Below are 72,089 nucleotides of genomic sequence, written 5' to 3'. Positions count from 1 at the left end.
TCTCCTCTAATATGCAACGTAAATTCTCCTCTAATACGCAACGTAAATTCTCCTCTAATATGCAACGTTAATTCTCCTCTAACATGCAATGTTAATTCTCCTAACATGCAACGTTAATTCTCCTCTAACATGCAGTGTTAATTCTCCTCTAACATGCAATGTTAATTCTACTCTAACATGCAACGTTAATTCTCCTCTAACATGCAACGTTAATTCTTCTCTAACATGCAATGTTAATTCTCCTCTAACATGCAACGTTAATTCTCCTCTAACATGCAACGTTAATTCTCCTCTAACATGCAACATTAATTCTCCTCTAACATGCAACATTAATTCTCCTCAAACATTCAACATTAATTCTCCTCTAATATGCAATGTTAATTCTCCTCTAACATGCAACGTTAATTCTCCTCGAACATTCAACATTAATTCTCCTCGTACATGCAATGTTTGTTCTCCTCTAATATGCAACGTTAATTCTCCTAACATGCAACGTTAATTCTCCTAACATGCAACGTTAATTCTCCTAACATTCAACATTAATTCTCTTCTAACATGCAACATTAATTCTCCTAACATTCAACATTAATCCTCCTCTAACATGCAACATTAATTCTCCAAACATGCAACTTCAATTCTCCTCTAACATGCAACGTTAATTCTCCTAACATGCAACGTTAATTCTCCTAACATTCAACATTAATCCTCCTCTAACATGCAATGTTAATTCTCCTCGAACATGCAACGTTAATTCTCCTCTAACATGCACCGTTAATTCTCCTAACATGCAACGTTAATTCTCCTACCATTCAACATTAATTCTCCTCTAACATGCAACGTTAATTCTCCTCTAACATGCAACGTTAAATCTCCTCTAACATGCAACGTTAATTCTCCTCTAACATGCAATGTTAATTCTCCTCTAACATGCAATGTTAATACTCCTCCAACATGCAACGTTAATTCTCCTCGAACATGCAATGTTAATTCTACATCTAACATGCAATGTTAATTCTCCTCTAACATGCAATGTTAATTCTCCTCCAACATGCAACGTTAATTCTCCTCTAACATGCAACGTTAATTCTCCTCTAACATGCAATGTTAATTCTCCTCTAACATGCAATGTTAATTCTCCTCTAACATGCAATGTTAATTCTCCTCCAACATGCAACGTTAATTCTCCTCTAACATGCAATGTTAATTCTCCTCTAACATGCAACGTTAATTCTCCTCTAACATGCAACGTTAATTCTCCTCTAACATGCAATGTTAATTCTCCTCCAACATGCAACGTTAATTCTCCTCTAACATGCAACGTTAATTCTCCTCTAACATGCAATGTTAATACTACATCTAACATGCAATGTTAATTCTCCTCCGAACATGCAATGTTAATACTACATCTAACATGCAATGTTAATTCTCCTCTAACATGCAATGTTAATTCTCCTCCAACATGCAACGTTAATTCTCCTCTAACATGCAACGTTAATTCTCCTCTAACATGCAATGTTAATTCTCCTCTAACATGCAATGTTAATTCTCCTCTAACATGCAATGTTAATTCTCCTCCAACATGCAACGTTAATTCTCCTCGAACATGCAATGTTAATACTACATCTAACATGCAATGTTAATTCTCCTCTAACATGCAATGTTAATTCTCCTCTAACATGCAATGTTAATTCTCCTCCAACATGCAACGTTAATTCTCCTCTAACATGCAACGTTAATTCTCCTCTAACATGCAATGTTAATTCTCCTCTAACATGCAATGTTAATTCTCCTCTAACATGCAATGTTAATTCTCCTCCAACATGCAACGTTAATTCTCCTCGAACATGCAATGTTAATACTACATCTAACATGCAATGTTAATTCTCCTCTAACATGCAACGTTAATTCTCCTCTAACATGCAACATTAATTCTCCTCTAACATGCAACATTAATTCTCCTCGAACATTCAACATGAATTCTCCTCTAATATGCAATGTTAATTCTCCTCTAACACGCAACGTTAATTCTCCTCGAACATTCAACATTAATTCTCCTCTAACATGCAATGTTTGTTCTCCTCTAACATGCAACGTTAATTCTCCTAACATGCAACGTTAATTCTCCTAACATGCAATGTTAATTCTCCTAACATTCAACATTAATTCTCTTCTAACATGCAACATTAATTCTCCTAACATTCAACATTAATCCTCCTCTAACATGCAACATTAATTCTCCTAACATGCAACTTCAATTCTCCTCTAACATGCAACGTTAATTCTCCTAACATTCAACATTAACCCTCCTCTAACATGCAATGTTAATTCTCCTCTAACATGCAATGTTAATTCTCCTCTAACATGCAATGTTAATTCTCCTCGAACATGCAACGTTAATTCTCCTCTAACATGCACCGTTAATTCTCCTAACATGCAACGTTAATTCTCCTACCATTCAACATTAATTCTCCTCTAACATGCAACGTTAATTCTCCTCTAACATGCAACGTTAAATCTCCTCTAACATGCAACGTTAATTCTCCTCTAACATGCAATGTTAATTCTCCTCTAACATGCAATGTTAATTCTCCTCTAACATGCAATGTTAATTCTCCTCCAACATGCAACGTTAATTCTCCTCGAACATGCAATGTTAATTCTACATCTAACATGCAATGTTAATTCTCCTCTAACATGCAATGTTAATTCTCCTCCAACATGCAACGTTAATTCTCCTCTAACATGCAACGTTAATTCTCCTCTAACATGCAATGTTAATTCTCCTCTAACATGCAATGTTAATTCTCCTCTAACATGCAATGTTAATTCTCCTCCAACATGCAACGTTAATTCTCCTCGAACATGCAATGTTAATTCTACATCTAACATGCAATGTTAATTCTCCTCTAACATGCAATGTTAATTCTCCTCCAACATGCAACGTTAATTCTCCTCTAACATGCAACGTTAATTCTCCTCTAACATGCAATGTTAATTCTCCTCTAACATGCAACGTTAATTCTCCTATTATTCAACATTAATTCTCCTCTAACATGCAATGTTAATTCTCCTAACATGCAATGTTAATTCTACTAACATGCAATGTTAATTCTCCTAACATTCAACAATAATTCTCCTCTAACATGCTATGTTAATTCTCCTCTAACATGCAACGTAAATTCTCCTCTAATATGCAACGTAAATTCTCCTCTAATATGCAACGTAAATTCTCCTCTAACATGCAACGTTAATTCTCCTCTAACATGCAACGTTAATTCTCCTCTAACATGCAATGTTAATTCTCCTCTAACATGCAACGTTAATTCTCCTCTAACATGCTATGTTAATTCTCCTCTAACATGCAACGTAAATTCTCCTCTAATATGCAACGTAAATTCTCCTCTAATATGCAACGTAAATTCTCCTCTAATATGCAACGTTAATTCTCCTCTATCATGCAATGTTAATTCTCCTAACATGCAATGTTAATTCTCCTCCAACATGCAACGTTAATTCTCCTCTAACATGCAACGTTAATTCTCCTCTAACATGCAATGTTAATTCTCCTCTAACATGCAATGTTAATTCTCCTCTAACATGCAATGTTAATTCTCCTCCAACATGCAACGTTAATTCTCCTCGAACATGCAATGTTAATACTACATCTAACATGCAATGTTAATTCTCCTCTAACATGCAACGTTAATTCTCCTCTAACATGCAACATTAATTCTCCTCTAACATGCAACATTAATTCTCCTCGAACATTCAACATTAATTCTCCTCTAATATGCAATGTTAATTCTCCTCTAACACGCAACGTTAATTCTCCTCGAACATTCAACATTAATTCTCCTCTAACATGCAATGTTTGTTCTCCTCTAACATGCAACGTTAATTCTCCTAACATGCAACGTTAATTCTCCTAACATGCAACGTTAATTCTCCTAACATTCAACATTAATTCTCTTCTAACATGCAACATTAATTCTCCTAACATTCAACATTAATCCTCCTCTAACATGCAACATTAATTCTCCTAACATGCAACTTCAATTCTCCTCTAACATGCAACGTTAATTCTCCTAACATTCAACATTAACCCTCCTCTAACATGCAACGTTAATTCTCCTCTAACATGCAGTGTTAATTCTCCTCTAACATGCAACATTAATTCTCCTCTAACATGCAATGTTAATTCTCCTCGAACATGCAACGTTAATTCTCCTCTAACATGCACCGTTAATTCTCCTAACATGCAACGTTAATTCTCCTACCATTCAACATTAATTCTCCTCTAACATGCAACGTTAATTCTCCTCTAACATGCAACGTTAAATCTCCTCTAACATGCAACGTTAATTCTCCTCTAACATGCAATGTTAATTCTCCTCTAACATGCAATGTTAATTCTCCTCTAACATGCAATGTTAATTCTCCTCCAACATGCAACAATTCTCCTCGAACATGCAATGTTAATTCTACATCTAACATGCAATGTTAATTCTCCTCTAACATGCAATGTTAATTCTCCTCCAACATGCAACGTTAATTCTCCTCTAACATGCAACGTTAATTCTCCTCTAACATGCAATGTTAATTCTCCTCTAACATGCAATGTTAATTCTCCTCTAACATGCAATGTTAATTCTCCTCCAACATGCAACGTTAATTCTCCTCGAACATGCAATGTTAATTCTACATCTAACATGCAATGTTAATTCTCCTCTAACATGCAATGTTAATTCTCCTCCAACATGCAACGTTAATTCTCCTCTAACATGCAACGTTAATTCTCCTCTAACATGCAATGTTAATTCTCCTCTAACATGCAACGTTAATTCTCCTATTATTCAACATTAATTCTCCTCTAACATGCAATGTTAATTCTCCTAACATGCAATGTTAATTCTACTAACATGCAATGTTAATTCTCCTAACATTCAACAATAATTCTCCTCTAACATGCTATGTTAATTCTCCTCTAACATGCAACGTAAATTCTCCTCTAATATGCAACGTAAATTCTCCTCTAATATGCAACGTAAATTCTCCTCTAATATGCAACGTTAATTCTCCTCTAACATGCAATGTTAATTCTCCTAACATGCAACGTTAATTCTCCTCTAACATGCAGTGTTAATTCTCCTCTAACATGCAACGTTAATTCTCCTCTAACATGCAACGTTAATTCTCCTCTAACATGCAATGTTAATTCTCCTCTAACATGCAACGTTAATTCTCCTCTAACATGCTATGTTAATTCTCCTCTAACATGCAACGTAAATTCTCCTCTAATATGCAACGTAAATTCTCCTCTAATATGCAACGTAAATTCTCCTCTAATATGCAACGTTAATTCTCCTCTATCATGCAATGTTAATTCTCCTAACATGCAACGTTAATTCTCCTCTAACATGCAGTGTTAATTCTCCTCTAACATGCAATGTTAATTCTACTCTAACATGCAACTCCTCTAACATGCAACGTTAATTCTTCTCTAACATGCAATGTTAATTGTCCTCTAACATGCAACGTTAATTCTCCTCTAACATGCAACGTTAATTCTCCTCTAACATGCAACATTAATTCTCCTCTAACATGCAACATTAATTCTCCTCGAACATTCAACATTAATTCTCCTCTAATATGCAATGTTAATTCTCCTCTAACATGCAATGTTAATTCTCCTAACATGCAATGTTAATTCTCCTAACATTCAACATTAATTCTCCTCTAACATGCTATGTTAATTCTCCTCTAACATGCAACGTAAATTCTCCTCTAATATGCAACGTAAATTCTCCTCTAATATGCAACGTAAATTCTCCTCTAATATGCAACGTTAATTCTCCTCTAACATGCAATGTTAATTCTCCTAACATGCAACGTTAATTCTCCTCTAACATGCAGTGTTAATTCTCCTCTAACATGCAATGTAAATTCTACTCTAACATGCAACGTTAATTCTTCTCTAACATGCAATGTTAATTCTCCTCTAACATGCAACGTTAATTCTCCTCTAACATGCAACGTTAATTCTCCTCTAACATGCAACATTAATTCTCCTCTAATATGCAATGTTTGTTCTCCTCTAACATGCAACGTTAATTCTCCTAACATGCAACGTTAATTCTCCTAACATGCAACGTTAATTCTCCTAACATTCAACATTAATTCTCTTCTAACATGCAACATTAATTCTCCTACCATTCAACATTAATTCTCCTCTAACATGCAACGTTAATTCTCCTCTAACATGCAACGTTAAATCTCCTCTAACATGCAACGTTAATTCTCCTCTAACATGCAATGTTAATTCTCCTCTAACATGCAATGTTAATACTCCTCCAACATGCAACGTTAATTCTCCTCGAACATGCAATGTTAATTCTACATCTAACATGCAATGTTAATTCTCCTCTAACATGCAATGTTAATTCTCCTCCAACATGCAACGTTAATTCTCCTCTAACATGCAACGTTAATTCTCCTCTAACATGCAATGTTAATTCTCCTCTAACATGCAATGTTAATTCTCCTCTAACATGCAATGTTAATTCTCCTCCAACATGCAACGTTAATTCTCCTCGAACATGCAATGTTAATTCTACATCTAACATGCAATGTTAATTCTCCTCTAACATGCAATGTTAATTCTCCTCCAACATGCAACGTTAATTCTCCTCTAACATGCAACGTTAATTCTCCTCTAACATGCAATGTTAATTCTCCTCTAACATGCAACGTTAATTCTCCTATTATTCAACATTAATTCTTCTCTAACATGCAATGTTAATTCTCCTAACATGAAATGTTAATTCTACTAACATGCATTGTTAATTCTCCTAACATTCAACAATAATTCTCCTCTAACATGCTATGTTAATTCTCCTCTAACATGCAAGGTAAATTCTCCTCTAATATGCAACGTAAATTCTCCTCTAATATGCAACGTAAATTCTCCTCTAATATGCAACGTTAATTCTCCTCTAACATGCAATGTTAATTCTCCTAACATGCAACGTTAATTCTCCTCTAACATGCAGTGTTAATTCTCCTCTAACATGCAACGTTAATTCTCCTCTAACATGCATTGTTAATTCTCCTCTAACATGCAACGTTAATTCTCCTCTAACATGCTATGTTAATTCTCCTCTAACATGCAACGTAAATTCTCCTCTAATATGCAACGTAAATTCTCCTCTAATATGCAACGTAAATTCTCCTCTAATATGCAACGTTAATTCTCCTCTATCATGCAATGTTAATTCTCCTCTAACATGCAACGTTAATTCTCCTCTAACATGCTATGTTAATTCTCCTCTAACATGCAACGTAAATTCTCCTCTAATATGCAACGTAAATTCTCCTCTAATATGCAACGTAAATTCTCCTCCAATATGCAACGTAAATTCTCCTCTAACATGCAACGTTAATTCTCCTCTAACATGCTATGTTAATTCTCCTCTAACATGCAATGTTAATTCTTCTCTAACATGCAATGTTAATTCTCCTCTAACATGCAACGTTAATTCTCCTCTAACATGCAACGTTAATTCTCCTCTAACATGCAACATTAATTCTCCTCTAACATGCAACATTAATTCTCCTCGAACATTCAACATTAATTCTCCTCTAATATGCAATGTTAATTCTCCTCTAACATGCAATGTTAATTCTCCTAACATGCAATGTTAATTCTCCTAACATTGAACATTAATTCTCCTCTAACATGCTATGTTAATTCTCCTCTAACATGCAAGGTAAATTCTCCTCTAATATGCAACGTAAATTCTCCTCTAATATGCAACGTAAATTCTCCTCTAATATGCAACGTTAATTCTCCTCTAACATGCAATGTTAATTCTCCTAACATGCAACGTTAATTCTCCTCTAACATGCAGTGTTAATTCTCCTCTAACATGCAATGTTAATTCTACTCTAACATGCAATGTTAATTCTCCTAACATGCAACGTTAATTCTCCTCTAACATGCAGTGTTAATTCTCCTCTAACATGCAACGTTAATTCTCCTCTAACATGCATTGTTAATTCTCCTCTAACATGCAATGTTAATTCTCCTCTAACATGCAACGTTAATTCTCCTCTAACATGCAACGTTAATTCTCCTCTAAAATGCAACATTAATTCTCCTCTAACATGCAACATTAATTCTCCTCGAACATTCAACATTAATTCTCCTCTAATATGCAATGTTAATTCTCCTCTAACATGCAAGGTCAATTCTCCTAACATTCAACAATAATTCTCCTCTAACATGCAACATTAATTCTCAGAACATGCAACGTTAATTCTCCTCTAACATGCAACGTTAATTCTCCTAACATGCAACTTTAATTCTCCTCTAACATGCAACGTTAATTCTCCTAACATTCAACATTAATCCTACTCTAACATGCAACATTAATTCTCCTAACATGCAACTTCAATTCTCCTCTAACATGCAACGTTAACTCTCCTAACATTCAACATTAATCGTCCTCTAACATGCAATGTTAATTCTCCTCTAACATGCAATGTTAATTCTCCTCTAACATGCAATGTTAATTCTCCTCGAACATGCAACGTTAATTATCCTCAAACATGCAAGGTTAATTCTCCTCTAACATGCAATGTTAATTCTCCTAACATGCAATGTTAATTCTCCTAACATGCAATGTTAATTCTCCTAACATTCAACATTAATTCTCCTCTAACATGCAATGTTAATTCTCCTCTAACATGCAACGTAAATTCTCCTCTAATATGCAACGTAAATTCTCCTCTAATATGCAACGTAAATTCTCCTCTAATATGCAACGTTAATTCTCCTCTAACATGCAATGTTAATTCTCCTCTAACATGCAACGTTAATTCTCCTCTAACATGCAGTGTTAATTCTCCTCTAACATGCAATGTTAATTCTACTCTAACATGCAACGTTAATTCTCCTCTAACATGCAACGTTAATTCTTCTCTAACATGCAATGTTAATTCTCCTCTAACATGCAACATTAATTCTCCTCTAACATGCAACATTAATTCTCCTCGAACATTCAACATTAATTCTCCTCTAATATGCAATGTTAATTCTCCTCTAACATGCAAGGTCAATTCTCCTAACATTCAACAATAATTCTCCTCTAACATGCAACATTAATTCTCCGAACATGCAACGTTAATTCTCCTCTAACATGCAACGTTAATTCTCCTAACATGCAACGTTAATTGTCCAAACATGCAACGTTAATTCTCCTAACATGTAACGTTAATTCTCCTAACATGCAACGTTAATTCTCCTAACATGTAACGTTAATTCTCCTAACATGCAACGTTAATTCTCCTCTAACATGCAACGTTAATTCTCCTCTAACATGCAACATTAATTCTCCTCTAACATGCAACATTAATTCTCCTCGAACATTCAACATTAATTCTCCTCTAATATGCAATGTTAATTCTCCTCTAACATGCAATGTTAATTCTCCTAACATGCAATGTTAATTCTCCTAACATTGAACATTAATTCTCCTCTAACATGCTATGTTAATTCTCCTCTAACATGCAAGGTAAATTCTCCTCTAATATGCAACGTAAATTCTCCTCTAATATGCAACGTAAATTCTCCTCTAATATGCAACGTTAATTCTCCTCTAACATGCAATGTTAATTCTCCTAACATGCAACGTTAATTCTCCTCTAACATGCAGTGTTAATTCTCCTCTAACATGCAATGTTAATTCTACTCTAACATGCAATGTTAATTCTCCTAACATGCAACGTTAATTCTCCTCTAACATGCAGTGTTAATTCTCCTCTAACATGCAACGTTAATTCTCCTCTAACATGCATTGTTAATTCTCCTCTAACATGCAATGTTAATTCTCCTCTAACATGCAACGTTAATTCTCCTCTAACATGCAACGTTAATTCTCCTCTAAAATGCAACATTAATTCTCCTCTAACATGCAACATTAATTCTCCTCGAACATTCAACATTAATTCTCCTCTAATATGCAATGTTAATTCTCCTCTAACATGCAAGGTCAATTCTCCTAACATTCAACAATAATTCTCCTCTAACATGCAACATTAATTCTCAGAACATGCAACGTTAATTCTCCTCTAACATGCAACGTTAATTCTCCTAACATGCAACTTTAATTCTCCTCTAACATGCAACGTTAATTCTCCTAACATTCAACATTAATCCTCCTCTAACATGCAACATTAATTCTCCTAACATGCAACTTCAATTCTCCTCTAACATGCAACGTTAACTCTCCTCTAATATGCAACGTAAATTCTCCTCTAATATGCAACGTAAATTCTCCTCTAATATGCAACGTTAATTCTCCTCTAACATGCAATGTTAATTCTCCTCTAACATGCAACGTTAATTCTCCTCTAACATGCAGTGTTAATTCTCCTCTAACATGCAATGTTAATTCTACTCTAACATGCAACGTTAATTCTCCTCTAACATGCAACGTTAATTCTTCTCTAACATGCAATGTTAATTCTCCTCTAACATGCAACATTAATTCTCCTCTAACATGCAACATTAATTCTCCTCGAACATTCAACATTAATTCTCCTCTAATATGCAATGTTAATTCTCCTCTAACATGCAAGGTCAATTCTCCTAACATTCAACAATAATTCTCCTCTAACATGCAACATTAATTCTCCGAACATGCAACGTTAATTCTCCTCTAACATGCAACGTTAATTCTCCTAACATGCAACGTTAATTGTCCAAACATGCAAGGTTAATTCTCCTCTAACATGCAATGTTAATTCTCCTAACATGCAATGTTAATTCTCCTAACATGCAATGTTAATTCTCCTAACATTCAACATTAATTCTCCTCTAACATGCAATGTTAATTCTCCTCTAACATGCAACGTAAATTCTCCTCTAATATGCAACGTAAATTCTCCTCTAATATGCAACGTAAATTCTCCTCTAATATGCAACGTTAATTCTCCTCTAACATGCAATGTTAATTCTCCTCTAACATGCAACGTTAATTCTCCTCTAACATGCAGTGTTAATTCTCCTCTAACATGCAATGTTAATTCTACTCTAACATGCAACGTTAATTCTCCTCTAACATGCAACGTTAATTCTTCTCTAACATGCAATGTTAATTCTCCTCTAACATGCAACATTAATTCTCCTCTAACATGCAACATTAATTCTCCTCGAACATTCAACATTAATTCTCCTCTAATATGCAATGTTAATTCTCCTCTAACATGCAAGGTCAATTCTCCTAACATTCAACAATAATTCTCCTCTAACATGCAACATTAATTCTCCGAACATGCAACGTTAATTCTCCTCTAACATGCAACGTTAATTCTCCTAACATGCAACGTTAATTGTCCAAACATGCAACGTTAATTCTCCTAACATGTAACGTTAATTCTCCTAACATGCAACGTTAATTCTCCTAACATGTAACGTTAATTCTCCTAACATGCAACGTTAATTCTCCTCTAACATGCAACGTTAATTCTCCTCTAACATGCAACATTAATTCTCCTCTAACATGCAACATTAATTCTCCTCGAACATTCAACATTAATTCTCCTCTAATATGCAATGTTAATTCTCCTCTAACATGCAATGTTAATTCTCCTAACATGCAATGTTAATTCTCCTAACATTGAACATTAATTCTCCTCTAACATGCTATGTTAATTCTCCTCTAACATGCAAGGTAAATTCTCCTCTAATATGCAACGTAAATTCTCCTCTAATATGCAACGTAAATTCTCCTCTAATATGCAACGTTAATTCTCCTCTAACATGCAATGTTAATTCTCCTAACATGCAACGTTAATTCTCCTCTAACATGCAGTGTTAATTCTCCTCTAACATGCAATGTTAATTCTACTCTAACATGCAATGTTAATTCTCCTAACATGCAACGTTAATTCTCCTCTAACATGCAGTGTTAATTCTCCTCTAACATGCAACGTTAATTCTCCTCTAACATGCATTGTTAATTCTCCTCTAACATGCAATGTTAATTCTCCTCTAACATGCAACGTTAATTCTCCTCTAACATGCAACGTTAATTCTCCTCTAAAATGCAACATTAATTCTCCTCTAACATGCAACATTAATTCTCCTCGAACATTCAACATTAATTCTCCTCTAATATGCAATGTTAATTCTCCTCTAACATGCAAGGTCAATTCTCCTAACATTCAACAATAATTCTCCTCTAACATGCAACATTAATTCTCAGAACATGCAACGTTAATTCTCCTCTAACATGCAACGTTAATTCTCCTAACATGCAACTTTAATTCTCCTCTAACATGCAACGTTAATTCTCCTAACATTCAACATTAATCCTCCTCTAACATGCAACATTAATTCTCCTAACATGCAACTTCAATTCTCCTCTAACATGCAACGTTAACTCTCCTCTAATATGCAACGTAAATTCTCCTCTAATATGCAACGTAAATTCTCCTCTAATATGCAACGTTAATTCTCCTCTAACATGCAATGTTAATTCTCCTCTAACATGCAACGTTAATTCTCCTCTAACATGCAGTGTTAATTCTCCTCTAACATGCAATGTTAATTCTACTCTAACATGCAACGTTAATTCTCCTCTAACATGCAACGTTAATTCTTCTCTAACATGCAATGTTAATTCTCCTCTAACATGCAACATTAATTCTCCTCTAACATGCAACATTAATTCTCCTCGAACATTCAACATTAATTCTCCTCTAATATGCAATGTTAATTCTCCTCTAACATGCAAGGTCAATTCTCCTAACATTCAACAATAATTCTCCTCTAACATGCAACATTAATTCTCCGAACATGCAACGTTAATTCTCCTCTAACATGCAACGTTAATTCTCCTAACATGCAACGTTAATTGTCCAAACATGCAACGTTAATTCTCCTAACATGTAACGTTAATTCTCCTAACATGCAACGTTAATTCTCCTAACATGTAACGTTAATTCTCCTAACATGCAACGTTAATTCTCCTCTAACATGCAACGTTAATTCTCCTCTAACATGCAACATTAATTCTCCTCTAACATGCAACATTAATTCTCCTCGAACATTCAACATTAATTCTCCTCTAATATGCAATGTTAATTCTCCTCTAACATGCAATGTTAATTCTCCTAACATGCAATGTTAATTCTCCTAACATTGAACATTAATTCTCCTCTAACATGCTATGTTAATTCTCCTCTAACATGCAAGGTAAATTCTCCTCTAATATGCAACGTAAATTCTCCTCTAATATGCAACGTAAATTCTCCTCTAATATGCAACGTTAATTCTCCTCTAACATGCAATGTTAATTCTCCTAACATGCAACGTTAATTCTCCTCTAACATGCAGTGTTAATTCTCCTCTAACATGCAATGTTAATTCTACTCTAACATGCAATGTTAATTCTCCTAACATGCAACGTTAATACTCCTCTAACATGCAGTGTTAATTCTCCTCTAACATGCAACGTTAATTCTCCTCTAACATGCATTGTTAATTCTCCTCTAACATGCAATGTTAATTCTCCTCTAACATGCAACGTTAATTCTCCTCTAACATGCAACGTTAATTCTCCTCTAAAATGCAACATTAATTCTCCTCTAACATGCAACATTAATTCTCCTCGAACATTCAACATTAATTCTCCTCTAATATGCAATGTTAATTCTCCTCTAACATGCAAGGTCAATTCTCCTAACATTCAACAATAATTCTCCTCTAACATGCAACATTAATTCTCAGAACATGCAACGTTAATTCTTCTCTAACATGCAATGTTAATTCTCCTCTAACATGCAACATTAATTCTCCTCTAACATGCAACATTAATTCTCCTCGAACATTCAACATTAATTCTCCTCTAATATGCAATGTTAATTCTCCTCTAACATGCAAGGTCAATTCTCCTAACATTCAACAATAATTCTCCTCTAACATGCAACATTAATTCTCCGAACATGCAACGTTAATTCTCCTCTAACATGCAACGTTAATTCTCCTAACATGCAACGTTAATTGTCCAAACATGCAACGTTAATTCTCCTAACATGTAACGTTAATTCTCCTAACATGCAACGTTAATTCTCTAACATTCAACATTAATTCTCCTCTAACATGCAACATTAATTCTCCTAACATGCAACTTTAATTCTCCTCTAACATGCAACGTTAATTCTCCTAACATTCAACATTAATCCTCCTCTAACATGCAACATTAATTCTCCTAACATGCAACTTCAATTCTCCTCTAACATAGAACGTTAACTCTCCTAACATTCAACATTAATCCTCCTCTAACATGCAATGTTAATTCTCCTCTAACATGCAATGTTAATTCTCCTCTAACATGCAATGTTAATTCTCCTCGAACATGCAACGTTAATTATCCTCAAACATGCAAGGTTAATTCTCCTCTAACATGCAATGTTAATTCTCCTCTAACATGCAATGTTAATTCTCCTCGAACATGCAACGTTAATTATCCTCAAACATGCAAGGTTAATTCTCCTCTAACATGCAATGTTAATTCTCCTAACATGCAATGTTAATTCTCCTAACATGCAATGTTAATTCTCCTAACATTCAACATTAATTCTCCTCTAACATGCTATGTTAATTCTCCTCTAACATGCAACGTAAATTCTCCTCTAATATGCAACGTAAATTCTCCTCTAATATGCAACGTAAATTCTCCTCTAATATGCAACGTTAATTCTCCTCTAACATGCAATGTTAATTCTCCTCTAACATGCAACGTTAATTCTCCTCTAACATGCAGTGTTAATTCTCCTCTAACATGCAATGTTAATTCTACTCTAACATGCAACGTTAATTCTCCTCTAACATGCAACGTTAATTCTTCTCTAACATGCAATGTTAATTCTCCTCTAACATGCAACGTTAATTCTCCTCTAACATGCAACGTTAATTCTCCTCTAACATGCAACATTAATTCTCCTCTAACATGCAACATTAATTCTCCTCGAACATTCAACATTAATTCTCCTCTAATATGCAATGTTAATTCTCCTCTAACATGCAACGTTAATTCTCCTCGAACATTCAACATTAATTCTCCTCTAACATGCAATGTTTGTTCTCCTCTAACATGCAACGTTAATTCTCCTAACATGCAACGTTAATTCTCCTAACATGCAACGTTAATTCTCCTAACATTCAACATTAATTCTCCTCTAACATGCAACATTAATTCTCCTAACATTCAACATTAATCCTCCTCTAACATGCAACATTAATTCTCCTAACATGCAACTTCAATTCTCCTCTAACATGCAACGTTAATTCTCCTAACATTCAACATTAATCCTCCTCTAACATGCAATATTAATTCTCCTCTAACATGCAATGTTAATTCTCCTCTAACATGCAATGTTAATTCTCCTCGAACATGCAACGTTAATTCTCCTCTAACATGCACCGTTAATTCTCCTAACATGCAACGTTAATTCTCCTACCATTCAACATTAATTCTCCTCTCACATGCAACGTTAATTCTCCTCTAACATGCAACGTTAAATCTCCTAACATGCAACGTTAATTCTCCTAATATGCAACGTTAATTCTCCTCTAACATGCAACGTTAATTCTCCTCTAACATGCAATGTTAATTCTCCTCTAACATGCAATGTTAATTCTACATCTAACATGCAATGTTAATTCTCCTCTAACATGCAATGTTAATTCTCCTCCAACATGCAACGTTAATTCTCCTCTAACATGCAACGTTAATTCTCCTAACATGCAACGTTAATTCTCCTAACATGCAACGTTAATTCTCCTATCATTCAACATTAATTCTCCTAATATGCAACGTAATTCTCCTCTAACATGCAACGTTAATTGTCCTCTAACATGCAATGTTAATTCTCCTCTAACATGCAATGTTAATTCTCCTCTAACATGCAATGTTAATTCTCCTCTAACATGCAACGTTAATTCTCCTATTATTCAATATTAATTCTCCTCTAACATGCAATGTTAATTCTCCTAACATGCAATGTTAATTCTCCTCTAATATGCAATGTTAATTCTCCTAACATTCAACAATAATTCTCCTCTAACATGCTATGTTAATTCTCCTCTAACATGCAACGTAAATTCTCCTCTAACATGCAACATTAATTCTCCTCTAACATGCAATGTTAATTCTCCTCTAACATGCAACGTTAATTCTCCTCTAACATGCAATGTTAATTCTCCTCTAACATGCAACGTTAATTCTCCTCTAACATGCAAAGTTAATTCTCCTCTAACATGCAACGTTAATTCTCCTCTAACATGCAATGTTAATTCTCCTCTAACATGCAATGTTAATTCTCCTCTAACATGCAAAGTTAATTCTCCTCTAACATGCAACGTTAATTCTCCTCTAACATGCGAAGTTAATTCTCCTCTAACATGCAACGTTAATTCTCCTCTAACATGCAAAGTTAATTCTCCTCTAACATGCAACGTTAATTCTCCTCTAACATGCAATGTTAATTCTCCTCTAACATGCAACGTTAATTCTCCTCTAACATGCAAAGTTAATTCTCCTCGAACATTCAACATTAATTCTCCTCTAAGATGCAATGTTTGTTCTCCTCTAACATGCTACGTTAATTCTCCTTACATGCAACGTTAATTCTCCTAACATGCAACGTTAATTCTCCTAACATTCAACATTAATTCTCCTCTAACATGCAACATTAATTCTCCTAACATTCAACATTAATCCTCCTCTAACATGCAACATTAATTCTCCTAACATGCAACTTCAATTCTCCTCTAACATGCAACGTTAATTCTCCTAACATTCAACATTAATTCTCCTCTAACATGCAATGTTAATTCTCCTCTAACATGCAAGGTCAATTCTCCTAACATTCAACAATAATTCTCCTCTAACATGCAACATTAATTCTCCGAACATGCAACGTTAATTCTCCTCTAACATGCAACGTTAATTCTCCTAACATGCAACTTTAATTCTCCTCTCTAACATGCAACGTTAATTCTCCTAACATTCAACATTAATCCTCCTCTAACATGCAACATTAATTCTCCTAACATGCAACTTCAATTCTCCTCTAACATGCAACGTTAACTCTCCTAACATTCAACATTAATCCTCCTCTAACATGCAATGTTAATTCTCCTCTAACATGCAATGTTAATTCTCCTCTAACATGCAATGTTAATTCTCCTCGAACATGCAACGTTAATTATCCTCAAACATGCAAGGTTAATTCTCCTCTAACATGCAATGTTAATTCTCCTAACATGCAATGTTAATTCTCCTAACATGCAATGTTAATTCTCCTAACATTCAACATTAATTCTCCTCTAACATGCTATGTTAATTCTCCTCTAACATGCAACGTAAATTCTCCTCTAATATGCAACGTAAATTCTCCTCTAATATGCAACGTAAATTCTCCTCTAATATGCAACGTTAATTCTCCTCTAACATGCAATGTTAATTCTCCTCTAACATGCAACGTTAATTCTCCTCTAACATGCAATGTTAATTCTACTCTAACATGCAACGTTAATTCTCCTCTAACATGCAACGTTAATTCTTCTCTAACATGCAATGTTAATTCTCCTCTAACATGCAACATTAATTCTCCTCTAACATGCAACATTAATTCTCCTCGAACATTCAACATTAATTCTCCTCTAATATGCAATGTTAATTCTCCTCTAACATGCAACGTTAATTCTCCTCGAACATTCAACATTAATTCTCCTCTAACATGCAATGTTTGTTCTCCTCTAACATGCAACGTTAATTCTCCTAACATGCAACGTTAATTCTCCTAACATGCAACGTTAATTCTCCTAACATTCAACATTAATTCTCCTCTAACATGCAACATTAATTCTCCTAACATTCAACATTAATCCTCCTCTAACATGCAACATTAATTCTCCTAACATGCAACTTCAATTCTCCTCTAACATGCAACGTTAATTCTCCTAACATTCAACATTAATCCTCCTCTAACATGCAATGTTAATTCTCCTCTAACATGCAATGTTAATTCTCCTCTAACATGCAATGTTAATTCTCCTCGAACATGCAACGTTAATTCTCCTCTAACATGCACCGTTAATTCTCCTCTAACATGCAACGTTAATTCTCCTACCATTCAACATTAATTCTCCTCTAACATGCAACGTTAATTCTCCTCTAACATGCAACGTTAAATCTCCTAACATGCAACGTTAATTCTCCTAATATGCAACGTTAATTCTCCTCTAACATGCAACGTTAATTCTCCTCTAACATGCAATGTTAATTCTCCTCTAACATGCAATGTTAATTCTACATCTAACATGCAATGTTAATTCTCCTCCAACATGCAACGTTAATTCTCCTCTAACATGCAACGTTAATTCTCCTAACATGCAACGTTAATTCTCCTAACATGCAACGTTAATTCTCCTATCATTCAACATTAATTCTCCTAATATGCAACGTAATTCTCCTCTAACATGCAACGTTAATTGTCCTCTAACATGCAATGTTAATTCTCCTCTAACATGCAATGTTAATTCTCCTCTAACATGCAACGTTAATTCTCCTATTATTCAATATTAATTCTCCTCTAACATGCAATGTTAATTCTCCTAACATGCAATGTTAATTCTCCTCTAATATGCAATGTTAATTCTCCTAACATTCAACAATAATTCTCCTCTAACATGCTATGTTAATTCTCCTCTAACATGCAACGTAAATTCTCCTCTAACATGCAACATTAATTCTCCTCTAACATGCAATGTTAATTCTCCTCTAACATGCAACGTTAATTCTCCTCTAACATGCAATGTTAATTCTCCTCTAACATGCAACGTTAATTCTCCTCTAACATGCAAAGTTAATTCTCCTCTAACATGCAACGTTAATTCTCCTCTAACATGCAATGTTAATTCTCCTCTAACATGCAACGTTAATTCTCCTCTAACATGCAAAGTTAATTCTCCACTAACATGCAACGTTAATTCTCCTCTAACATGCAAAGTTAATTCTCCTCTAACATGCAACGTTAATTCTCCTCTAACATGCAAAGTTAATTCTCCTCTAACATGCAACGTTAATTCTACTCTAACATGCAATGTTAATTCTCCTCTAACATGCAACGTTAATTCTCCTCTAACATGCAAAGTTAATTCTCCTCGAACATTCAACATTAATTCTCCTCTAACATGCAATGTTTGTTCTCCTCTAACATGCAACGTTAATTCTCCTAACATGCAACGTTAATTCTCCTAACATGCAACGTTAATTCTCCTAACATTCAACATTAATTCTCCTCTAACATGCAACATTAATTCTCCTAACATTCAACATTAATCCTCCTCTAACATGCAACATTAATTCTCCTAACATGCAACTTCAATTCTCCTCTAACATGCAACGTTAATTCTCCTAACATTCAACATTAATCCTCCTCTAACATGCAATGTTAATTCTCCTCTAACATGCAATGTTAATTCTCCTCTAACATGCAATGTTAATTCTCCTCGAACATGCAACGTTAATTCTCCTCTAACATGCACCGTTAATTCTCCTAACATGCAACGTTAATTCTCCTACCATTCAACATTAATTCTCCTCTAACATGCAACGTTAATTCTCCTCTAACATGCAACGTTAAATCTCCTAACATGCAACGTTAATTCTCCTAATATGCAACGTTAATTCTCCTCTAACATGCAACGTTAATTCTCCTCTAACATGCAATGTTAATTCTCCTCTAACATGCAATGTTAATTCTACATCTAACATGCAATGTTAATTCTCCTCTAACATGCAATGTTAATTCTCCTCCAACATGCAACGTTAATTCTCCTCTAACATGCAACGTTAATTCTCCTAACATGCAACGTTAATTCTCCTAACATGCAACGTTAATTCTCCTATCATTCAACATTAATTCTCCTAATATGCAACGTAATTCTCCTCTAACATGCAACGTTAATTGTCCTCTAACATGCAATGTTAATTCTCCTCTAACATGCAATGTTAATTCTCCTCTAACATGCAATGTTAATTCTCCTAACATGCAATGTTAATTCTCCTCTAATATGCAATGTTAATTCTCCTAACATTCAACAATAATTCTCCTCTAACATGCTATGTTAATTCTCCTCTAACATGCAACGTAAATTCTCCTCTAACATGCAACATTAATTCTCCTCTAACATGCAATGTTAATTCTCCTCTAACATGCAACGTTAATTCTCCTCTAACATGCAATGTTAATTCTCCTCTAACATGCAACGTTAATTCTCCTCTAACATGCAAAGTTAATTCTCCTCTAACATGCAACGTAAATTCTCCTCTAACATGCAACATTAATTCTCCTCTAACATGCAATGTTAATTCTCCTCTAACATGCAACGTTAATTCTCCTCTAACATGCAATGTTAATTCTCCTCTAACATGCAACGTTAATTCTCCTCTAACATGCAAAGTTAATTCTCCTCTAACATGCAACGTTAATTCTCCTCTAACAGGCAATGTTAATTCTCCTCTAACATGCAATGTTAATTCTCCTCTAACATGCAAAGTTAATTCTCCTCTAACATGCAACGTTAATTCTCCTCTAACATGCAACGTTAATTCTCCTCTAACATGCAACGTTAATTCTCCTCTAACATGCAAAGTTAATTCTCCTCTAACATGCAACGTTAATTCTCCTCTAACATGCAACGTTAATTCTACTCTAACATGCAACGTTAATTCTCCTCTAACATGCAACGTTAATTCTCCTCTAACATGCAATGTTAATTCTCCTCTAACATGCAACGTTAATTCTCCTCTAACATGCAAAGTTAATTCTCCTCTAACATGCAACGTTAATTCTCCTCTAACATGCAAAGTTAATTCTCCTCTAACATGCAACGTTAATTCTCCTCTAACATGCAAAGTTAATTCTCCTAACATGCAACGTTAATTCTCCTACCATTCAACATTAATTCTCCTCTAACATGCAACGTTAATTCTCCTCTAACATGCAACGTTAAATCTCCTAACATGCAACGTTAATTCTCCTAATATGCAACGTTAATTCTCCTCTAACATGCAACGTTAATTCTCCTCTAACATGCAATGTTAATTCTCCTCTAACATGCAATGTTAATTCTACATCTAACATGCAATGTTAATTCTCCTCTAACATGCAATGTTAATTCTCCTCCAACATGCAACGTTAATTCTCCTCTAACATGCAACGTTAATTCTCCTAACATGCAACGTTAATTCTCCTAACATGCAACGTTAATTCTCCTATCATTCAACATTAATTCTCCTAATATGCAACGTAATTCTCCTCTAACATGCAACGTTAATTGTCCTCTAACATGCAATGTTAATTCTCCTCTAACATGCAATGTTAATTCTCCTCTAACATGCAATGTTAATTCTCCTCTAACATGCAACGTTAATTCTCCTATTATTCAATATTAATTCTCCTCTAACATGCAATGTTAATTCTCCTAACATGCAATGTTAATTCTCCTCTAATATGCAATGTTAATTCTCCTAACATTCAACAATAATTCTCCTCTAACATGCTATGTTAATTCTCCTCTAACATGCAACGTAAATTCTCCTCTAACATGCAACATTAATTCTCCTCTAACATGCAATGTTAATTCTCCTCTAACATGCAACGTTAATTCTCCTCTAACATGCAATGTTAATTCTCCTCTAACATGCAACGTTAATTCTCCTCTAACATGCAAAGTTAATTCTCCTCTAACATGCAACGTTAATTCTCCTCTAACAGGCAATGTTAATTCTCCTCTAACATGCAATGTTAATTCTCCTCTAACATGCAAAGTTAATTCTCCTCTAACATGCAACGTTAATTCTCCTCTAACATGCAAAGTTAATTCTCCTCTAACATGCAACGTTAATTCTCCTCTAACATGCAAAGTTAATTCTCCTCTAACATGCAACGTTAATTCTCCTCTAACATGCAATGTTAATTCTCCTCTAACATGCAACGTTAATTCTCCTCTAACATGCAAAGTTAATTCTCCTCTAACATGCAACGTTAATTCTCCTCTAACATGCAAAGTTAATTCTCCTCTAACATGCAACGTTAATTCTCCTCTAACATGCAAAGTTAATTCTCCTCTAACATGCAACGTTAATTCTCCTAACATGCAACGTTAATTGTCCGAACATGCAACGTTAATTCTCCTAACATGCAACGTTAATTCTCCTAACATGCAACGTTAATTCTCCTAACATTCAAAATTAATTCTCCTCTAACATGCAACATTAATTCTCCTAACATGCAACTTTAATTCTCCTCTAACATGCAACGTTAATTCTACTAACATTCAACATTAATCCTCCTCTAACATGCAATGTTAATTCTCCTAACATGCAACTTTAATTCTCCTCTAACATGCAACGTTAATTCTCCTAACATTCAACATTAATTCTCCTCTAACATGCAATGTTAATTCTCCTCTAACATGCAATGTTAATTCTCCTCTAACATGCAACGTTAATTCTCCTATTATTCAATATTAATTCTCCTCTAACATGCAATGTTAATTCTCCTAACATGCAATGTTAATTCTCCTCTAATATGCAATGTTAATTCTCCTAACATTCAACAATAATTCTCCTCTAACATGCTATGTTAATTCTCCTCTAACATGCAACGTAAATTCTCCTCTAACATGCAACATTAATTCTCCTCTAACATGCAATGTTAATTCTCCTCTAACATGCAACGTTAATTCTCCTCTAACATGCAATGTTAATTCTCCTCTAACATGCAACGTTAATTCTCCTCTAACATGCAAAGTTAATTCTCCTCTAACATGCAACGTTAATTCTCCTCTAACAGGCAATGTTAATTCTCCTCTAACATGCAATGTTAATTCTCCTCTAACATGCAAAGTTAATTCTCCTCTAACATGCAAAGTTAATTCTCCTCTAACATGCAACGTTAATTCTCCTCTAACATGCAACGTTAATTCTCCTCTAACATGCAAAGTTAATTCTCCTCTAACATGCAACGTTAATTCTCCTCTAACATGCAAAGTTAATTCTCCTCTAACATGCAACGTTAATTCTCCTCTAACATGCAATGTTAATTCTCCTCTAACATGCAACGTTAATTCTCCTCTAACATGCAAAGTTAATTCTCCACTAACATGCAACGTTAATTCTCCTCTAACATGCAAAGTTAATTCTCCTCTAACATGCAACGTTAATTCTCCTCTAACATGCAAAGTTAATTCTCCTCTAACATGCAACGTTAATTCTCCTAACATGCAACGTTAATTGTCCGAACATGCAACGTTAATTCTCCTAACATGCAACGCGTAATTCTCCTAACATGCAACGTTAATTCTCCTAACATTCAAAATTAATTCTCCTCTAACATGCAACATTAATTCTCCTAACATGCAACTTTAATTCTCCTCTAACATGCAACGTTAATTCTACTAACATTCAACATTAATCCTCCTCTAACATGCAATGTTAATTCTCCTAACATGCAACTTTAATTCTCCTCTAACATGCAACGTTAATTCTCCTAACATTCAACATTAATTCTCATCTAACATGCAATGTTAATTCTCCTCTAACATGCAATGTTAATTCTCCTCTAACATGCAACGTTAATTCTCCTATTATTCAATATTAATTCTCCTCTAACATGCAATGTTAATTCTCCTAACATGCAATGTTAATTCTCCTCTAATATGCAATGTTAATTCTCCTAACATTCAACAATAATTCTCCTCTAACATGCTATGTTAATTCTCCTCTAACATGCAACGTAAATTCTCCTCTAACATGCAACATTAATTCTCCTCTAACATGCAATGTTAATTCTCCTCTAACATGCAACGTTAATTCTCCTCTAACATGCAATGTTAATTCTCCTCTAACATGCAACGTTAATTCTCCTCTAACATGCAAAGTTAATTCTCCTCTAACATGCAACGTTAATTCTCCTCTAACATGCAATGTTAATTCTCCTCTAACATGCAACGTTAATTCTCCTCTAACATGCAAAGTTAATTCTCCTCTAACATGCAAAGTTAATTCTCCTCTAACATGCAACGTTAATTCTCCTCTAACATGCAAAGTTAATTCTCCTCTAACATGCAACGTTAATTCTACTCTAACATGCAATGTTAATTCTCCTCTAACATGCAACGTTAATTCTCCTCTAACATGCAAAGTTAATTCTCCACAAACATTCAACATTAATTCTCCTCTAACATGCAATGTTTGTTCTCCTCTAACATGCAACGTTAATTCTCCTAACATGCAACGTTAATTCTCCTAACATGCAACGTTAATTCTCCTAACATTCAACATTAATTCTCCTCTAACATGCAACATTAATTCTCCTAACATTCAACATTAATCCTCCTCTAACATGCAACATTAATTCTCCTAACATGCAACTTCATTTCTCCTCTAACATGCAACGTTAATTCTCCTAACATTCAACATTAATCCTCCTCTAACATGCAATGTTAATTCTCCTCTAACATGCAATGTTAATTCTCCTCTAACATGCAATGTTAATTCTCCTCGAACATGCAACGTTAATTCTCCTCTAACATGCACCGTTAATTCTCCTAACATGCAACGTTAATTCTCCTACCATTCAACATTAATTCTCCTCTAACATGCAACGTTAATTCTCCTCTAACATGCAACGTTAAATCTCCTAACATGCAACGTTAATTCTCCTAATATGCAACGTTAATTCTCCTCTAACATGCAACGTTAATTCTCCTCTAAATTGCAATGTTAATTCTCCTCTAACATGCAATGTTAATTCTACATCTAACATGCAACGTTAAATCTCCTAACATGCAACGTTAATTCTCCTAATATGCAACGTTAATTCTCCTCTAACATGCAACGTTAATTCTCCTCTAAATTGCAATGTTAATTCTCCTCTAACATGCAATGTTAATTCTCTTCCAACATGCAACGTTAATTCTCCTCTAACATGCAACGTTAATTCTCCTAACATGCAACGTTAATTCTCCTAACATGCAACGTTAATTCTCCTATCATTCAACATTAATTCTCCTAATATGCAACGTAATTCTCCTCTAACATGCAACGTTAATTGTCCTCTAACATGCAATGTTAATTCTCCTCTAACATGCAATGTTAATTCTCCTCTAACATGCAATGTTAATTCTCCTCTAACATGCAACGTTAATTCTCCTATTATTCAATATTAATTCTCCTCTAACATGCAATGTTAATTCTCCTAACATGCAATGTTAATTCTCCTCTAATATGCAATGTTAATTCTCCTAACATTCAACAATAATTCTCCTCTAACATGCTATGTTAATTCTCCTCTAACATGCAACGTAAATTCTCCTCTAACATGCAACATTAATTCTCCTCTAACATGCAATGTTAATTCTCCTCTAACATGCAACGTTAATTCTCCTCTAACATGCAATGTTAATTCTCCTCTAACATGCAACGTTAATTCTCCTCTAACATGCAAAGTTAATTCTCCTCTAACATGCAACGTTAATTCTCCTCTAACAGGCAATGTTAATTCTCCTCTAACATGCAATGTTAATTCTCCTCTAACATGCAAAGTTAATTCTCCTCTAACATGCAACGTTAATTCTCCTCTAACATGCAATGTTAATTCTCCTCTAACATGCAATGTTAATTCTCCTCTAACATGCAACGTTAATTCTCCTCTAACATGCAATGTTAATTCTCCTCTAACATGCAACGTTAATTCTCCTCTAACATGCAAAGTTAATTCTCCTCTAACATGCAACGTTAATTCTCCTCTAACATGCAAAGTTAATTCTCCTCTAACATGCAACGTTAATTCTCCTCTAACATGCAAAGTTAATTCTCCTCTAACATGCAACGTTAATTCTCCTAACATGCAACGTTAATTGTCCGAACATGCAACGTTAATTCTCCTAACATGCAACGTTAATTCTCCTAACATGCAACGTTAATTCTCCTAACATTCAAAATTAATTCTCCTCTAACATGCAACATTAATTCTCCTAACATGCAACTTTAATTCTCCTCTAACATGCAACGTTAATTCTCCTAACATTCAACATTACTCCTCCTCTAACATGCAATGTTAATTCTCCTAACATGCAACTTTAATTCTCCTCTAACATGCAACGTTAATTCTCCTAACATTCAACATTAATCCTCCTCTAACATGCAACATTAATTCTCCTAACATGCAACTTCAATTCTCCTCTAACATGCAACGTTAATTCTCCTAACATTCAACATTAATCCTCCTCTAACATGCAATGTTAATTCTCCTAACATGCAACTTTAATTCTCCTCTAACATGCAACGTTAATTCTCCTAACATTCAACATTAATTCTCATCTAACATGCAATGTTAATTCTCCTCTAACATGCAATGTTAATTCTCCTCTAACATGCAACGTTAATTCTCCTATTATTCAATATTAATTCTCCTCTAACATGCAATGTTAATTCTCCTAACATGCAATGTTAATTCTCCTCTAATATGCAATGTTAATTCTCCTAACATTCAACAATAATTCTCCTCTAACATGCTATGTTAATTCTCCTCTAACATGCAACGTAAATTCTCCTCTAACATGCAACATTAATTCTCCTCTAACATGCAATGTTAATTCTCCTCTAACATGCAACGTTAATTCTCCTCTAACATGCAATGTTAATTCTCCTCTAACATGCAACGTTAATTCTCCTCTAACATGCAAAGTTAATTCTCCTCTAACATGCAACGTTAATTCTCCTCTAACATGCAATGTTAATTCTCCTCTAACATGCAACGTTAATTCTCCTCTAACATGCAAAGTTAATTCTCCTCTAACATGCAACGTTAATTCTCCTCTAACATGCAAAGTTAATTCTCCTCTAACATGCAACGTTAATTCTCCTCTAACATGCAAAGTTAATTCTCCTCTAACATGCAACGTTAATTCTACTCTAACATGCAATGTTAATTCTCCTCTAACATGCAACGTTAATTCTCCTCTAACATGCAAAGTTAATTCTCCACAAACATTCAACATTAATTCTCCTCTAACATGCAATGTTTGTTCTCCTCTAACATGCAACGTTAATTCTCCTAACATGCAACGTTAATTCTCCTAACATGCAACGTTAATTCTCCTAACATTCAACATTAATTCTCCTCTAACATGCAACATTAATTCTCCTAACATTCAACATTAATCCTCCTCTAACATGCAACATTAATTCTCCTAACATGCAACTTCATTTCTCCTCTAACATGCAACGTTAATTCTCCTAACATTCAACATTAATCCTCCTCTAACATGCAATGTTAATTCTCCTCTAACATGCAATGTTAATTCTCCTCTAACATGCAATGTTAATTCTCCTCGAACATGCAACGTTAATTCTCCTCTAACATGCACGTTAATTCTCCTAACATGCAACGTTAATTCTCCTACCATTCAACATTAATTCTCCTCTAACATGCAACGTTAATTCTCCTCTAACATGCAACGTTAAATCTCCTAACATGCAACGTTAATTCTCCTAATATGCAACGTTAATTCTCCTCTAACATGCAACGTTAATTCTCCTCTAAATTGCAATGTTAATTCTCCTCTAACATGCAATGTTAATTCTACATCTAACATGCAACGTTAAATCTCCTAACATGCAACGTTAATTCTCCTAATATGCAACGTTAATTCTCCTCTAACATGCAACGTTAATTCTCCTCTAAATTGCAATGTTAATTCTCCTCTAACATGCAATGTTAATTCTCCTCCAACATGCAACGTTAATTCTCCTCTAACATGCAACGTTAATTCTCCTAACATGCAACGTTAATTCTCCTAACATGCAACGTTAATTCTCCTATCATTCAACATTAATTCTCCTAATATGCAACGTAATTCTCCTCTAACATGCAACGTTAATTGTCCTCTAACATGCAATGTTAATTCTCCTCTAACATGCAATGTTAATTCTCCTCTAACATGCAATGTTAATTCTCCTCTAACATGCAACGTTAATTCTCCTATTATTCAATATTAATTCTCCTCTAACATGCAATGTTAATTCTCCTAACATGCAATGTTAATTCTCCTCTAATATGCAATGTTAATTCTCCTAACATTCAACAATAATTCTCCTCTAACATGCTATGTTAATTCTCCTCTAACATGCAACGTAAATTCTCCTCTAACATGCAACATTAATTCTCCTCTAACATGCAATGTTAATTCTCCTCTAACATGCAACGTTAATTCTCCTCTAACATGCAATGTTAATTCTCCTCTAACATGCAACGTTAATTCTCCTCTAACATGCAAAGTTAATTCTCCTCTAACATGCAACGTTAATTCTCCTCTAACAGGCAATGTTAATTCTCCTCTAACATGCAATGTTAATTCTCCTCTAACATGCAAAGTTAATTCTCCTCTAACATGCAACGTTAATTCTCCTCTAACATGCAATGTTAATTCTCCTCTAACATGCAATGTTAATTCTCCTCTAACATGCAACGTTAATTCTCCTCTAACATGCAATGTTAATTCTCCTCTAACATGCAACGTTAATTCTCCTCTAACATGCAAAGTTAATTCTCCTCTAACATGCAACGTTAATTCTCCTCTAACATGCAAAGTTAATTCTCCTCTAACATGCAACGTTAATTCTCCTCTAACATGCAAAGTTAATTCTCCTCTAACATGCAACGTTAATTCTCCTAACATGCAACGTTAATTGTCCGAACATGCAACGTTAATTCTCCTAACATGCAACGTTAATTCTCCTAACATGCAACGTTAATTCTCCTAACATTCAAAATTAATTCTCCTCTAACATGCAACATTAATTCTCCTAACATGCAACTTTAATTCTCCTCTAACATGCAACGTTAATTCTCCTAACATTCAACATTAATCCTCCTCTAACATGCAATGTTAATTCTCCTAACATGCAACTTTAATTCTCCTCTAACATGCAACGTTAATTCTCCTAACATTCAACATTAATCCTCCTCTAACATGCAACATTAATTCTCCTAACATGCAACTTCAATTCTCCTCTAACATGCAACGTTAATTCTCCTAACATTCAACATTAATCCTCCTCTAACATGCAACATTAATTCTCCTAACATGCAACTTCAATTCTCCTCTAACATGCAATGTTAACTCTCCTAACATTCAACATTAATCCTCCTCTAACATGCAATGTTAATTCTCCTCTAACATGCAATGTTAATTCTCCTCTAACATGCAATGTTAATTCTCCTCGAACATGCAACGTTAATTATCCTCAAACATGCAAGGTTAATTCTCCTCTAACATGCAATGTTAATTCTCCTAACATGCAGTGTTAATTCTCCTAACATGCAATGTTAATTCTCCTAACATTCAACATTAATTCTCCTCTAACATGCTATGTTAATTCTCCTCTAACATGCAACGTAAATTCTCCTCTAATATGCAACGTAAATTCTCCTCTAATATGCAACGTAAATTCTCCTGTAATATGCAACGTTAATTCTCCTCTAACATGCAACGTTAATTCTCCTCTAACATGCAACGTTAATTCTCCTCTAACATGCAGTGTTAATTCTCCTCTAACATGCAATGTTAATTCTACTCTAACATGCAACGTTAATTCTCCTCTAACATGCAACGTTAATTCTTCTCTAACATGCAATGTTAATTCTCCTCTAACATGCAATGTTAATTCTCCTCGAACATGCAACGTTAATTATCCTCAAACATGCAAGGTTAATTCTCCTCTAACATGCAATGTTAATTCTCCTAACATGCAATGTTAATTCTCCTAATATGCAATGTTAATTCTCCTAACATTCAACATTAATTCTCCTCTAACATGCTATGTTAATTCTCCTCTAACATGCAACGTAAATTCTCCTCTAATATGCAACGTTAATTCTCCTCTAACATGCAATGTTAATTCTCCTCTAACATGCAACGTTAATTCTCCTCTAACATGCAGTGTTAATTCTCCTCTAACATGCAATGTTAATTCTACTCTAACATGCAACGTTAATTCTCCTCTAACATGCAACGTTAATTCTTCTCTAACATGCAATGTTAATTCTCCTCTAACATGCAACGTTAATTCTCCTCTAACATGCAACGTTAATTCTCCTCTAACATGCAACATTAATTCTCCTCTAACATGCAACATTAATTCTCCTCGAACATTCAACATTAATTCTCCTCTAATATGCAATGTTAATTCTCCTCTAACATGCAACGTTAATTCTCCTCAACATTCAACATTAATTCTCCTCTAACATGCAATGTTTCTTCTCCTCTAACATGCAACGTTAATTCTCCTAACATGCAACGTTAATTCTCCTAACATGCAACGTTAATTCTCCTAACATTCAACATTAATCCTCCTCTAACATGCAATGTTAATTCTCCTAACATTCAACATTAATCCTCCTCTAACATGCAACATTAATTCTCCTAACATGCAACTTCAATTCTCCTCTAACATGCAACATTAATTCTCCTCTAACATGCTATGTTAATTCTCCTCTAACATGCAACGTAAATTCTCCTCTAACATGCAACATTAATTCTCCTCTAACATGCAATGTTAATTCTCCTCTAACATGCAACGTTAATTCTCCTCTAACATGCAATGTTAATTCTCCTCTAACATGCAACGTTAATTCTCCTCTAACATGCAAAGTTAATTCTCCTCTAACATGCAACGTTAATTCTCCTCTAACAGGCAATGTTAATTCTCCTCTAACATGCAATGTTAATTCTCCTCTAACATGCAAAGTTAATTCTCCTCTAACATGCAACGTTAATTCTCCTCTAACATGCAATGTTAATTCTCCTCTAACATGCAATGTTAATTCTCCTCTAACATGCAACGTTAATTCTCCTCTAACATGCAATGTTAATTCTCCTCTAACATGCAACGTTAATTCTCCTCTAACATGCAAAGTTAATTCTCCTCTAACATGCAACGTTAATTCTCCTCTAACATGCAAAGTTAATTCTCCTCTAACATGCAACGTTAATTCTCCTCTAACATGCAAAGTTAATTCTCCTCTAACATGCAACGTTAATTCTCCTAACATGCAACGTTAATTGTCCGAACATGCAACGTTAATTCTCCTAACATGCAACGTTAATTCTCCTAACATGCAACGTTAATTCTCCTAACATTCAAAATTAATTCTCCTCTAACATGCAACATTAATTCTCCTAACATGCAACTTTAATTCTCCTCTAACATGCAACGTTAATTCTCCTAACATTCAACATTAATCCTCCTCTAACATGCAATGTTAATTCTCCTAACATGCAACTTTAATTCTCCTCTAACATGCAACGTTAATTCTCCTAACATTCAACATTAATCCTCCTCTAACATGCAACATTAATTCTCCTAACATGCAACTTCAATTCTCCTCTAACATGCAACGTTAATTCTCCTAACATTCAACATTAATCCTCCTCTAACATGCAACATTAATTCTCCTAACATGCAACTTCAATTCTCCTCTAACATGCAATGTTAACTCTCCTAACATTCAACATTAATCCTCCTCTAACATGCAATGTTAATTCTCCTCTAACATGCAATGTTAATTCTCCTCTAACATGCAATGTTAATTCTCCTCGAACATGCAACGTTAATTATCCTCAAACATGCAAGGTTAATTCTCCTCTAACATGCAATGTTAATTCTCCTAACATGCAGTGTTAATTCTCCTAACATGCAATGTTAATTCTCCTAACATTCAACATTAATTCTCCTCTAACATGCTATGTTAATTCTCCTCTAACATGCAACGTAAATTCTCCTCTAATATGCAACGTAAATTCTCCTCTAATATGCAACGTAAATTCTCCTGTAATATGCAACGTTAATTCTCCTCTAACATGCAACGTTAATTCTCCTCTAACATGCAACGTTAATTCTCCTCTAACATGCAGTGTTAATTCTCCTCTAACATGCAATGTTAATTCTACTCTAACATGCAACGTTAATTCTCCTCTAACATGCAACGTTAATTCTTCTCTAACATGCAATGTTAATTCTCCTCTAACATGCAATGTTAATTCTCCTCGAACATGCAACGTTAATTATCCTCAAACATGCAAGGTTAATTCTCCTCTAACATGCAATGTTAATTCTCCTAACATGCAATGTTAATTCTCCTAATATGCAATGTTAATTCTCCTAACATTCAACATTAATTCTCCTCTAACATGCTATGTTAATTCTCCTCTAACATGCAACGTAAATTCTCCTCTAATATGCAACGTTAATTCTCCTCTAACATGCAATGTTAATTCTCCTCTAACATGCAACGTTAATTCTCCTCTAACATGCAGTGTTAATTCTCCTCTAACATGCAATGTTAATTCTACTCTAACATGCAACGTTAATTCTCCTCTAACATGCAACGTTAATTCTTCTCTAACATGCAATGTTAATTCTCCTCTAACATGCAACGTTAATTCTCCTCTAACATGCAACGTTAATTCTCCTCTAACATGCAACATTAATTCTCCTCTAACATGCAACATTAATTCTCCTCGAACATTCAACATTAATTCTCCTCTAATATGCAATGTTAATTCTCCTCTAACATGCAACGTTAATTCTCCTCGAACATTCAACATTAATTCTCCTCTAACATGCAATGTTTCTTCTCCTCTAACATGCAACGTTAATTCTCCTAACATGCAACGTTAATTCTCCTAACATGCAACGTTAATTCTCCTAACATTCAACATTAATCCTCCTCTAACATGCAACGTTAATTCTCCTAACATTCAACATTAATCCTCCTCTAACATGCAACATTAATTCTCCTAACATGCAACTTCAATTCTCCTAACATTCAACATTAATCCTCCTCTAACATGCAATGTTAATTCTCCTCTAACATGCAATGTTAATTCTCCTCTAACATGCAATGTTAATTCTCCTCGAACATGCAACGTTAATTCTCCTCTAACATGCACCGTTAATTCTCCTCTAACATGCAACGTTAATTCTCCTAACATTCAACATTAATCCTCCTCTAACATGCAACGTTAATTCTCCTCTAACATGCAACGTTAATTCTACTCTAACATGCAACGTTAATTCTCCTCTAACATGCAAAGTTAATTCTCCTCTAACATGCAACGTTAATTCTCCTCTAACATGCAACGTTAATTCTCCTCTAACATGCAACGTTAATTCTACTCTAACATGCAATGTTAATTCTCCTCTAACATGCAACGTTAATTCTCCTCTAACATGCAAAGTTAATTCTCCTCTAACATGCAACGTTAATTCTCCTCTAACATGCAAAGTTAATTCTCCTCTAACATGCAACATTAATTCTCCTCTAACATGCAAAGTTAATTCTCCTCTAACATGCAACGTTAATTCTCCTAACATGCAGCAGTAATTCTCCTAACATGCAACGTTAATTCTCCTCTAACATGCATCGTTAATTCTCCTCTAACATGCAACGTTAATTCTCTTCTAACATGCAACGTTAATTCTGCTCTAACATGCAACGTCAATTCCCCTATAACATGCAATTTTAATTCTCCTCAAACATGCAACGTTAATTCTCCTAACATGCAATGTTAATTCTCCTAACATGCAATGTTAATTCTCCTAGCATTCAACATTTATTCTCCTCTAACATTCAATGTTAATTCCCCTCTAACATGCAACGTTAATTCTCCTAACATGCAACTTTAATTCTCCTCTAACATGCAATGTTAATTCTCCTAACATATAACGTTAATTCTCCTCGAACATTCAACATTCATTCTCAAATCAAATCAAATCAAATTTATTTATATAGCCATTCGTACATCAGCTGATATCTCAAAGTGCTGTACAGAAACCCAGCCTAAAACCCCAAACAGCAAGCAATGCAGGTGTAGATGCACGGTGGTTAGGAAAAACTCCCTAGAAAGGCCAAAACCTAGGAAGAAACCTAGAGAGAAACCAGGCTATGTGGGGTGACCAGTCCTCTTCTGGCTGTGCCGGGTAGAGATTATAACAGAACATGGCCAAGATGTTCAAATGTTCATAAATGACCAGCATGGTCGAATAATAATCAGGCAGAACAGTTGAAACTGGAGCAGCAGCACGGCCAGGTGGACTGGGGACAGCAAGGAGTCATCATGTCAGGTAGTACTGGGGCATGGTCCTAGGGCTCAGGTCCTCCGAGAGAGAGAAGGAAAGAGAATTAGAGAGAGCATATGTGGGGTGTCCAGTCCTCTTCCGGCTGTGCCGGGTGGAGATTATAACAGAACATGGCCAAGATGTTCAAATGTTCATAAATGACCAGCATGGTCGAATAATAATAAGGTAGAACAGTTGAAACTGGAGCAGCAGCACGGCCAGGTGGACTGGGGACAGCAAGGAGTCATCATGTCAGGTAGTCCTGGGGCATGGTCCTAGGGCTCAGGTCCTCCGAGAGAGAGAAGGAGAGAATTAGAGAACGCACACTTAGATTCACACAGGACACCGAATTGGACTGGAGAAGTACTCCAGATATAACAAACTGACCCCAGCCCCCGACACATAAACTACTGCAGCATAAATACTGGAGGCTGAGACAGGAGGGGTCAGGAGACACTGTGGCCCCACCCGAGGACACCCCCGGACAGGGCCAAACAGGAAGGATATAACCCCACCCACTTTGCCAAAGCACAGCCCCCACACCACTAGAGGGATATCTTCAACCACCAACTTACCATCCTGAGACAAAGCTGAGTATAGCCCGCAAAGATCTCCGCCATGGCACAACCCAAGGGGGTGCCAAACCAGACAGGATGACCACATCAGTGAATCAACCCACTCAGGTGACGCACCCCCTCCAGGGACGGCATGAGAGAGCCCAAGTAAGCCAGTGACTCAGCCCCTGTAATAGGGTTAGAGGCAGAGAATCCCAGTGGAAAGAGGGGAACCGGCCAGGCAGAGACAGCAAGGGTGGTTCGTTGCTCCAGAGCCTTTCCGTTCACCTTCCCACTCCTGGGCCAGACTACACTCAATCATATGACCCACTGAAGAGATGAGTCTTCAGTAAAGACTTAAAGGTTGAGACCGAGTTTGCGTCTCTGACATGGGTAGGCAGACCGTTCCATAAAAATGGAGCTCTATAGGAGAAAGCCCTGCCTCCAGCTGTTTGCTTAGAAATTCTAGGGACAATTAGGAGGCCTGCGTCTTGTGACCGTAGCGTACGTGTAGGTATGTACGGCAGGACCAAATCAGAGAGATAGGTAGGAGCAAGCCCATGTAATGCTTTGTAGGTTAGCAGTAAAACCTTGAAATCAGCCCTTGCTTTGACAGGAAGCCAGTGTAGGGAGGCTAGCACTGGAGTAATATGATCAAATTTTTTGGTTCTAGTCAGGATTCTAGCAGCCGTATTTAGCACTAACTGAAGTTTATTTAGTGCTTTATCCGGGTAGCCGGAAAGTAGAGCATTGCAGTAGTCTAACCTAGAAGTGACAAAAGCATGGATTAATTTTTCTGCATCATTTTTGGACAGAAAGTTTCTGATTTTTGCAATGTTACGTAGATGGAAAAAAGCTGTCCTTGAAATGGTCTTGATATGTTCTTCAAAAGAGAGATCAGGGTCCAGAGTAACGCCGAGGTCCTTCACAGTTTTATTTGAGATGACTGTACAACCATTAAGATTAATTGTCAGATTCAACAGAAGATCTCTTTGTTTCTTGGGACCTAGAACAAGCATCTCTGTTTTATCCGAGTTTAAAAGTAGAAAGTTTGCTGCCATCCACTTCCTTATGTCTGAAACACATGCTTCTAGCGAGGGCAATTTTGGGGCTTCACCATGTTTCATTGAAATGTACAGCTGTGTGTCATCCGCATAGCAGTGAAAGTTAACATTATGTTTTTGAATAACATCCCCAAGTAGATTGACAGTCAAACATGCTGACTGATTGCACGAGAGAGGCTTGTGTTGGCATTGACACTCAACAAAGAAATTTAACAGGAATCTCATAATGTCACATTGACATCATGGAGCACAACAAACAGATAACTGTCGTCCCTGGGTGGGCTCGAACCACCAACCTTTAGATTAACAGTCTAACGCTAACCAATTGCGCCACAGAGACCTGTGGTGTATTTAACCCTGACGCTTGATCGCTGGCCATTTTAGCTCTCATCCAACTGAACATGGAGTTTACGAAACAACAACACTTTGTTCCAATGGTTGTGTTAACGTGCATCGAAAGTGCAGCAACATTTTCAAGGAAGTAGCCCTGTAGGTTTCTAATGTTTGTTAGCTTTTTGAATGGCCTTAAAATGGCAAAGATGTAGCGCAATGATCGTCAGCGCAACATTATATTAAAAGGCATCTGGCAGGAGTAAATTCAGCCACAATCACAAATATATTCTGATAAATCTATATTTTAAACAACTGCATTTTCACAAAAGTAAAATATAATCGACAAGCCCATTCAAAAATAATTAGGGGACTGACTCCGGAAGAATGATGAAGTGACTAGTCACTTTCATGGCGCATAGGCGTACATATACACACAAACACACTGGACCAACATTGTCCTTCTCGCGAGATAAATATAAATAATAAGGTTTTTCATGCCAGATTGACATCATTTACGTTGTCATACTAGCCAGATTAATAAGAATAAATTATATGTTCCTTGGAGAACACAGAATGATCAAGCTATTGAGTAACAGAAGATCAGAGACCATTGACAGCCATTTTACCAGTAGGTATAGTTACTTGTCATCTTTCATGTTCAACAACACACCAATCACATGTGACAACAGGAAACACAGCAGGTCAAAAGCAAGCTTACTGTAAGGCCAGGAAGGTCTTCCATATCACTAGAAACAGAAAGACAGCATCCCTGGGTGGGCTCAAATCACCAACTTTTAAACTAACAGTCGAACGCGCCAACACATTGCACCACAGAGACTTGTGGTTATACTGACACTCAGCAGGCCAAAGTCTCATGGAAGCTCACAGCAAGTCAGGAAGGGTCAGTTCACATCTCCACAATGTCATCCCTGGGTGGTGTCAAAGCACCAACCTTTAGATTGACAGTCAAACATGCTGACTGATTGCACGAGAGAGGCTTGTGTTGGCATTGACACTCAACAAAGAAATTTAACAGGAATCTCATAATGTCACATTGACATCATGGAGCACAACAAACAGATAACTGTCGTCCCTGGGTGGGCTCGAACCACCAACCTTTAGATTAACAGTCTAACGCGCTAACCAATTGCGCCACAGAGACCTGTGGTGTATTTAACCCTGACGCTTGATCGCTGGCCATTTTAGCTCTCATCCAACTGAACATGGAGTTTACGAAACAACAACACTTTGTTCCAATGGTTGTGTTAACGTGCATCGAAAGTGCAGCAACATTTTCAAGGAAGTAGCCCTGTAGGTTTCTAATGTTTGTTAGCTTTTTGAATGGCCTTAAAATGGCAAAGATGTAGCGCAATGATCGTCAGCGCAACATTATATTAAAAGGCATCTGGCAGGAGTAAATTCAGCCACAATCACAAATATATTCTGATAAATCTATATTTTAAACAACTGCATTTTCACAAAAGTAAAATATAATCGACAAGCCCATTCAAAAATAATTAGGGGACTGACTCCGGAAGAATGATGAAGTGACTAGTCACTTTCATGGCGCATAGGCGTACATATACACACAAACACACTGGACCAACATTGTCCTTCTCGCGAGATAAATATAAATAATAAGGTTTTTCATGCCAGATTGACATCATTTACGTTGTCATACTAGCCAGATTAATAAGAATAAATTATATGTTCCTTGGAGAACACAGAATGATCAAGCTATTGAGTAACAGAAGATCAGAGACCATTGACAGCCATTTTACCAGTAGGTATAGTTACTTGTCATCTTTCATGTTCAACAACACACCAATCACATGTGACAACAGGAAACACAGCAGGTCAAAAGCAAGCTTACTGTAAGGCCAGGAAGGTCTTCCATATCACTAGAAACAGAAAGACAGCATCCCTGGGTGGGCTCAAATCACCAACTTTTAAACTAACAGTCGAACGCGCCAACACATTGCACCACAGAGACTTGTGGTTATACTGACACTCAGCAGGCCAAAGTCTCATGGAAGCTCACAGCAAGTCAGGAAGGGTCAGTTCACATCTCCACAATGTCATCCCTGGGTGGTGTCAAAGCACCAACCTTTAGATTGACAGTCAAACATGCTGACTGATTGCACGAGAGAGGCTTGTGTTGGCATTGACACTCAACAAAGAAATTTAACAGGAATCTCATAATGTCACATTGACATCATGGAGCACAACAAACAGATAACTGTCGTCCCTGGGTGGGCTCGAACCACCAACCTTTAGATTAACAGTCTAACGCGCTAACCAATTGCGCCACAGAGACCTGTGGTGTATTTAACCCTGACGCTTGATCGCTGGCCATTTTAGCTCTCATCCAACTGAACATGGAGTTTACGAAACAACAACACTTTGTTCCAATGGTTGTGTTAACGTGCATCGAAAGTGCAGCAACATTTTCAAGGAAGTAGCCCTGTAGGTTTCTAATGTTTGTTAGCTTTTTGAATGGCCTTAAAATGGCAAAGATGTAGCGCAATGATCGTCAGCGCAACATTATATTAAAAGGCATCTGGCAGGAGTAAATTCAGCCACAATCACAAATATATTCTGATAAATCTATATTTTAAACAACTGCATTTTCACAAAAGTAAAATATAATCGACAAGCCCATTCAAAAATAATTAGGGGACTGACTCCGGAAGAATGATGAAGTGACTAGTCACTTTCATGGCGCATAGGCGTACATATACACACAAACACACTGGACCAACATTGTCCTTCTCGCGAGATAAATATAAATAATAAGGTTTTTCATGCCAGATTGACATCATTTACGTTGTCATACTAGCCAGATTAATAAGAATAAATTATATGTTCCTTGGAGAACACAGAATGATCAAGCTATTGAGTAACAGAAGATCAGAGACCATTGACAGCCATTTTACCAGTAGGTATAGTTACTTGTCATCTTTCATGTTCAACAACACACCAATCACATGTGACAACAGGAAACACAGCAGGTCAAAAGCAAGCTTACTGTAAGGCCAGGAAGGTCTTCCATATCACTAGAAACAGAAAGACAGCATCCCTGGGTGGGCTCAAATCACCAACTTTTAAACTAACAGTCGAACGCGCCAACACATTGCACCACAGAGACTTGTGGTTATACTGACACTCAGCAGGCCAAAGTCTCATGGAAGCTCACAGCAAGTCAGGAAGGGTCAGTTCACATCTCCACAATGTCATCCCTGGGTGGTGTCAAAGCACCAACCTTTAGATTGACAGTCAAACATGCTGACTGATTGCACGAGAGAGGCTTGTGTTGGCATTGACACTCAACAAAGAAATTTAACAGGAATCTCATAATGTCACATTGACATCATGGAGCACAACAAACAGATAACTGTCGTCCCTGGGTGGGCTCGAACCACCAACCTTTAGATTAACAGTCTAACGCGCTAACCAATTGCGCCACAGAGACCTGTGGTGTATTTAACCCTGACGCTTGATCGCTGGCCATTTTAGCTCTCATCCAACTGAACATGGAGTTTACGAAACAACAACACTTTGTTCCAATGGTTGTGTTAACGTGCATCGAAAGTGCAGCAACATTTTCAAGGAAGTAGCCCTGTAGGTTTCTAATGTTTGTTAGCTTTTTGAATGGCCTTAAAATGGCAAAGATGTAGCGCAATGATCGTCAGCGCAACATTATATTAAAAGGCATCTGGCAGGAGTAAATTCAGCCACAATCACAAATATATTCTGATAAATCTATATTTTAAACAACTGCATTTTCACAAAAGTAAAATATAATCGACAAGCCCATTCAAAATAATTAGGGGACTGACTCCGGAAGAATGATGAAGTGACTAGTCACTTTCATGGCGCATAGGCGTACATATACACACAAACACACTGGACCAACATTGTCCTTCTCGCGAGATAAATATAAATAATAAGGTTTTTCATGCCAGATTGACATCATTTACGTTGTCATACTAGCCAGATTAATAAGAATAAATTATATGTTCCTTGGAGAACACAGAATGATCAAGCTATTGAGTAACAGAAGATCAGAGACCATTGACAGCCATTTTACCAGTAGGTATAGTTACTTGTCATCTTTCATGTTCAACAACACACCAATCACATGTGACAACAGGAAACACAGCAGGTCAAAAGCAAGCTTACTGTAAGGCCAGGAAGGTCTTCCATATCACTAGAAACAGAAAGACAGCATCCCTGGGTGGGCTCAAATCACCAACTTTTAAACTAACAGTCGAACGCGCCAACACATTGCACCACAGAGACTTGTGGTTATACTGACACCAGCAGGCCAAAGTCTCATGGAAGCTCACAGCAAGTCAGGAAGGGTCAGTTCACATCTCCACAATGTCATCCCTGGGTGGTGTCAAAGCACCAACCTTTAGATTGACAGTCAAACATGCTGACTGATTGCACGAGAGAGGCTTGTGTTGGCATTGACACTCAACAAAGAAATTTAACAGGAATCTCATAATGTCACATTGACATCATGGAGCACAACAAACAGATAACTGTCGTCCCTGGGTGGGCTCGAACCACCAACCTTTAGATTAACAGTCTAACGCGCTAACCAATTGCGCCACAGAGACCTGTGGTGTATTTAACCCTGACGCTTGATCGCTGGCCATTTTAGCTCTCATCCAACTGAACATGGAGTTTACGAAACAACAACACTTTGTTCCAATGGTTGTGTTAACGTGCATCGAAAGTGCAGCAACATTTTCAAGGAAGTAGCCCTGTAGGTTTCTAATGTTTGTTAGCTTTTTGAATGGCCTTAAAATGGCAAAGATGTAGCGCAATGATCGTCAGCGCAACATTATATTAAAAGGCATCTGGCAGGAGTAAATTCAGCCACAATCACAAATATATTCTGATAAATCTATATTTTAAACAACTGCATTTTCACAAAAGTAAAATATAATCGACAAGCCCATTCAAAAATAATTAGGGGACTGACTCCGGAAGAATGATGAAGTGACTAGTCACTTTCATGGCGCATAGGCGTACATATACACACAAACACACTGGACCAACATTGTCCTTCTCGCGAGATAAATATAAATAATAAGGTTTTTCATGCCAGATTGACATCATTTACGTTGTCATACTAGCCAGATTAATAAGAATAAATTATATGTTCCTTGGAGAACACAGAATGATCAAGCTATTGAGTAACAGAAGATCAGAGACCATTGACAGCCATTTTACCAGTAGGTATAGTTACTTGTCATCTTTCATGTTCAACAACACACCAATCACATGTGACAACAGGAAACACAGCAGGTCAAAAGCAAGCTTACTGTAAGGCCAGGAAGGTCTTCCATATCACTAGAAACAGAAAGACAGCATCCCTGGGTGGGCTCAAATCACCAACTTTTAAACTAACAGTCGAACGCGCCAACACATTGCACCACAGAGACTTGTGGTTATACTGACACTCAGCAGGCCAAAGTCTCATGGAAGCTCACAGCAAGTCAGGAAGGGTCAGTTCACATCTCCACAATGTCATCCCTGGGTGGTGTCAAAGCACCAACCTTTAGATTGACAGTCAAACATGCTGACTGATTGCACGAGAGAGGCTTGTGTTGGCATTGACACTCAACAAAGAAATTTAACAGGAATCTCATAATGTCACATTGACATCATGGAGCACAACAAACAGATAACTGTCGTCCCTGGGTGGGCTCGAACCACCAACCTTTAGATTAACAGTCTAACGCGCTAACCAATTGCGCCACAGAGACCTGTGGTGTATTTAACCCTGACGCTTGATCGCTGGCCATTTAGCTCTCATCCAACTGAACATGGAGTTTACGAAACAACAACACTTTGTTCCAATGGTTGTGTTAACGTGCATCGAAAGTGCAGCAACATTTTCAAGGAAGTAGCCCTGTAGGTTTCTAATGTTTGTTAGCTTTTTGAATGGCCTTAAAATGGCAAAGATGTAGCGCAATGATCGTCAGCGCAACATTATATTAAAAGGCATCTGGCAGGAGTAAATTCAGCCACAATCACAAATATATTCTGATAAATCTATATTTTAAACAACTGCATTTTCACAAAAGTAAAATATAATCGACAAGCCCATTCAAAAATAATTAGGGGACTGACTCCGGAAGAATGATGAAGTGACTAGTCACTTTCATGGCGCATAGGCGTACATATACACACAAACACACTGGACCAACATTGTCCTTCTCGCGAGATAAATATAAATAATAAGGTTTTTCATGCCAGATTGACATCATTTACGTTGTCATACTAGCCAGATTAATAAGAATAAATTATATGTTCCTTGGAGAACACAGAATGATCAAGCTATTGAGTAACAGAAGATCAGAGACCATTGACAGCCATTTTACCAGTAGGTATAGTTACTTGTCATCTTTCATGTTCAACAACACACCAATCACATGTGACAACAGGAAACACAGCAGGTCAAAAGCAAGCTTACTGTAAGGCCAGGAAGGTCTTCCATATCACTAGAAACAGAAAGACAGCATCCCTGGGTGGGCTCAAATCACCAACTTTTAAACTAACAGTCGAACGCGCCAACACATTGCACCACAGAGACTTGTGGTTATACTGACACTCAGCAGGCCAAAGTCTCATGGAAGCTCACAGCAAGTCAGGAAGGGTCAGTTCACATCTCCACAATGTCATCCCTGGGTGGTGTCAAAGCACCAACCTTTAGATTGACAGTCAAACATGCTGACTGATTGCACGAGAGAGGCTTGTGTTGGCATTGACACTCAACAAGGAAATTTAACAGGAATCTCATAACATCACATCGACATCATGGAGCACAACAAACAGATAACTGTCGTCCCTGGGTGGGCTCGAACCACCAACCTTTAGATTAACAGTCTAACGCGCTAACCAATTGCGCCACAGAGACCTGTGGTGTATTTAACCCTGACGCTTGATCGCTGGCCATTTTAGCTCTCATCCAACTGAACATGGAGTTTACGAAACAACAACACTTTGTTCCAATGGTTGTGTTAACGTGCATCGAAAGTGCAGCAACATTTTCAAGGAAGTAGCCCTGTAGGTTTCTAATGTTTGTTAGCTTTTTGAATGGCCTTAAAATGGCAAAGATGTAGCGCAATGATCGTCAGCGCAACATTATATTAAAAGGCATCTGGCAGGAGTAAATTCAGCCACAATCACAAATATATTCTGATAAATCTATATTTTAAACAACTGCATTTTCACAAAAGTAAAATATAATCGACAAGCCCATTCAAAAATAATTAGGGGACTGACTCCGGAAGAATGATGAAGTGACTAGTCACTTTCATGGCGCATAGGCGTACATATACACACAAACACACTGGACCAACATTGTCCTTCTCGCGAGATAAATATAAATAATAAGGTTTTTCATGCCAGATTGACATCATTTACGTTGTCATACTAGCCAGATTAATAAGAATAAATTATATGTTCCTTGGAGAACACAGAATGATCAAGCTATTGAGTAACAGAAGATCAGAGACCATTGACAGCCATTTTACCAGTAGGTATAGTTACTTGTCATCTTTCATGTTCAACAACACACCAATCACATGTGACAACAGGAAACACAGCAGGTCAAAAGCAAGCTTACTGTAAGGCCAGGAAGGTCTTCCATATCACTAGAAACAGAAAGACAGCATCCCTGGGTGGGCTCAAATCACCAACTTTTAAACTAACAGTCGAACGCGCCAACACATTGCACCACAGAGACTTGTGGTTATACTGACACTCAGCAGGCCAAAGTCTCATGGAAGCTCACAGCAAGTCAGGAAGGGTCAGTTCACATCTCCACAATGTCATCCCTGGGTGGTGTCAAAGCACCAACCTTTAGATTGACAGTCAAACATGCTGACTGATTGCACGAGAGAGGCTTGTGTTGGCATTGACACTCAACAAAGAAATTTAACAGGAATCTCATAATGTCACATTGACATCATGGAGCACAACAAACAGATAACTGTCGTCCCTGGGTGGGCTCGAACCACCAACCTTTAGATTAACAGTCTAACGCGCTAACCAATTGCGCCACAGAGACCTGTGGTGTATTTAACCCTGACGCTTGATCGCTGGCCATTTTAGCTCTCATCCAACTGAACATGGAGTTTACGAAACAACAACACTTTGTTCCAATGGTTGTGTTAACGTGCATCGAAAGTGCAGCAACATTTTCAAGGAAGTAGCCCTGTAGGTTTCTAATGTTTGTTAGCTTTTTGAATGGCCTTAAAATGGCAAAGATGTAGCGCAATGATCGTCAGCGCAACATTATATTAAAAGGCATCTGGCAGGAGTAAATTCAGCCACAATCACAAATATATTCTGATAAATCTATATTTTAAACAACTGCATTTTCACAAAAGTAAAATATAATCGACAAGCCCATTCAAAAATAATTAGGGGACTGACTCCGGAAGAATGATGAAGTGACTAGTCACTTTCATGGCGCATAGGCGTACATATACACACAAACACACTGGACCAACATTGTCCTTCTCGCGAGATAAATATAAATAATAAGGTTTTTCATGCCAGATTGACATCATTTACGTTGTCATACTAGCCAGATTAATAAGAATAAATTATATGTTCCTTGGAGAACACAGAATGATCAAGCTATTGAGTAACAGAAGATCAGAGACCATTGACAGCCATTTTACCAGTAGGTATAGTTACTTGTCATCTTTCATGTTCAACAACACACCAATCACATGTGACAACAGGAAACACAGCAGGTCAAAAGCAAGCTTACTGTAAGGCCAGGAAGGTCTTCCATATCACTAGAAACAGAAAGACAGCATCCCTGGGTGGGCTCAAATCACCAACTTTTAAACTAACAGTCGAACGCGCCAACACATTGCACCACAGAGACTTGTGGTTATACTGACACTCAGCAGGCCAAAGTCTCATGGAAGCTCACAGCAAGTCAGGAAGGGTCAGTTCACATCTCCACAATGTCATCCCTGGGTGGTGTCAAAGCACCAACCTTTAGATTGACAGTCAAACATGCTGACTGATTGCACGAGAGAGGCTTGTGTTGGCATTGACACTCAACAAAGAAATTTAACAGGAATCTCATAATGTCACATTGACATCATGGAGCACAACAAACAGATAACTGTCGTCCCTGGGTGGGCTCGAACCACCAACCTTTAGATTAACAGTCTAACGCGCTAACCAATTGCGCCACAGAGACCTGTGGTGTATTTAACCCTGACGCTTGATCGCTGGCCATTTTAGCTCTCATCCAACTGAACATGGAGTTTACGAACAACAACACTTTGTTCCAATGGTTGTGTTAACGTGCATCGAAAGTGCAGCAACATTTTCAAGGAAGTAGCCCTGTAGGTTTCTAATGTTTGTTAGCTTTTTGAATGGCCTTAAAATGGCAAAGATGTAGCGCAATGATCGTCAGCGCAACATTATATTAAAAGGCATCTGGCAGGAGTAAATTCAGCCACAATCACAAATATATTCTGATAAATCTATATTTTAAACAACTGCATTTTCACAAAAGTAAAATATAATCGACAAGCCCATTCAAAAATAATTAGGGGACTGACTCCGGAAGAATGATGAAGTGACTAGTCACTTTCATGGCGCATAGGCGTACATATACACACAAACACACTGGACCAACATTGTCCTTCTCGCGAGATAAATATAAATAATAAGGTTTTTCATGCCAGATTGACATCATTTACGTTGTCATACTAGCCAGATTAATAAGAATAAATTATATGTTCCTTGGAGAACACAGAATGATCAAGCTATTGAGTAACAGAAGATCAGAGACCATTGACAGCCATTTTACCAGTAGGTATAGTTACTTGTCATCTTTCATGTTCAACAACACACCAATCACATGTGACAACAGGAAACACAGCAGGTCAAAAGCAAGCTTACTGTAAGGCCAGGAAGGTCTTCCATATCACTAGAAACAGAAAGACAGCATCCCTGGGTGGGCTCAAATCACCAACTTTTAAACTAACAGTCGAACGCGCCAACACATTGCACCACAGAGACTTGTGGTTATACTGACACTCAGCAGGCCAAAGTCTCATGGAAGCTCACAGCAAGTCAGGAAGGGTCAGTTCACATCTCCACAATGTCATCCCTGGGTGGTGTCAAAGCACCAACCTTTAGATTGACAGTCAAACATGCTGACTGATTGCACGAGAGAGGCTTGTGTTGGCATTGACACTCAACAAAGAAATTTAACAGGAATCTCATAATGTCACATTGACATCATGGAGCACAACAAACAGATAACTGTCGTCCCTGGGTGGGCTCGAACCACCAACCTTTAGATTAACAGTCTAACGCGCTAACCAATTGCGCCACAGAGACCTGTGGTGTATTTAACCCTGACGCTTGATCGCTGGCCATTTTAGCTCTCATCCAACTGAACATGGAGTTTACGAAACAACAACACTTTGTTCCAATGGTTGTGTTAACGTGCATCGAAAGTGCAGCAACATTTTCAAGGAAGTAGCCCTGTAGGTTTCTAATGTTTGTTAGCTTTTTGAATGGCCTTAAAATGGCAAAGATGTAGCGCAATGATCGTCAGCGCAACATTATATTAAAAGGCATCTGGCAGGAGTAAATTCAGCCACAATCACAAATATATTCTGATAAATCTATATTTTAAACAACTGCATTTTCACAAAAGTAAAATATAATCGACAAGCCCATTCAAAAATAATTAGGGGACTGACTCCGGAAGAATGATGAAGTGACTAGTCACTTTCATGGCGCATAGGCGTACATATACACACAAACACACTGGACCAACATTGTCCTTCTCGCGAGATAAATATAAATAATAAGGTTTTTCATGCCAGATTGACATCATTTACGTTGTCATACTAGCCAGATTAATAAGAATAAATTATATGTTCCTTGGAGAACACAGAATGATCAAGCTATTGAGTAACAGAAGATCAGAGACCATTGACAGCCATTTTACCAGTAGGTATAGTTACTTGTCATCTTTCATGTTCAACAACACACCAATCACATGTGACAACAGGAAACACAGCAGGTCAAAAGCAAGCTTACTGTAAGGCCAGGAAGGTCTTCCATATCACTAGAAACAGAAAGACAGCATCCCTGGGTGGGCTCAAATCACCAACTTTTAAACTAACAGTCGAACGCGCCAACACATTGCACCACAGAGACTTGTGGTTATACTGACACTCAGCAGGCCAAAGTCTCATGGAAGCTCACAGCAAGTCAGGAAGGGTCAGTTCACATCTCCACAATGTCATCCCTGGGTGGTGTCAAAGCACCAACCTTTAGATTGACAGTCAAACATGCTGACTGATTGCACGAGAGAGGCTTGTGTTGGCATTGACACTCAACAAAGAAATTTAACAGGAATCTCATAATGTCACATTGACATCATGGAGCACAACAAACAGATAACTGTCGTCCCTGGGTGGGCTCGAACCACCAACCTTTAGATTAACAGTCTAACGCGCTAACCAATTGCGCCACAGAGACCTGTGGTGTATTTAACCCTGACGCTTGATCGCTGGCCATTTTAGCTCTCATCCAACTGAACATGGAGTTTACGAAACAACAACACTTTGTTCCAATGGTTGTGTTAACGTGCATCGAAAGTGCAGCAACATTTTCAAGGAAGTAGCCCTGTAGGTTTCTAATGTTTGTTAGCTTTTTGAATGGCCTTAAAATGGCAAAGATGTAGCGCAATGATCGTCAGCGCAACATTATATTAAAAGGCATCTGGCAGGAGTAAATTCAGCCACAATCACAAATATATTCTGATAAATCTATATTTTAAACAACTGCATTTTCACAAAAGTAAAATATAATCGACAAGCCCATTCAAAAATAATTAGGGGACTGACTCCGGAAGAATGATGAAGTGACTAGTCACTTTCATGGCGCATAGGCGTACATATACACAAAACACACTGGACCAACATTGTCCTTCTCGCGAGATAAATATAAATAATAAGGTTTTTCATGCCAGATTGACATCATTTACGTTGTCATACTAGCCAGATTAATAAGAATAAATTATATGTTCCTTGGAGAACACAGAATGATCAAGCTATTGAGTAACAGAAGATCAGAGACCATTGACAGCCATTTTACCAGTAGGTATAGTTACTTGTCATCTTTCATGTTCAACAACACACCAATCACATGTGACAACAGGAAACACAGCAGGTCAAAAGCAAGCTTACTGTAAGGCCAGGAAGGTCTTCCATATCACTAGAAACAGAAAGACAGCATCCCTGGGTGGGCTCAAATCACCAACTTTTAAACTAACAGTCGAACGCGCCAACACATTGCACCACAGAGACTTGTGGTTATACTGACACTCAGCAGGCCAAAGTCTCATGGAAGCTCACAGCAAGTCAGGAAGGGTCAGTTCACATCTCCACAATGTCATCCCTGGGTGGTGTCAAAGCACCAACCTTTAGATTGACAGTCAAACATGCTGACTGATTGCACGAGAGAGGCTTGTGTTGGCATTGACACTCAACAAAGAAATTTAACAGGAATCTCATAATGTCACATTGACATCATGGAGCACAACAAACAGATAACTGTCGTCCCTGGGTGGGCTCGAACCACCAACCTTTAGATTAACAGTCTAACGCGCTAACCAATTGCGCCACAGAGACCTGTGGTGTATTTAACCCTGACGCTTGATCGCTGGCCATTTTAGCTCTCATCCAACTGAACATGGAGTTTACGAAACAACAACACTTTGTTCCAATGGTTGTGTTAACGTGCATCGAAAGTGCAGCAACATTTTCAAGGAAGTAGCCCTGTAGGTTTCTAATGTTTGTTAGCTTTTTGAATGGCCTTAAAATGGCAAAGATGTAGCGCAATGATCGTCAGCGCAACATTATATTAAAAGGCATCTGGCAGGAGTAAATTCAGCCACAATCACAAATATATTCTGATAAATCTATATTTTAAACAACTGCATTTTCACAAAAGTAAAATATAATCGACAAGCCCATTCAAAAATAATTAGGGGACTGACTCCGGAAGAATGATGAAGTGACTAGTCACTTTCATGGCGCATAGGCGTACATATACACACAAACACACTGGACCAACATTGTCCTTCTCGCGAGATAAATATAAATAATAAGGTTTTTCATGCCAGATTGACATCATTTACGTTGTCATACTAGCCAGATTAATAAGAATAAATTATATGTTCCTTGGAGAACACAGAATGATCAAGCTATTGAGTAACAGAAGATCAGAGACCATTGACAGCCATTTTACCAGTAGGTATAGTTACTTGTCATCTTTCATGTTCAACAACACACCAATCACATGTGACAACAGGAAACACAGCAGGTCAAAAGCAAGCTTACTGTAAGGCCAGGAAGGTCTTCCATATCACTAGAAACAGAAAGACAGCATCCCTGGGTGGGCTCAAATCACCAACTTTTAAACTAACAGTCGAACGCGCCAACACATTGCACCACAGAGACTTGTGGTTATACTGACACTCAGCAGGCCAAAGTCTCATGGAAGCTCACAGCAAGTCAGGAAGGGTCAGTTCACATCTCCACAATGTCATCCCTGGGTGGTGTCAAAGCACCAACCTTTAGATTGACAGTCAAACATGCTGACTGATTGCACGAGAGAGGCTTGTGTTGGCATTGACACTCAACAAAGAAATTTAACAGGAATCTCATAATGTCACATTGACATCATGGAGCACAACAAACAGATAACTGTCGTCCCTGGGTGGGCTCGAACCACCAACCTTTAGATTAACAGTCTAACGCGCTAACCAATTGCGCCACAGAGACCTGTGGTGTATTTAACCCTGACGCTTGATCGCTGGCCATTTTAGCTCTCATCCAACTGAACATGGAGTTTACGAAACAACAACACTTTGTTCCAATGGTTGTGTTAACGTGCATCGAAAGTGCAGCAACATTTTCAAGGAAGTAGCCCTGTAGGTTTCTAATGTTTGTTAGCTTTTTGAATGGCCTTAAAATGGCAAAGATGTAGCGCAATGATCGTCAGCGCAACATTATATTAAAAGGCATCTGGCAGGAGTAAATTCAGCCACAATCACAAATATATTCTGATAAATCTATATTTTAAACAACTGCATTTTCACAAAAGTAAAATATAATCGACAAGCCCATTCAAAAATAATTAGGGGACTGACTCCGGAAGAATGATGAAGTGACTAGTCACTTTCATGGCGCATAGGCGTACATATACACACAAACACACTGGACCAACATTGTCCTTCTCGCGAGATAAATATAAATAATAAGGTTTTTCATGCCAGATTGACATCATTTACGTTGTCATACTAGCCAGATTAATAAGAATAAATTATATGTTCCTTGGAGAACACAGAATGATCAAGCTATTGAGTAACAGAAGATCAGAGACCATTGACAGCCATTTTACCAGTAGGTATAGTTACTTGTCATCTTTCATGTTCAACAACACACCAATCACATGTGACAACAGGAAACACAGCAGGTCAAAAGCAAGCTTACTGTAAGGCCAGGAAGGTCTTCCATATCACTAGAAACAGAAAGACAGCATCCCTGGGTGGGCTCAAATCACCAACTTTTAAACTAACAGTCGAACGCGCCAACACATTGCACCACAGAGACTTGTGGTTATACTGACACTCAGCAGGCCAAAGTCTCATGGAAGCTCACAGCAAGTCAGGAAGGGTCAGTTCACATCTCCACAATGTCATCCCTGGGTGGTGTCAAAGCACCAACCTTTAGATTGACAGTCAAACATGCTGACTGATTGCACGAGAGAGGCTTGTGTTGGCATTGACACTCAACAAAGAAATTTAACAGGAATCTCATAATGTCACATTGACATCATGGAGCACAACAAACAGATAACTGTCGTCCCTGGGTGGGCTCGAACCACCAACCTTTAGATTAACAGTCTAACGCGCTAACCAATTGCGCCACAGAGACCTGTGGTGTATTTAACCCTGACGCTTGATCGCTGGCCATTTTAGCTCTCATCCAACTGAACATGGAGTTTACGAAACAACAACACTTTGTTCCAATGGTTGTGTTAACGTGCATCGAAAGTGCAGCAACATTTTCAAGGAAGTAGCCCTGTAGGTTTCTAATGTTTGTTAGCTTTTTGAATGGCCTTAAAATGGCAAAGATGTAGCGCAATGATCGTCAGCGCAACATTATATTAAAAGGCATCTGGCAGGAGTAAATTCAGCCACAATCACAAATATATTCTGATAAATCTATATTTTAAACAACTGCATTTTCACAAAAGTAAAATATAATCGACAAGCCCATTCAAAAATAATTAGGGGACTGACTCCGGAAGAATGATGAAGTGACTAGTCACTTTCATGGCGCATAGGCGTACATATACACACAAACACACTGGACCAACATTGTCCTTCTCGCGAGATAAATATAAATAATAAGGTTTTTCATGCCAGATTGACATCATTTACGTTGTCATACTAGCCAGATTAATAAGAATAAATTATATGTTCCTTGGAGAACACAGAATGATCAAGCTATTGAGTAACAGAAGATCAGAGACCATTGACAGCCATTTTACCAGTAGGTATAGTTACTTGTCATCTTTCATGTTCAACAACACACCAATCACATGTGACAACAGGAAACACAGCAGGTCAAAAGCAAGCTTACTGTAAGGCCAGGAAGGTCTTCCATATCACTAGAAACAGAAAGACAGCATCCCTGGGTGGGCTCAAATCACCAACTTTTAAACTAACAGTCGAACGCGCCAACACATTGCACCACAGAGACTTGTGGTTATACTGACACTCAGCAGGCCAAAGTCTCATGGAAGCTCACAGCAAGTCAGGAAGGGTCAGTTCACATCTCCACAATGTCATCCCTGGGTGGTGTCAAAGCACCAACCTTTAGATTGACAGTCAAACATGCTGACTGATTGCACGAGAGAGGCTTGTGTTGGCATTGACACTCAACAAAGAAATTTAACAGGAATCTCATAATGTCACATTGACATCATGGAGCACAACAAACAGATAACTGTCGTCCCTGGGTGGGCTCGAACCACCAACCTTTAGATTAACAGTCTAACGCGCTAACCAATTGCGCCACAGAGACCTGTGGTGTATTTAACCCTGACGCTTGATCGCTGGCCATTTTAGCTCTCATCCAACTGAACATGGAGTTTACGAAACAACAACACTTTGTTCCAATGGTTGTGTTAACGTGCATCGAAAGTGCAGCAACATTTTCAAGGAAGTAGCCCTGTAGGTTTCTAATGTTTGTTAGCTTTTTGAATGGCCTTAAAATGGCAAAGATGTAGCGCAATGATCGTCAGCGCAACATTATATTAAAAGGCATCTGGCAGGAGTAAATTCAGCCACAATCACAAATATATTCTGATAAATCTATATTTTAAACAACTGCATTTTCACAAAAGTAAAATATAATCGACAAGCCCATTCAAAAATAATTAGGGGACTGACTCCGGAAGAATGATGAAGTGACTAGTCACTTTCATGGCGCATAGGCGTACATATACACACAAACACACTGGACCAACATTGTCCTTCTCGCGAGATAAATATAAATAATAAGGTTTTTCATGCCAGATTGACATCATTTACGTTGTCATACTAGCCAGATTAATAAGAATAAATTATATGTTCCTTGGAGAACACAGAATGATCAAGCTATTGAGTAACAGAAGATCAGAGACCATTGACAGCCATTTTACCAGTAGGTATAGTTACTTGTCATCTTTCATGTTCAACAACACACCAATCACATGTGACAACAGGAAACACAGCAGGTCAAAAGCAAGCTTACTGTAAGGCCAGGAAGGTCTTCCATATCACTAGAAACAGAAAGACAGCATCCCTGGGTGGGCTCAAATCACCAACTTTTAAACTAACAGTCGAACGCGCCAACACATTGCACCACAGAGACTTGTGGTTATACTGACACTCAGCAGGCCAAAGTCTCATGGAAGCTCACAGCAAGTCAGGAAGGGTCAGTTCACATCTCCACAATGTCATCCCTGGGTGGTGTCAAAGCACCAACCTTTAGATTGACAGTCAAACATGCTGACTGATTGCACGAGAGAGGCTTGTGTTGGCATTGACACTCAACAAAGAAATTTAACAGGAATCTCATAATGTCACATTGACATCATGGAGCACAACAAACAGATAACTGTCGTCCCTGGGTGGGCTCGAACCACCAACCTTTAGATTAACAGTCTAACGCGCTAACCAATTGCGCCACAGAGACCTGTGGTGTATTTAACCCTGACGCTTGATCGCTGGCCATTTTAGCTCTCATCCAACTGAACATGGAGTTTACGAAACAACAACACTTTGTTCCAATGGTTGTGTTAACGTGCATCGAAAGTGCAGCAACATTTTCAAGGAAGTAGCCCTGTAGGTTTCTAATGTTTGTTAGCTTTTTGAATGGCCTTAAAATGGCAAAGATGTAGCGCAATGATCGTCAGCGCAACATTATATTAAAAGGCATCTGGCAGGAGTAAATTCAGCCACAATCACAAATATATTCTGATAAATCTATATTTTAAACAACTGCATTTTCACAAAAGTAAAATATAATCGACAAGCCCATTCAAAAATAATTAGGGGACTGACTCCGGAAGAATGATGAAGTGACTAGTCACTTTCATGGCGCATAGGCGTACATATACACACAAACACACTGGACCAACATTGTCCTTCTCGCGAGATAAATATAAATAATAAGGTTTTTCATGCCAGATTGACATCATTTACGTTGTCATACTAGCCAGATTAATAAGAATAAATTATATGTTCCTTGGAGAACACAGAATGATCAAGCTATTGAGTAACAGAAGATCAGAGACCATTGACAGCCATTTTACCAGTAGGTATAGTTACTTGTCATCTTTCATGTTCAACAACACACCAATCACATGTGACAACAGGAAACACAGCAGGTCAAAAGCAAGCTTACTGTAAGGCCAGGAAGGTCTTCCATATCACTAGAAACAGAAAGACAGCATCCCTGGGTGGGCTCAAATCACCAACTTTTAAACTAACAGTCGAACGCGCCAACACATTGCACCACAGAGACTTGTGGTTATACTGACACTCAGCAGGCCAAAGTCTCATGGAAGCTCACAGCAAGTCAGGAAGGGTCAGTTCACATCTCCACAATGTCATCCCTGGGTGGTGTCAAAGCACCAACCTTTAGATTGACAGTCAAACATGCTGACTGATTGCACGAGAGAGGCTTGTGTTGGCATTGACACTCAACAAAGAAATTTAACAGGAATCTCATAATGTCACATTGACATCATGGAGCACAACAAACAGATAACTGTCGTCCCTGGGTGGGCTCGAACCACCAACCTTTAGATTAACAGTCTAACGCGCTAACCAATTGCGCCACAGAGACCTGTGGTGTATTTAACCCTGACGCTTGATCGCTGGCCATTTTAGCTCTCATCCAACTGAACATGGAGTTTACGAAACAACAACACTTTGTTCCAATGGTTGTGTTAACGTGCATCGAAAGTGCAGCAACATTTTCAAGGAAGTAGCCCTGTAGGTTTCTAATGTTTGTTAGCTTTTTGAATGGCCTTAAAATGGCAAAGATGTAGCGCAATGATCGTCAGCGCAACATTATATTAAAAGGCATCTGGCAGGAGTAAATTCAGCCACAATCACAAATATATTCTGATAAATCTATATTTTAAACAACTGCATTTTCACAAAAGTAAAATATAATCGACAAGCCCATTCAAAAATAATTAGGGGACTGACTCCGGAAGAATGATGAAGTGACTAGTCACTTTCATGGCGCATAGGCGTACATATACACACAAACACACTGGACCAACATTGTCCTTCTCGCGAGATAAATATAAATAATAAGGTTTTTCATGCCAGATTGACATCATTTACGTTGTCATACTAGCCAGATTAATAAGAATAAATTATATGTTCCTTGGAGAACACAGAATGATCAAGCTATTGAGTAACAGAAGATCAGAGACCATTGACAGCCATTTTACCAGTAGGTATAGTTACTTGTCATCTTTCATGTTCAACAACACACCAATCACATGTGACAACAGGAAACACAGCAGGTCAAAAGCAAGCTTACTGTAAGGCCAGGAAGGTCTTCCATATCACTAGAAACAGAAAGACAGCATCCCTGGGTGGGCTCAAATCACCAACTTTTAAACTAACAGTCGAACGCGCCAACACATTGCACCACAGAGACTTGTGGTTATACTGACACTCAGCAGGCCAAAGTCTCATGGAAGCTCACAGCAAGTCAGGAAGGGTCAGTTCACATCTCCACAATGTCATCCCTGGGTGGTGTCAAAGCACCAACCTTTAGATTGACAGTCAAACATGCTGACTGATTGCACGAGAGAGGCTTGTGTTGGCATTGACACTCAACAAAGAAATTTAACAGGAATCTCATAATGTCACATTGACATCATGGAGCACAACAAACAGATAACTGTCGTCCCTGGGTGGGCTCGAACCACCAACCTTTAGATTAACAGTCTAACGCGCTAACCAATTGCGCCACAGAGACCTGTGGTGTATTTAACCCTGACGCTTGATCGCTGGCCATTTTAGCTCTCATCCAACTGAACATGGAGTTTACGAAACAACAACACTTTGTTCCAATGGTTGTGTTAACGTGCATCGAAAGTGCAGCAACATTTTCAAGGAAGTAGCCCTGTAGGTTTCTAATGTTTGTTAGCTTTTTGAATGGCCTTAAAATGGCAAAGATGTAGCGCAATGATCGTCAGCGCAACATTATATTAAAAGGCATCTGGCAGGAGTAAATTCAGCCACAATCACAAATATATTCTGATAAATCTATATTTTAAACAACTGCATTTTCACAAAAGTAAAATATAATCGACAAGCCCATTCAAAAATAATTAGGGGACTGACTCCGGAAGAATGATGAAGTGACTAGTCACTTTCATGGCGCATAGGCGTACATATACACACAAACACACTGGACCAACATTGTCCTTCTCGCGAGATAAATATAAATAATAAGGTTTTTCATGCCAGATTGACATCATTTACGTTGTCATACTAGCCAGATTAATAAGAATAAATTATATGTTCCTTGGAGAACACAGAATGATCAAGCTATTGAGTAACAGAAGATCAGAGACCATTGACAGCCATTTTACCAGTAGGTATAGTTACTTGTCATCTTTCATGTTCAACAACACACCAATCACATGTGACAACAGGAAACACAGCAGGTCAAAAGCAAGCTTACTGTAAGGCCAGGAAGGTCTTCCATATCACTAGAAACAGAAAGACAGCATCCCTGGGTGGGCTCAAATCACCAACTTTTAAACTAACAGTCGAACGCGCCAACACATTGCACCACAGAGACTTGTGGTTATACTGACACTCAGCAGGCCAAAGTCTCATGGAAGCTCACAGCAAGTCAGGAAGGGTCAGTTCACATCTCCACAATGTCATCCCTGGGTGGTGTCAAAGCACCAACCTTTAGATTGACAGTCAAACATGCTGACTGATTGCACGAGAGAGGCTTGTGTTGGCATTGACACTCAACAAAGAAATTTAACAGGAATCTCATAATGTCACATTGACATCATGGAGCACAACAAACAGATAACTGTCGTCCCTGGGTGGGCTCGAACCACCAACCTTTAGATTAACAGTCTAACGCGCTAACCAATTGCGCCACAGAGACCTGTGGTGTATTTAACCCTGACGCGATCGCTGGCCATTTTAGCTCTCATCCAACTGAACATGGAGTTTACGAAACAACAACACTTTGTTCCAATGGTTGTGTTAACGTGCATCGAAAGTGCAGCAACATTTTCAAGGAAGTAGCCCTGTAGGTTTCTAATGTTTGTTAGCTTTTTGAATGGCCTTAAAATGGCAAAGATGTAGCGCAATGATCGTCAGCGCAACATTATATTAAAAGGCATCTGGCAGGAGTAAATTCAGCCACAATCACAAATATATTCTGATAAATCTATATTTTAAACAACTGCATTTTCACAAAAGTAAAATATAATCGACAAGCCCATTCAAAAATAATTAGGGGACTGACTCCGGAAGAATGATGAAGTGACTAGTCACTTTCATGGCGCATAGGCGTACATATACACACAAACACACTGGACCAACATTGTCCTTCTCGCGAGATAAATATAAATAATAAGGTTTTTCATGCCAGATTGACATCATTTACGTTGTCATACTAGCCAGATTAATAAGAATAAATTATATGTTCCTTGGAGAACACAGAATGATCAAGCTATTGAGTAACAGAAGATCAGAGACCATTGACAGCCATTTTACCAGTAGGTATAGTTACTTGTCATCTTTCATGTTCAACAACACACCAATCACATGTGACAACAGGAAACACAGCAGGTCAAAAGCAAGCTTACTGTAAGGCCAGGAAGGTCTTCCATATCACTAGAAACAGAAAGACAGCATCCCTGGGTGGGCTCAAATCACCAACTTTTAAACTAACAGTCGAACGCGCCAACACATTGCACCACAGAGACTTGTGGTTATACTGACACTCAGCAGGCCAAAGTCTCATGGAAGCTCACAGCAAGTCAGGAAGGGTCAGTTCACATCTCCACAATGTCATCCCTGGGTGGTGTCAAAGCACCAACCTTTAGATTGACAGTCAAACATGCTGACTGATTGCACGAGAGAGGCTTGTGTTGGCATTGACACTCAACAAAGAAATTTAACAGGAATCTCATAATGTCACATTGACATCATGGAGCACAACAAACAGATAACTGTCGTCCCTGGGTGGGCTCGAACCACCAACCTTTAGATTAACAGTCTAACGCGCTAACCAATTGCGCCACAGAGACCTGTGGTGTATTTAACCCTGACGCTTGATCGCTGGCCATTTTAGCTCTCATCCAACTGAACATGGAGTTTACGAAACAACAACACTTTGTTCCAATGGTTGTGTTAACGTGCATCGAAAGTGCAGCAACATTTTCAAGGAAGTAGCCCTGTAGGTTTCTAATGTTTGTTAGCTTTTTGAATGGCCTTAAAATGGCAAAGATGTAGCGCAATGATCGTCAGCGCAACATTATATTAAAAGGCATCTGGCAGGAGTAAATTCAGCCACAATCACAAATATATTCTGATAAATCTATATTTTAAACAACTGCATTTTCACAAAAGTAAAATATAATCGACAAGCCCATTCAAAAATAATTAGGGGACTGACTCCGGAAGAATGATGAAGTGACTAGTCACTTTCATGGCGCATAGGCGTACATATACACACAAACACACTGGACCAACATTGTCCTTCTCGCGAGATAAATATAAATAATAAGGTTTTTCATGCCAGATTGACATCATTTACGTTGTCATACTAGCCAGATTAATAAGAATAAATTATATGTTCCTTGGAGAACACAGAATGATCAAGCTATTGAGTAACAGAAGATCAGAGACCATTGACAGCCATTTTACCAGTAGGTATAGTTACTTGTCATCTTTCATGTTCAACAACACACCAATCACATGTGACAACAGGAAACACAGCAGGTCAAAAGCAAGCTTACTGTAAGGCCAGGAAGGTCTTCCATATCACTAGAAACAGAAAGACAGCATCCCTGGGTGGGCTCAAATCACCAACTTTTAAACTAACAGTCGAACGCGCCAACACATTGCACCACAGAGACTTGTGGTTATACTGACACTCAGCAGGCCAAAGTCTCATGGAAGCTCACAGCAAGTCAGGAAGGGTCAGTTCACATCTCCACAATGTCATCCCTGGGTGGTGTCAAAGCACCAACCTTTAGATTGACAGTCAAACATGCTGACTGATTGCACGAGAGAGGCTTGTGTTGGCATTGACACTCAACAAAGAAATTTAACAGGAATCTCATAATGTCACATTGACATCATGGAGCACAACAAACAGATAACTGTCGTCCCTGGGTGGGCTCGAACCACCAACCTTTAGATTAACAGTCTAACGCGCTAACCAATTGCGCCACAGAGACCTGTGGTGTATTTAACCCTGACGCTTGATCGCTGGCCATTTTAGCTCTCATCCAACTGAACATGGAGTTTACGAAACAACAACACTTTGTTCCAATGGTTGTGTTAACGTGCATCGAAAGTGCAGCAACATTTTCAAGGAAGTAGCCCTGTAGGTTTCTAATGTTTGTTAGCTTTTTGAATGGCCTTAAAATGGCAAAGATGTAGCGCAATGATCGTCAGCGCAACATTATATTAAAAGGCATCTGGCAGGAGTAAATTCAGCCACAATCACAAATATATTCTGATAAATCTATATTTTAAACAACTGCATTTTCACAAAAGTAAAATATAATCGACAAGCCCATTCAAAAATAATTAGGGGACTGACTCCGGAAGAATGATGAAGTGACTAGTCACTTTCATGGCGCATAGGCGTACATATACACACAAACACACTGGACCAACATTGTCCTTCTCGCGAGATAAATATAAATAATAAGGTTTTTCATGCCAGATTGACATCATTTACGTTGTCATACTAGCCAGATTAATAAGAATAAATTATATGTTCCTTGGAGAACACAGAATGATCAAGCTATTGAGTAACAGAAGATCAGAGACCATTGACAGCCATTTTACCAGTAGGTATAGTTACTTGTCATCTTTCATGTTCAACAACACACCAATCACATGTGACAACAGGAAACACAGCAGGTCAAAAGCAAGCTTACTGTAAGGCCAGGAAGGTCTTCCATATCACTAGAAACAGAAAGACAGCATCCCTGGGTGGGCTCAAATCACCAACTTTTAAACTAACAGTCGAACGCGCCAACACATTGCACCACAGAGACTTGTGGTTATACTGACACTCAGCAGGCCAAAGTCTCATGGAAGCTCACAGCAAGTCAGGAAGGGTCAGTTCACATCTCCACAATGTCATCCCTGGGTGGTGTCAAAGCACCAACCTTTAGATTGACAGTCAAACATGCTGACTGATTGCACGAGAGAGGCTTGTGTTGGCATTGACACTCAACAAAGAAATTTAACAGGAATCTCATAATGTCACATTGACATCATGGAGCACAACAAACAGATAACTGTCGTCCCTGGGTGGGCTCGAACCACCAACCTTTAGATTAACAGTCTAACGCGCTAACCAATTGCGCCACAGAGACCTGTGGTGTATTTAACCCTGACGCTTGATCGCTGGCCATTTTAGCTCTCATCCAACTGAACATGGAGTTTACGAAACAACAACACTTTGTTCCAATGGTTGTGTTAACGTGCATCGAAAGTGCAGCAACATTTTCAAGGAAGTAGCCCTGTAGGTTTCTAATGTTTGTTAGCTTTTTGAATGGCCTTAAAATGGCAAAGATGTAGCGCAATGATCGTCAGCGCAACATTATATTAAAAGGCATCTGGCAGGAGTAAATTCAGCCACAATCACAAATATATTCTGATAAATCTATATTTTAAACAACTGCATTTTCACAAAAGTAAAATATAATCGACAAGCCCATTCAAAAATAATTAGGGGACTGACTCCGGAAGAATGATGAAGTGACTAGTCACTTTCATGGCGCATAGGCGTACATATACACACAAACACACTGGACCAACATTGTCCTTCTCGCGAGATAAATATAAATAATAAGGTTTTTCATGCCAGATTGACATCATTTACGTTGTCATACTAGCCAGATTAATAAGAATAAATTATATGTTCCTTGGAGAACACAGAATGATCAAGCTATTGAGTAACAGAAGATCAGAGACCATTGACAGCCATTTTACCAGTAGGTATAGTTACTTGTCATCTTTCATGTTCAACAACACACCAATCACATGTGACAACAGGAAACACAGCAGGTCAAAAGCAAGCTTACTGTAAGGCCAGGAAGGTCTTCCATATCACTAGAAACAGAAAGACAGCATCCCTGGGTGGGCTCAAATCACCAACTTTTAAACTAACAGTCGAACGCGCCAACACATTGCACCACAGAGACTTGTGGTTATACTGACACTCAGCAGGCCAAAGTCTCATGGAAGCTCACAGCAAGTCAGGAAGGGTCAGTTCACATCTCCACAATGTCATCCCTGGGTGGTGTCAAAGCACCAACCTTTAGATTGACAGTCAAACATGCTGACTGATTGCACGAGAGAGGCTTGTGTTGGCATTGACACTCAACAAAGAAATTTAACAGGAATCTCATAATGTCACATTGACATCATGGAGCACAACAAACAGATAACTGTCGTCCCTGGGTGGGCTCGAACCACCAACCTTTAGATTAACAGTCTAACGCGCTAACCAATTGCGCCACAGAGACCTGTGGTGTATTTAACCCTGACGCTTGATCGCTGGCCATTTTAGCTCTCATCCAACTGAACATGGAGTTTACGAAACAACAACACTTTGTTCCAATGGTTGTGTTAACGTGCATCGAAAGTGCAGCAACATTTTCAAGGAAGTAGCCCTGTAGGTTTCTAATGTTTGTTAGCTTTTTGAATGGCCTTAAAATGGCAAAGATGTAGCGCAATGATCGTCAGCGCAACATTATATTAAAAGGCATCTGGCAGGAGTAAATTCAGCCACAATCACAAATATATTCTGATAAATCTATATTTTAAACAACTGCATTTTCACAAAAGTAAAATATAATCGACAAGCCCATTCAAAAATAATTAGGGGACTGACTCCGGAAGAATGATGAAGTGACTAGTCACTTTCATGGCGCATAGGCGTACATATACACACAAACACACTGGACCAACATTGTCCTTCTCGCGAGATAAATATAAATAATAAGGTTTTTCATGCCAGATTGACATCATTTACGTTGTCATACTAGCCAGATTAATAAGAATAAATTATATGTTCCTTGGAGAACACAGAATGATCAAGCTATTGAGTAACAGAAGATCAGAGACCATTGACAGCCATTTTACCAGTAGGTATAGTTACTTGTCATCTTTCATGTTCAACAACACACCAATCACATGTGACAACAGGAAACACAGCAGGTCAAAAGCAAGCTTACTGTAAGGCCAGGAAGGTCTTCCATATCACTAGAAACAGAAAGACAGCATCCCTGGGTGGGCTCAAATCACCAACTTTTAAACTAACAGTCGAACGCGCCAACACATTGCACCACAGAGACTTGTGGTTATACTGACACTCAGCAGGCCAAAGTCTCATGGAAGCTCACAGCAAGTCAGGAAGGGTCAGTTCACATCTCCACAATGTCATCCCTGGGTGGTGTCAAAGCACCAACCTTTAGATTGACAGTCAAACATGCTGACTGATTGCACGAGAGAGGCTTGTGTTGGCATTGACACTCAACAAAGAAATTTAACAGGAATCTCATAATGTCACATTGACATCATGGAGCACAACAAACAGATAACTGTCGTCCCTGGGTGGGCTCGAACCACCAACCTTTAGATTAACAGTCTAACGCGCTAACCAATTGCGCCACAGAGACCTGTGGTGTATTTAACCCTGACGCTTGATCGCTGGCCATTTTAGCTCTCATCCAACTGAACATGGAGTTTACGAAACAACAACACTTTGTTCCAATGGTTGTGTTAACGTGCATCGAAAGTGCAGCAACATTTTCAAGGAAGTAGCCCTGTAGGTTTCTAATGTTTGTTAGCTTTTTGAATGGCCTTAAAATGGCAAAGATGTAGCGCAATGATCGTCAGCGCAACATTATATTAAAAGGCATCTGGCAGGAGTAAATTCAGCCACAATCACAAATATATTCTGATAAATCTATATTTTAAACAACTGCATTTTCACAAAAGTAAAATATAATCGACAAGCCCATTCAAAAATAATTAGGGGACTGACTCCGGAAGAATGATGAAGTGACTAGTCACTTTCATGGCGCATAGGCGTACATATACACACAAACACACTGGACCAACATTGTCCTTCTCGCGAGATAAATATAAATAATAAGGTTTTTCATGCCAGATTGACATCATTTACGTTGTCATACTAGCCAGATTAATAAGAATAAATTATATGTTCCTTGGAGAACACAGAATGATCAAGCTATTGAGTAACAGAAGATCAGAGACCATTGACAGCCATTTTACCAGTAGGTATAGTTACTTGTCATCTTTCATGTTCAACAACACACCAATCACATGTGACAACAGGAAACACAGCAGGTCAAAAGCAAGCTTACTGTAAGGCCAGGAAGGTCTTCCATATCACTAGAAACAGAAAGACAGCATCCCTGGGTGGGCTCAAATCACCAACTTTTAAACTAACAGTCGAACGCGCCAACACATTGCACCACAGAGACTTGTGGTTATACTGACACTCAGCAGGCCAAAGTCTCATGGAAGCTCACAGCAAGTCAGGAAGGGTCAGTTCACATCTCCACAATGTCATCCCTGGGTGGTGTCAAAGCACCAACCTTTAGATTGACAGTCAAACATGCTGACTGATTGCACGAGAGAGGCTTGTGTTGGCATTGACACTCAACAAAGAAATTTAACAGGAATCTCATAATGTCACATTGACATCATGGAGCACAACAAACAGATAACTGTCGTCCCTGGGTGGGCTCGAACCACCAACCTTTAGATTAACAGTCTAACGCGCTAACCAATTGCGCCACAGAGACCTGTGGTGTATTTAACCCTGACGCTTGATCGCTGGCCATTTTAGCTCTCATCCAACTGAACATGGAGTTTACGAAACAACAACACTTTGTTCCAATGGTTGTGTTAACGTGCATCGAAAGTGCAGCAACATTTTCAAGGAAGTAGCCCTGTAGGTTTCTAATGTTTGTTAGCTTTTTGAATGGCCTTAAAATGGCAAAGATGTAGCGCAATGATCGTCAGCGCAACATTATATTAAAAGGCATCTGGCAGGAGTAAATTCAGCCACAATCACAAATATATTCTGATAAATCTATATTTTAAACAACTGCATTTTCACAAAAGTAAAATATAATCGACAAGCCCATTCAAAAATAATTAGGGGACTGACTCCGGAAGAATGATGAAGTGACTAGTCACTTTCATGGCGCATAGGCGTACATATACACACAAACACACTGGACCAACATTGTCCTTCTCGCGAGATAAATATAAATAATAAGGTTTTTCATGCCAGATTGACATCATTTACGTTGTCATACTAGCCAGATTAATAAGAATAAATTATATGTTCCTTGGAGAACACAGAATGATCAAGCTATTGAGTAACAGAAGATCAGAGACCATTGACAGCCATTTTACCAGTAGGTATAGTTACTTGTCATCTTTCATGTTCAACAACACACCAATCACATGTGACAACAGGAAACACAGCAGGTCAAAAGCAAGCTTACTGTAAGGCCAGGAAGGTCTTCCATATCACTAGAAACAGAAAGACAGCATCCCTGGGTGGGCTCAAATCACCAACTTTTAAACTAACAGTCGAACGCGCCAACACATTGCACCACAGAGACTTGTGGTTATACTGACACTCAGCAGGCCAAAGTCTCATGGAAGCTCACAGCAAGTCAGGAAGGGTCAGTTCACATCTCCACAATGTCATCCCTGGGTGGTGTCAAAGCACCAACCTTTAGATTGACAGTCAAACATGCTGACTGATTGCACGAGAGAGGCTTGTGTTGGCATTGACACTCAACAAAGAAATTTAACAGGAATCTCATAATGTCACATTGACATCATGGAGCACAACAAACAGATAACTGTCGTCCCTGGGTGGGCTCGAACCACCAACCTTTAGATTAACAGTCTAACGCGCTAACCAATTGCGCCACAGAGACCTGTGGTGTATTTAACCCTGACGCTTGATCGCTGGCCATTTTAGCTCTCATCCAACTGAACATGGAGTTTACGAAACAACAACACTTTGTTCCAATGGTTGTGTTAACGTGCATCGAAAGTGCAGCAACATTTTCAAGGAAGTAGCCCTGTAGGTTTCTAATGTTTGTTAGCTTTTTGAATGGCCTTAAAATGGCAAAGATGTAGCGCAATGATCGTCAGCGCAACATTATATTAAAAGGCATCTGGCAGGAGTAAATTCAGCCACAATCACAAATATATTCTGATAAATCTATATTTTAAACAACTGCATTTTCACAAAAGTAAAATATAATCGACAAGCCCATTCAAAAATAATTAGGGGACTGACTCCGGAAGAATGATGAAGTGACTAGTCACTTTCATGGCGCATAGGCGTACATATACACACAAACACACTGGACCAACATTGTCCTTCTCGCGAGATAAATATAAATAATAAGGTTTTTCATGCCAGATTGACATCATTTACGTTGTCATACTAGCCAGATTAATAAGAATAAATTATATGTTCCTTGGAGAACACAGAATGATCAAGCTATTGAGTAACAGAAGATCAGAGACCATTGACAGCCATTTTACCAGTAGGTATAGTTACTTGTCATCTTTCATGTTCAACAACACACCAATCACATGTGACAACAGGAAACACAGCAGGTCAAAAGCAAGCTTACTGTAAGGCCAGGAAGGTCTTCCATATCACTAGAAACAGAAAGACAGCATCCCTGGGTGGGCTCAAATCACCAACTTTTAAACTAACAGTCGAACGCGCCAACACATTGCACCACAGAGACTTGTGGTTATACTGACACTCAGCAGGCCAAAGTCTCATGGAAGCTCACAGCAAGTCAGGAAGGGTCAGTTCACATCTCCACAATGTCATCCCTGGGTGGTGTCAAAGCACCAACCTTTAGATTGACAGTCAAACATGCTGACTGATTGCACGAGAGAGGCTTGTGTTGGCATTGACACTCAACAAAGAAATTTAACAGGAATCTCATAATGTCACATTGACATCATGGAGCACAACAAACAGATAACTGTCGTCCCTGGGTGGGCTCGAACCACCAACCTTTAGATTAACAGTCTAACGCGCTAACCAATTGCGCCACAGAGACCTGTGGTGTATTTAACCCTGACGCTTGATCGCTGGCCATTTTAGCTCTCATCCAACTGAACATGGAGTTTACGAAACAACAACACTTTGTTCCAATGGTTGTGTTAACGTGCATCGAAAGTGCAGCAACATTTTCAAGGAAGTAGCCCTGTAGGTTTCTAATGTTTGTTAGCTTTTTGAATGGCCTTAAAATGGCAAAGATGTAGCGCAATGATCGTCAGCGCAACATTATATTAAAAGGCATCTGGCAGGAGTAAATTCAGCCACAATCACAAATATATTCTGATAAATCTATATTTTAAACAACTGCATTTTCACAAAAGTAAAATATAATCGACAAGCCCATTCAAAAATAATTAGGGGACTGACTCCGGAAGAATGATGAAGTGACTAGTCACTTTCATGGCGCATAGGCGTACATATACACACAAACACACTGGACCAACATTGTCCTTCTCGCGAGATAAATATAAATAATAAGGTTTTTCATGCCAGATTGACATCATTTACGTTGTCATACTAGCCAGATTAATAAGAATAAATTATATGTTCCTTGGAGAACACAGAATGATCAAGCTATTGAGTAACAGAAGATCAGAGACCATTGACAGCCATTTTACCAGTAGGTATAGTTACTTGTCATCTTTCATGTTCAACAACACACCAATCACATGTGACAACAGGAAACACAGCAGGTCAAAAGCAAGCTTACTGTAAGGCCAGGAAGGTCTTCCATATCACTAGAAACAGAAAGACAGCATCCCTGGGTGGGCTCAAATCACCAACTTTTAAACTAACAGTCGAACGCGCCAACACATTGCACCACAGAGACTTGTGGTTATACTGACACTCAGCAGGCCAAAGTCTCATGGAAGCTCACAGCAAGTCAGGAAGGGTCAGTTCACATCTCCACAATGTCATCCCTGGGTGGTGTCAAAGCACCAACCTTTAGATTGACAGTCAAACATGCTGACTGATTGCACGAGAGAGGCTTGTGTTGGCATTGACACTCAACAAAGAAATTTAACAGGAATCTCATAATGTCACATTGACATCATGGAGCACAACAAACAGATAACTGTCGTCCCTGGGTGGGCTCGAACCACCAACCTTTAGATTAACAGTCTAACGCGCTAACCAATTGCGCCACAGAGACCTGTGGTGTATTTAACCCTGACGCTTGATCGCTGGCCATTTTAGCTCTCATCCAACTGAACATGGAGTTTACGAAACAACAACACTTTGTTCCAATGGTTGTGTTAACGTGCATCGAAAGTGCAGCAACATTTTCAAGGAAGTAGCCCTGTAGGTTTCTAATGTTTGTTAGCTTTTTGAATGGCCTTAAAATGGCAAAGATGTAGCGCAATGATCGTCAGCGCAACATTATATTAAAAGGCATCTGGCAGGAGTAAATTCAGCCACAATCACAAATATATTCTGATAAATCTATATTTTAAACAACTGCATTTTCACAAAAGTAAAATATAATCGACAAGCCCATTCAAAAATAATTAGGGGACTGACTCCGGAAGAATGATGAAGTGACTAGTCACTTTCATGGCGCATAGGCGTACATATACACACAAACACACTGGACCAACATTGTCCTTCTCGCGAGATAAATATAAATAATAAGGTTTTTCATGCCAGATTGACATCATTTACGTTGTCATACTAGCCAGATTAATAAGAATAAATTATATGTTCCTTGGAGAACACAGAATGATCAAGCTATTGAGTAACAGAAGATCAGAGACCATTGACAGCCATTTTACCAGTAGGTATAGTTACTTGTCATCTTTCATGTTCAACAACACACCAATCACATGTGACAACAGGAAACACAGCAGGTCAAAAGCAAGCTTACTGTAAGGCCAGGAAGGTCTTCCATATCACTAGAAACAGAAAGACAGCATCCCTGGGTGGGCTCAAATCACCAACTTTTAAACTAACAGTCGAACGCGCCAACACATTGCACCACAGAGACTTGTGGTTATACTGACACTCAGCAGGCCAAAGTCTCATGGAAGCTCACAGCAAGTCAGGAAGGGTCAGTTCACATCTCCACAATGTCATCCCTGGGTGGTGTCAAAGCACCAACCTTTAGATTGACAGTCAAACATGCTGACTGATTGCACGAGAGAGGCTTGTGTTGGCATTGACACTCAACAAAGAAATTTAACAGGAATCTCATAATGTCACATTGACATCATGGAGCACAACAAACAGATAACTGTCGTCCCTGGGTGGGCTCGAACCACCAACCTTTAGATTAACAGTCTAACGCGCTAACCAATTGCGCCACAGAGACCTGTGGTGTATTTAACCCTGACGCTTGATCGCTGGCCATTTTAGCTCTCATCCAACTGAACATGGAGTTTACGAAACAACAACACTTTGTTCCAATGGTTGTGTTAACGTGCATCGAAAGTGCAGCAACATTTTCAAGGAAGTAGCCCTGTAGGTTTCTAATGTTTGTTAGCTTTTTGAATGGCCTTAAAATGGCAAAGATGTAGCGCAATGATCGTCAGCGCAACATTATATTAAAAGGCATCTGGCAGGAGTAAATTCAGCCACAATCACAAATATATTCTGATAAATCTATATTTTAAACAACTGCATTTTCACAAAAGTAAAATATAATCGACAAGCCCATTCAAAAATAATTAGGGGACTGACTCCGGAAGAATGATGAAGTGACTAGTCACTTTCATGGCGCATAGGCGTACATATACACACAAACACACTGGACCAACATTGTCCTTCTCGCGAGATAAATATAAATAATAAGGTTTTTCATGCCAGATTGACATCATTTACGTTGTCATACTAGCCAGATTAATAAGAATAAATTATATGTTCCTTGGAGAACACAGAATGATCAAGCTATTGAGTAACAGAAGATCAGAGACCATTGACAGCCATTTTACCAGTAGGTATAGTTACTTGTCATCTTTCATGTTCAACAACACACCAATCACATGTGACAACAGGAAACACAGCAGGTCAAAAGCAAGCTTACTGTAAGGCCAGGAAGGTCTTCCATATCACTAGAAACAGAAAGACAGCATCCCTGGGTGGGCTCAAATCACCAACTTTTAAACTAACAGTCGAACGCGCCAACACATTGCACCACAGAGACTTGTGGTTATACTGACACTCAGCAGGCCAAAGTCTCATGGAAGCTCACAGCAAGTCAGGAAGGGTCAGTTCACATCTCCACAATGTCATCCCTGGGTGGTGTCAAAGCACCAACCTTTAGATTGACAGTCAAACATGCTGACTGATTGCACGAGAGAGGCTTGTGTTGGCATTGACACTCAACAAAGAAATTTAACAGGAATCTCATAATGTCACATTGACATCATGGAGCACAACAAACAGATAACTGTCGTCCCTGGGTGGGCTCGAACCACCAACCTTTAGATTAACAGTCTAACGCGCTAACCAATTGCGCCACAGAGACCTGTGGTGTATTTAACCCTGACGCTTGATCGCTGGCCATTTTAGCTCTCATCCAACTGAACATGGAGTTTACGAAACAACAACACTTTGTTCCAATGGTTGTGTTAACGTGCATCGAAAGTGCAGCAACATTTTCAAGGAAGTAGCCCTGTAGGTTTCTAATGTTTGTTAGCTTTTTGAATGGCCTTAAAATGGCAAAGATGTAGCGCAATGATCGTCAGCGCAACATTATATTAAAAGGCATCTGGCAGGAGTAAATTCAGCCACAATCACAAATATATTCTGATAAATCTATATTTTAAACAACTGCATTTTCACAAAAGTAAAATATAATCGACAAGCCCATTCAAAAATAATTAGGGGACTGACTCCGGAAGAATGATGAAGTGACTAGTCACTTTCATGGCGCATAGGCGTACATATACACACAAACACACTGGACCAACATTGTCCTTCTCGCGAGATAAATATAAATAATAAGGTTTTTCATGCCAGATTGACATCATTTACGTTGTCATACTAGCCAGATTAATAAGAATAAATTATATGTTCCTTGGAGAACACAGAATGATCAAGCTATTGAGTAACAGAAGATCAGAGACCATTGACAGCCATTTTACCAGTAGGTATAGTTACTTGTCATCTTTCATGTTCAACAACACACCAATCACATGTGACAACAGGAAACACAGCAGGTCAAAAGCAAGCTTACTGTAAGGCCAGGAAGGTCTTCCATATCACTAGAAACAGAAAGACAGCATCCCTGGGTGGGCTCAAATCACCAACTTTTAAACTAACAGTCGAACGCGCCAACACATTGCACCACAGAGACTTGTGGTTATACTGACACTCAGCAGGCCAAAGTCTCATGGAAGCTCACAGCAAGTCAGGAAGGGTCAGTTCACATCTCCACAATGTCATCCCTGGGTGGTGTCAAAGCACCAACCTTTAGATTGACAGTCAAACATGCTGACTGATTGCACGAGAGAGGCTTGTGTTGGCATTGACACTCAACAAAGAAATTTAACAGGAATCTCATAATGTCACATTGACATCATGGAGCACAACAAACAGATAACTGTCGTCCCTGGGTGGGCTCGAACCACCAACCTTTAGATTAACAGTCTAACGCGCTAACCAATTGCGCCACAGAGACCTGTGGTGTATTTAACCCTGACGCTTGATCGCTGGCCATTTTAGCTCTCATCCAACTGAACATGGAGTTTACGAAACAACAACACTTTGTTCCAATGGTTGTGTTAACGTGCATCGAAAGTGCAGCAACATTTTCAAGGAAGTAGCCCTGTAGGTTTCTAATGTTTGTTAGCTTTTTGAATGGCCTTAAAATGGCAAAGATGTAGCGCAATGATCGTCAGCGCAACAGCTATTTGTCGTCCTTAACGTAGGAAATGCTGCTAGCTAGCTAGCCAACAGCTAGCCAACCTCTACCGAATTGAACTCCAACTACCCGGTCAACATTCCGCGTCGTTCCACAGGTAGTATCACATTTTCATTTCACTTCATTACAGTACAACGGTTTGATTTGTTTGATCGTAGCTAGCCAGCTACATAGCCGTCTTTGTATCTAAGACAATTGTGTAGTCTAGAGCGATTTTCTAGGTTAGCTTTCTAGGTTAGCTGGCCAGCTATTGTCGTTCTTCTACTGTTTGAATAGCAGCACCGTAGTAACTATTACAGTACAACGGTTTGTTTTGTTTGATCGTAGCTAGCTAGATACATAGCCGTCTTTGTATCTAAGACAATTGTGTAGCCTAGAGCGATTTTCTAGGTTAGCCAGCCAGCTATTGTCGTTCTTTTAAGTAACGGAACATAATCAACCTTGCTAGCTAGCCAGCTAGCCCCCGAATAGCAGCACTGTAGAAACTATTACACTCGGCAGACGACTTGATTAGTGTAGTGTCAACATCGCAGCCACTACCAGCTAGCCTACTCCAGCAGTACTGCTTCATTTCAATCATTTTAGTCAATAAGATTCTTGCTACGTAAGCTTAACTTTCTGAACATTCGAGACGTGTAGTCCACTTGTCATTCCAATCTCCTTTGCATTAGCGTAGCCTCTTCTGTACCCTGTTAACTATGTGTCTATCTATCCCTGTTCTCTCCTCTCTGCACAGACCATACAAACGCTCCACACCGCGTGGCCGCAGCCACCTAATCTGGTGGTCCCAGCGCGCACGACCCACGTGGAGTTCCTGGTCTCCGGTAGCCTCTGGAACTGCCGATCTGCGGCCAACAAGGCAGAGTTCATCTCAGCCTATGCCTCCCTCCAGTCCCTCGACTTCCTGGCACTGGCGGAAACATGGATCACCACAGATAACACTGCTACTCCTACTGCTCTCTCTTCGTCCACCCACGTGT

At 38.2% G+C, this 72,089-nt stretch overlaps 31 non-coding genes across 31 annotated transcripts; all 31 read right to left on the bottom strand.

The window, feature by feature from the left end:
- Positions 1 to 36,151: 36,151 nt before the first annotated feature.
- trnan-guu (transfer RNA asparagine (anticodon GUU)) lies at positions 36,152 to 36,223 on the bottom strand. Its single transcript has one exon. It is a non-coding gene; the product is annotated as a tRNA-Asn (tRNA).
- A 1,081-nt stretch (positions 36,224 to 37,304) lies between these two features.
- On the bottom strand, positions 37,305 to 37,378 carry trnan-guu (transfer RNA asparagine (anticodon GUU)). The gene has a single exon. It is a non-coding gene; the product is annotated as a tRNA-Asn (tRNA).
- A 1,081-nt stretch (positions 37,379 to 38,459) lies between these two features.
- Positions 38,460 to 38,533, bottom strand: trnan-guu (transfer RNA asparagine (anticodon GUU)). The gene has a single exon. It is a non-coding gene; the product is annotated as a tRNA-Asn (tRNA).
- Positions 38,534 to 39,614: 1,081 nt separating this feature from the next.
- trnan-guu (transfer RNA asparagine (anticodon GUU)) lies at positions 39,615 to 39,688 on the bottom strand. Its single transcript has one exon. It is a non-coding gene; the product is annotated as a tRNA-Asn (tRNA).
- A 1,079-nt stretch (positions 39,689 to 40,767) lies between these two features.
- On the bottom strand, positions 40,768 to 40,841 carry trnan-guu (transfer RNA asparagine (anticodon GUU)). Its single transcript has one exon. It is a non-coding gene; the product is annotated as a tRNA-Asn (tRNA).
- A 1,081-nt stretch (positions 40,842 to 41,922) lies between these two features.
- trnan-guu (transfer RNA asparagine (anticodon GUU)) lies at positions 41,923 to 41,996 on the bottom strand. Its single transcript has one exon. It is a non-coding gene; the product is annotated as a tRNA-Asn (tRNA).
- A 1,080-nt stretch (positions 41,997 to 43,076) lies between these two features.
- On the bottom strand, positions 43,077 to 43,150 carry trnan-guu (transfer RNA asparagine (anticodon GUU)). Its single transcript has one exon. It is a non-coding gene; the product is annotated as a tRNA-Asn (tRNA).
- Positions 43,151 to 44,231: 1,081 nt separating this feature from the next.
- On the bottom strand, positions 44,232 to 44,305 carry trnan-guu (transfer RNA asparagine (anticodon GUU)). Its single transcript has one exon. It is a non-coding gene; the product is annotated as a tRNA-Asn (tRNA).
- A 1,081-nt stretch (positions 44,306 to 45,386) lies between these two features.
- On the bottom strand, positions 45,387 to 45,460 carry trnan-guu (transfer RNA asparagine (anticodon GUU)). The gene has a single exon. It is a non-coding gene; the product is annotated as a tRNA-Asn (tRNA).
- Positions 45,461 to 46,540: 1,080 nt separating this feature from the next.
- trnan-guu (transfer RNA asparagine (anticodon GUU)) lies at positions 46,541 to 46,614 on the bottom strand. Its single transcript has one exon. It is a non-coding gene; the product is annotated as a tRNA-Asn (tRNA).
- Positions 46,615 to 47,695: 1,081 nt separating this feature from the next.
- On the bottom strand, positions 47,696 to 47,769 carry trnan-guu (transfer RNA asparagine (anticodon GUU)). The gene has a single exon. It is a non-coding gene; the product is annotated as a tRNA-Asn (tRNA).
- Positions 47,770 to 48,849: 1,080 nt separating this feature from the next.
- trnan-guu (transfer RNA asparagine (anticodon GUU)) lies at positions 48,850 to 48,923 on the bottom strand. Its single transcript has one exon. It is a non-coding gene; the product is annotated as a tRNA-Asn (tRNA).
- Positions 48,924 to 50,004: 1,081 nt separating this feature from the next.
- trnan-guu (transfer RNA asparagine (anticodon GUU)) lies at positions 50,005 to 50,078 on the bottom strand. The gene has a single exon. It is a non-coding gene; the product is annotated as a tRNA-Asn (tRNA).
- Positions 50,079 to 51,159: 1,081 nt separating this feature from the next.
- trnan-guu (transfer RNA asparagine (anticodon GUU)) lies at positions 51,160 to 51,233 on the bottom strand. Its single transcript has one exon. It is a non-coding gene; the product is annotated as a tRNA-Asn (tRNA).
- A 1,081-nt stretch (positions 51,234 to 52,314) lies between these two features.
- On the bottom strand, positions 52,315 to 52,388 carry trnan-guu (transfer RNA asparagine (anticodon GUU)). The gene has a single exon. It is a non-coding gene; the product is annotated as a tRNA-Asn (tRNA).
- A 1,081-nt stretch (positions 52,389 to 53,469) lies between these two features.
- trnan-guu (transfer RNA asparagine (anticodon GUU)) lies at positions 53,470 to 53,543 on the bottom strand. Its single transcript has one exon. It is a non-coding gene; the product is annotated as a tRNA-Asn (tRNA).
- A 1,081-nt stretch (positions 53,544 to 54,624) lies between these two features.
- Positions 54,625 to 54,698, bottom strand: trnan-guu (transfer RNA asparagine (anticodon GUU)). Its single transcript has one exon. It is a non-coding gene; the product is annotated as a tRNA-Asn (tRNA).
- Positions 54,699 to 55,779: 1,081 nt separating this feature from the next.
- trnan-guu (transfer RNA asparagine (anticodon GUU)) lies at positions 55,780 to 55,853 on the bottom strand. Its single transcript has one exon. It is a non-coding gene; the product is annotated as a tRNA-Asn (tRNA).
- Positions 55,854 to 56,934: 1,081 nt separating this feature from the next.
- trnan-guu (transfer RNA asparagine (anticodon GUU)) lies at positions 56,935 to 57,008 on the bottom strand. Its single transcript has one exon. It is a non-coding gene; the product is annotated as a tRNA-Asn (tRNA).
- Positions 57,009 to 58,087: 1,079 nt separating this feature from the next.
- Positions 58,088 to 58,161, bottom strand: trnan-guu (transfer RNA asparagine (anticodon GUU)). Its single transcript has one exon. It is a non-coding gene; the product is annotated as a tRNA-Asn (tRNA).
- Positions 58,162 to 59,242: 1,081 nt separating this feature from the next.
- trnan-guu (transfer RNA asparagine (anticodon GUU)) lies at positions 59,243 to 59,316 on the bottom strand. Its single transcript has one exon. It is a non-coding gene; the product is annotated as a tRNA-Asn (tRNA).
- A 1,081-nt stretch (positions 59,317 to 60,397) lies between these two features.
- On the bottom strand, positions 60,398 to 60,471 carry trnan-guu (transfer RNA asparagine (anticodon GUU)). The gene has a single exon. It is a non-coding gene; the product is annotated as a tRNA-Asn (tRNA).
- A 1,081-nt stretch (positions 60,472 to 61,552) lies between these two features.
- trnan-guu (transfer RNA asparagine (anticodon GUU)) lies at positions 61,553 to 61,626 on the bottom strand. Its single transcript has one exon. It is a non-coding gene; the product is annotated as a tRNA-Asn (tRNA).
- A 1,081-nt stretch (positions 61,627 to 62,707) lies between these two features.
- trnan-guu (transfer RNA asparagine (anticodon GUU)) lies at positions 62,708 to 62,781 on the bottom strand. The gene has a single exon. It is a non-coding gene; the product is annotated as a tRNA-Asn (tRNA).
- Positions 62,782 to 63,862: 1,081 nt separating this feature from the next.
- On the bottom strand, positions 63,863 to 63,936 carry trnan-guu (transfer RNA asparagine (anticodon GUU)). Its single transcript has one exon. It is a non-coding gene; the product is annotated as a tRNA-Asn (tRNA).
- Positions 63,937 to 65,017: 1,081 nt separating this feature from the next.
- On the bottom strand, positions 65,018 to 65,091 carry trnan-guu (transfer RNA asparagine (anticodon GUU)). The gene has a single exon. It is a non-coding gene; the product is annotated as a tRNA-Asn (tRNA).
- Positions 65,092 to 66,172: 1,081 nt separating this feature from the next.
- trnan-guu (transfer RNA asparagine (anticodon GUU)) lies at positions 66,173 to 66,246 on the bottom strand. The gene has a single exon. It is a non-coding gene; the product is annotated as a tRNA-Asn (tRNA).
- A 1,081-nt stretch (positions 66,247 to 67,327) lies between these two features.
- trnan-guu (transfer RNA asparagine (anticodon GUU)) lies at positions 67,328 to 67,401 on the bottom strand. The gene has a single exon. It is a non-coding gene; the product is annotated as a tRNA-Asn (tRNA).
- Positions 67,402 to 68,482: 1,081 nt separating this feature from the next.
- Positions 68,483 to 68,556, bottom strand: trnan-guu (transfer RNA asparagine (anticodon GUU)). Its single transcript has one exon. It is a non-coding gene; the product is annotated as a tRNA-Asn (tRNA).
- Positions 68,557 to 69,637: 1,081 nt separating this feature from the next.
- On the bottom strand, positions 69,638 to 69,711 carry trnan-guu (transfer RNA asparagine (anticodon GUU)). The gene has a single exon. It is a non-coding gene; the product is annotated as a tRNA-Asn (tRNA).
- A 1,081-nt stretch (positions 69,712 to 70,792) lies between these two features.
- Positions 70,793 to 70,866, bottom strand: trnan-guu (transfer RNA asparagine (anticodon GUU)). The gene has a single exon. It is a non-coding gene; the product is annotated as a tRNA-Asn (tRNA).
- Positions 70,867 to 72,089: the final 1,223 nt, after the last annotated feature.

This window comes from Oncorhynchus masou, unplaced genomic scaffold (assembly GCF_036934945.1).
Source record: "Oncorhynchus masou masou isolate Uvic2021 unplaced genomic scaffold, UVic_Omas_1.1 unplaced_scaffold_1652, whole genome shotgun sequence".
NCBI classification, from domain to species: domain Eukaryota; kingdom Metazoa; phylum Chordata; class Actinopteri; order Salmoniformes; family Salmonidae; genus Oncorhynchus; species Oncorhynchus masou.
Note: the sequence above shows the minus strand (reverse complement) of the source record. Positions and strands in the feature narration are given on the sequence as shown.